Below are 72,089 nucleotides of genomic sequence, written 5' to 3'. Positions count from 1 at the left end.
CCAAATTGGTAGTGTAATTTGGATTGTTTTAAATTGTTTTAAGCTTTCTTCATATGCAGTATGCTTCTCATAAATAGAAAAGCCAGGAAAAAATATCAGGGAAGCTTTGCACATTCTAGTTATGCAAACGTAATCTAAATGAAGGCTCTAATACTCTTCTCTACAGCTTGATAAACCTCCAAACAGTTGAGATTTTTTTATTGGAAGGATTAATCATATTATTCCATTTAGATTAAAGGATATGGCTTATTCAGACTGCAGATAATAAAGTCGCATAGTCAACTTAATGCTAAAACTGACAAATGTGGTTCCAGATTTGAAAATATATAGGAAATTTTAATTAGAAGTTTATAAAACTCTCAAAAACTCCAAAGGGTTTATCCATAGGAATAAACTTAAAACAAAATTAGAGCTAATATATTAGCTAATATGCAGGCAATTATTAAGGAAAAACAGGTGGCTGGTGCTTCATTTCCAGAATGGTCCCCTTTTTAAGGTTGACTATGGAAGCCAATTCCAGTTGCCTGTAGGAGTTTGTTTGTGCTCAACAAAGAACAATCAGGAGGGTGCTTCACTTTTTCAAGGAACATGTCACCCTATCAAGCTTGATACTACTTTTGTCTGGGAGACATTTGACTCTACCTCTACAAGCTATTTTTAGGTCTGTTTATTTCCTTTACTGTTAATTTATAATCGTTCTACTTTCTTCACATATCTGTCACTGAACTTGAATGACTAGAAGACTACATGAAAAAAAACTTGTTCAAGGAAAAAAATAGAAAACGGAGGCTAGAAACATTGATTAATGATTGTGCATGCCATGCTGACCATTTTCCCCCTTGCACAGCATCTTAAAAGTTGATCAATTCCAAGGCACTATTACCATGGAGTAATGCCCCAGCTACAAAGGGGTAATAATGGAGGTAGTAAAGTATTTTAAATATTTTAATATGCTCTAAAAGAATGATAAATCCAGTGCAATTTACATAAAACCTAATGCATTATGTACAGCCTGTGCTTAACAAATGCATTACTCATAAAATATACATTCATAAGTCCTCCTTTCTTATCAATAGAGCAATCAAGTTGAGCATAAGATTATTGAGAAATTCACCTGTTTCCTATATAAAAATATAATCATAGTATCCTCTTTTAAACTCATATTCAGATGAAAAGAAACAAGAGATGGTTAGCTTAATATTTCATTGTAAGAAGTAGTTTATACTTAGCCTACTCAAAATACTGCATTTTTTCTTTCATGTTTCCCAGCATAGAAGAGAAAAACATACCAACTTTTTACTCCTAACCCTGGAACTAATCTTAAAGTATAATGCCCATCAGTAATTGGGACTGGTTAGAGTTACCCTGAAGCATTCAGGGTCTTTCTGTGCTACAAAACCTGTATTTTGATTATCAGTAAATGGACATAATTCTAGTTCCTGATCTCTAAAGGAATTTGACTCTGTGTTTGCTTCTTTTAATATTCTTCTCCATTTGTCAGATTGACCAACTCATACCCACTGTATGAGATGTTAGGCATCCAATGCACATTTCTCTAGCACAGTTTGCCCAGAGCATTTTTTAAGCTAAGATCAAAGCTTGTCTTCACAATGAGGATGAAATTGGGTACTGGCAATGTGGTTCCCTCTGATCTGTTATTTTTCATCTGGACAAATGACCCCTAACTTCTGGGTGTCCCATTACCTCCATATTTATCAAGCTCCATTCTGTTGATAAACAATTAATTATCAGGTTAAGTTGGCTCTGGTTCATTCCAATAAATAGTGGGCAGATCCTACAGAATGCCTGAAATGTTGGCCGCATTCTCACAGTCAAAATTACAGTTTCTTATGGCAATAAAGGAGTCTGTAAAAAGACAAAACAACAGCAGTTTTCACTTTCTCCTGACCCCACTTTATCCCACCCCAAGTTCAGATTTTTTATGATTACTTGCTTCAAACCAGCAGACCATAAAGCTCTCTGCAGTACCTGTTAAGGCATCTTTGTATACTTTGCTAGCAAAAAATGTCATTTAGAAAGGCAAGTACCAATTTACATGAGGCAAGACTTTGTATATCTTTCACATTCCTTTTCCTCCCTGACAGGCAATAAACAGCAGGTCTTATTTTCCAATCCTTATTAAAAAGTATGATCCTGATTGTTTGGAAGGCTCATTAGTGCCATTGCCCTGTGATGGACTGCACATCTTTATAAGAAAGACAGATTGCATGGATGCCTCTGTACATCAGCCCTAATGAAACCCAAGTGCATCCCCCACAGACCTCAGAATTTAGATCTTCATTTGCCTTTGTGAAAAATGAGAGTCAAGACCATGGGCATTTGAAAACACAGCTACTTCCTTGTTTTGTCAGTAATAGGAGTGCCTCACTATTGCATATGTTACTTTCAGGGAAAAAATAAGAAGCAGTTAACCATGGAATGCTTTGCAACTAGAGTGCTGAGACCAGACAACTGCTCTCAGCAGAGAGGTATTAGCAATTACACAGGAGTAAACTTAGAGACTTGCTGTCCATCAGTGGCAAAGCAGTGGTCTCTTGGGTGATGGTGTGCACACATTTAACTTTCTCCAGTATTCAATTTCCCCTTCCAAAAAAGTAGTCATATGGTGTCTTCTTGTAGGCCACAAATGGCCAAAAGTTATTTGAGTTTAATGGAAGTTTGCTTGCTTTTTTTCAGAATAAAAGAAGCCATAGAAATAACACTATCAACAATAAAACCATTAGAATAGTTCAAAACTTGGAGGAAATGAAGCAAAATTGCTGCTATAGAGCAGGTAATCCAAAGGTCATTTTGATTTTTCAAGTAAGTGTGTTTCTCCATCGCTAATGAGCTACATGTATGTTTCCTATTCCTAGAGTATTTCACAAAGGAGGACTCCATGGGATAGAAAACACACTGGCCTTGCAGTCCTAAGTCCTTATTTTGTCTCAGAATCAGCCACTTACTCACTGAGTTACCTAGATGCATCATTTAACCCCACTGGACCATAGGCTTTACCTATCCAGGAGATTTCTAAAATTAATTGGACCTTTGAGACCATCTATATCAATCTCTTAATTTTTATATGAGCAAATTTGAGCAAAAGGAAGTTAAGTAACTTTACCAATGTCACCCAATACTGAAGTACCAAAAATGAAATTAAAGCCAAATTATGATGTAATATTAGAATGTATATATTATTTTTAGTACTCGTTTAGTTAGATAAATTAAAAGTAAAAAATAACATTTATCCCAATTAAGGTGAAATCCGAACACTTAAATGATTCTACATAATAAATAGCATTTATAATCACACCATATCTCTTCTGAAGGTTACCTTACAAAATCCTGGCTGAATAAACAAGTATATTTTCTGGACTTGCTCTGCTTATTTTGTCTAATATTTTAGAAAGATAAAAGCCGATTCAGACATTACACACATAGTATACAGTTGTATTAATGGGATTTAGGAATCAAAACTTTCTAATTTCTTGTCATTTCAATTGCCTAATTTATGAAAATCATTGTGTTATACATAAATTGATATCAGAGTTTGTTTTTATTTTTCCTAAGATTTATATTTTCTGAAGACATTTTTATTTAAAAATGGAAATAACCAGATGTGATGTGATAGCCTAGAAAAGAAAAATGACACTAGAGGAACACTGGTGGAATCCAAATAGAGTCTCTCCTTTAACTGATAGCAATGTACCAACATTAGTCTCTCTCTCTCTTAGTTTTGAGAAAAGTGCCATGATTAAGAAAGACATTAACTTTAGGGGAAACTGGGTAAAGGGCATTGGGAAATTCTCTTCACAATCATTGCACCTTTTCTGAAAATCTAAAAGTATTCCAAAATGGGGTTGTTAAAATAGAGAAATAAAAATTGAGAAATATAAGTAATATTTGAAGAGGGGGCATCTTGGGTCAATTAAAACATAAAACAATCTTATTTTATCAAAAAATTGTGGAAGATGATAATGCTTAATAAGTAAAGAAGGAATAAAGAAAGGAAGGAAGCAAGGAAATGGTTCCAACTCCTGATACCCACAGCCATATGATGCCGTATTTTCCCTAAATTCACAATTGGTTTATTTCCTGTATTTACCCATTTAATCTTAACTAAACAATGAGGCGGGTGTTCTTACCACTATTTTAAAAAATAAAATTTATTGTGTATATTTGAGGTCTAGAACATGATTTTTTAAATTTATGTATGTATGTATGTATGTATGTATTTATTTATTTATTTATTTTTGAGACAGAGTTTCTCTCTTGTTGCCCAGGCTGGAATGCAATGGCACGGTCTCGGCTCACCGCAACCTCCGCCTCCCAGGTTCAAGTGATTCTCCTGCCTCAGCCTCCCGAGTAGCTAGAATTACAGGCATGCACCACCATGCCAAGCTAATTTTTTGTATTTTTAGTAGAGACGGGGTTTCTCCATGTTGGTCAGGCTGATCTTGAACTCCCGATCTCAGATGATCCGCCTTCCTCGGCCTCCCAAAGTTCTGGGATTACAGGTGTGAGCCACCATGCCTGGCCTACAACGTGGTCTTATGGGATACATAGAGATGGTAAAATAGTAATTATAGTGAAGCAAGTTAACATATTTGTCATCTCACATAGTTTTTCAGTGTGTGACAAGAGCAGCTAAAATTCACTTAGTTAACAAAAATCTCTAATACAATACAATTTAATTAACTGTGGTCCTCATTTAGATCTTTAGACTTGTTCATCCCATGTACCAGTTACTTTACAGCTTTGACCAGCATCTTCCCATTTCCTTCCCACCCAAACTCCCTGCTGCCCATGGTAACCACTATTTTATTCTCTATGTCTGTATATTTGACCTTATAAAAAAGGTCCACATATAAGTGAGATAATGCAATATTTGTCTTTCTGTGTCTGGCTTATTTAACTTAGCATAATGTCCTCCAGGTCCATTTATGTTGTGGCAAATGGCAGGATCTTCTTTTTTAAGGCTGATTAATTTTCGTGTGTGTGTGTGTGTGTGTGTGTGTGTGTGTGTATTACATTTTTCTTATCTATTCATCCATGAACAGGCACTTATATTAATTTCCTACCTTGGATAATTCTGAATAATGCTGCAGTGAACTTGGGAGTGCAGATATCCTTACTAGGTGGTGATCTTATTTCCTTTGAATATATATCCAGAAAAGGGATGGCTAGGTCATATGGCAGGTCTATTTTTAATTTTTTTTTATGAAACTTCATACTATTTTCTGTAATGGTTATACCAATCTTGTCTTTTTTATAATGGTCATCTTAACAGGTGTAGGGTGATATCTCATAGTGGTTTTAATTTGCATTTCTCATATAATTAGGATGTTGATCACCTTTTCACACATCTGTTGGCCATTTTTATGTTTTATTTAGAGAAATATTTGTTCAGGCTCTTGGCTCATTTTTAAATTGGGTCATTTGTCTTTTATTGAGTTGTTAGGAGTTCCTTACAAATTTTGAATATTAACACATTACTAGGTATGTGATTTGAAAATACCTTTTCCCCAGTCTGTGGGTTGCCTTTTCATTTTATTAATTGTTTGCTTTGCTTTTGAGTCTCATGTAGTCCCATTTATTTATTTTGTCTTTGTAATCTGAGGTTGGGTGTGATATTCGAAAAATTGTTGCCAAGGCCAATGTCAAGGAGCTTTTCTCCTGTGTTCTTTTCTAGGAGTTTTGTGATTACAGGTCATACATTTAGGTCTTCTATCCCTTTAGAGTTGATTCTTGTCTAGGGTGTAAGATAAGTAGCCAATTTCATTTTTTTCCATACAGAAATCCAGTTTTACCAACACAAATTATTGAAGAGACTATAGTTTCTGCATTGTGTTCTCTTGGTGACCCTGCTGAAAAGTAGTAGAGCATATATGTTTGAATTCATTTCTGGACTTTCTAACATATTCCATTACTCTATATTTCTGTTTGTACACAGGACCATATTGTTTTTATTACTATAGCTTTGCATTTTCTAATAAATTAAAAAACGTATTTCCTCCAACTTTTTCTTTGTCAGTGTTGCTTTCACTATTTGGGTTTTTTATGGTTCTATATAAATTTAGGATTGTTTTTATATTTTTGTAAAGTACACCATTGGAATCAAATGTCCATAATATCCAAAGTGATCAACAAATTCAGTGCATTAACTCTATATATTGCTTTCAGTAGAATGCACATTTTAGCAACATTAATTATTTCCATCCATGAACATATCTTTCCATTTATTTGTATCTGTTTCCATTTCTTTTATCAATGTTTCATAGTTTTCAGTATAGAAATATTTCACTTCCTTGGTTAAATTTATTCCCAAGCATTTAAGTTTTTTTATTGTGGTATAAATGAATAGTTTTCTTGATTTCTCTTTTAGCTAGCTCATTATTCATGTATAGAAATGCTACTAATTCTTTGGATATTGATTTTGTATCCTTTAACTTTACTTAATTCATTCACTAGTTCTAATAGGTTTTTAAAGAAATCTTTGGGGGTTGGGGATTCTACATATAGGATCATGTCATTTACAAAGAGAGATAATTTTACTTTCTTTCTGAATTGGATGCCTTTTATTCTTTTTCTTTTTCTGGTCTAATTGCTCTTTCCGGCACTTCCAGTATTATATTGAATAGAAGTGTTGAAAGTAGGCAGCCTTGCCTTGTACTAGATTTCAGTGAAAAAGCTTTCAGTTGTTCCCTGTTGATTATGCTAGCTGTAGGTTTTTCATAAATGGCTTGTATTATATGGAACTTTCCTTCTATACATAAACTACTAGGAATTTTTATCAAGAAAGAATGCTGAACTTTGTCAAATGCTTTTTTCTGCATTAATTAAGATGATTGCATGGTTTTTATCTTTCTGTCTGTTAATGTAATGTGTCACATGGATTGATTTGCATATAGGAAACCAAGGCTTGCATGTTAGGAATAAATCCTACTTGGTCATGATATATAATCTTTTCGACGTACTATTGAATTTGGTTTGCTAATATTTTTGAGAATTTTTCTGCCAATGTCATCAGAGATATTGGCTTGTAGTTTTCTTGTGGTGTTTTGTCTGGTTTAGGTATCAAGGCAATGCTGGCCTCCTAAAATGTGTTTTATAGTATTCCCTATATCCCAATTTCTAAAAGAGTTTAAGAGGTATTGGTAATAATTCTCTGAATGATGGGTAGAATTCAGCCATGAAGCTATCTGCTCCTGCATTGTCTTTGTTGGGAGGTTTATAATTACTCCTCCAATTTCTTTATTTATTATTGATTTGGTCATGCTTTCTATTTCTTAATGACTCAATCTTGCTATAATACATTATATTTTTCTAAGAATTTAACTATTTCCTCTGTTATCCAATTTGTTGGCATAGAATTTCTCATAATAGTTTCTTAAAATAATTTTTATTTCTGGGGCATCCTTTGTAATGTTTCCACTTTCATTTCTGATTTTATTTATTTGAGTATTTTCTCTTTCTTGATTATTTTAGCTAGGAGTTAGTAGATGTTTTTAAATTTTTCAAATCGCCAAATATAGGTTTTACTGATTTTTTAAATTTTTTTTCAGTTTTCTATTTGATTTACTTATGTTCTGCTCTTCATTATATTCTTCCTTCTGCTAACTTTGTGTTTAATTTGGTTCATTTTAGTCCCTTGAGATGTACTGTTATTCTATCTATTTGGGATATTTCTTCTTTAATGTATTATATATTTATTGTATGATAATATATATCAACAATATAGAATATTTTAAAAAATTAATATATAATTATATCAATACATAAATAATATACTAATACATAATAATCATGTATTACTATATAATATAACACATTATAATATAACATATTATAAATACATTAAAATGGAAATATTCCAAATTTTGTAGCACTTATTGCTATAAACGTCCCTCTTAAAACTGCTTTTGCTGCATTCCATAGTTTTCAATATATTGTGCTTTTATTGTTGCTTATCTCAATATATTTTTATTTTTAATTAACATGTATTTATGGCATACATAGTGATGTTTCAATACATGTAGTGATCAGATCATGATAATTAGCATATAGATCATCTTAAACATTTATCATTTCTTTACATTGAGAATATTCAATATCTTCCTCCTAGCTATTTGAAACTATGTAATATATTATTGTTGACTATAGTCATCCTACAGTGGTATAGAAGGCTAGAAATTATTCCTCCTATCTAACTGTAACTTTGTATTCAACCCATTGGTTGTTCGGTAGCATGTTGTTCAATTTCCAAATTTCCAATTTCTGAATGACTCAGTGGCCGAGACTGCAGGAGTTTATGGCAGTATTGGTGGTAGAGTAGGTTCTTAGGGTCCTTGGTAGCAAGGGCTTTAAGAATCCTCCTGTTCTCATTTTCCGCACAGTAGGAATACATAGCTGAAGGGATCCCAGTTGGTGTTGGGTCTGACACAGGCCCAGGCAGCCACAGCAGTACTGTGTTTCAGGACACAGGTGCTCAGAGTGGCTTTGGATCTGGGCTCAGTGTCTTGTGAACTACTGTGGCACCTTTGACATCAGCACAGGCTAACTCTCTGAGGCATGAGTGGAGACAGCCCCTCTAAAAGTCTGAAGACTGTGACTCTGAGGCACTTGTAAGTAGTTCAGACCCAGAGGGCAGGGCTGTAGCTATGATTTTAATCCTGGAAATCTGGGCACAACACTGGCGAGGTTCCAGGAAAGAAAGAGTGTTCCAGAGGCTCAGTCCCTTGGAGAGTGGGGCACTGCTACAACTTGACTGTTGGTGCATAGCGGCAATTCTGGTACCAGGAGAGCCATCCTGAGTTTCTGTGCTCCAAAGACTTTCTTCCATTCCCTTGGTGTACTCTAGCAGTCTCCTTTAGTTACTCTAGTCAAAATGTAGTTGTTTATTCATTATTTTGGTCACCTTTTGTGGAGGGGATGTGCATTGGACACCTCTAGTCAGTCATTTTGCTGAAGTTACCTTATTACAATTTAGAAATAACTATTAATTGAGTCACAGAAAGTGATCACATGGTTAATGACTAAGGTCATATGGTTAACATACTGTTGGGACAGGATTTGAACTAGGCTCTATTAAACAACAGTTTTGTTGTTGTTGTTGTTTTCTTTTGTTTTGAGACAGAGTCTCACTCTGTTGCCCAGGCCGGAGTGCAGTGGCGTGATATCGGCTCACTGCCACCTCCACCTCCTGGGTTCAAGTGATTCCCTGCCTCAGTCTCCTGAGTAGCTGGGATTACAGGCACCTGCCACCATGCCTGGATATTTTTTGGATTGTTAGTAAAGACGGGATCTCACCATGTTGGCCAGGCTAGTCTCGAACTCCTGACCTCAAATGATCCACTCAGTTTTTAAGAAAAGAAAATGACTTGCTTCCCTTTCTGTGAAACTATGATGAGCCTTTCTTCCTGTTTTTCCTCACAGCCTTTTCAGCCTCTATAACTATGCAAGAGGCTGAACCCAGGATGGACTTCGACGAAAACTATTAAGCTGCACTCACAATTGCATCTTCTGAGTGTTGTCTAAGAGAAAGCCAGGCTGCTACAGGCAGATACTGAGGGAACATCCCCTCCTCATTCCATATATTTTATCACTTGAGACCTGGAGCAGAATCTTATAAAGTCCCTCCTGACAAGAGCTCCTTCCATTTTTTAATGACAGCTCTCTTTCTCTAAGGCTCAGAACTACTCAAAAGGGCAGGACTGGGTAATAGACACAGCACCTTGTAATTAATCCCTTTCATCTTACTGCTTCATCCTATTCCATTTTCCTGTCTCTCCTACTTCTATCCCCCAGCTCTTATAAAGCTTCTTTGTAGAAGCTTCCTTCTGAGAAGTTTCATAAGTGCTGTGTAAGGTGTAAGTACCTTATTTATCCTACATCAATTCAGGCAAAATGGAGCTGCGGAGCCCTGGGCCAATATGTCAGCTGACCAGCAGCTCTGAATCTAGGTTTAAGCTCAGCTGGAGCACCCCATTGTATAAGCTAATATTGTGAGCAAACACAAAGTAGAGAAGAAAGAATGGTATTCTTGTGAACTTAAATAGCCTTTGGTGTTGATTCTTTGAGCAAAGCTAAATATCTATATCTATATCTTTCTGTATACCTGGCAAAGCCTCAGGAAATGTACAATGCCATCTAACAATTTCAAATTTAAAATTAAGAAAAAAAATATGTAAAAATGGAGGATTTTCTCCAAGGAAACTTCAGCAACATGTATACTTGTATTTTCTAACCCTGCTAAAGCAACAGTCCCAGGAGACACAGCATATTAAATGAAAATATAACCACACTTCCACATCAGCAAATGAGTCCAGCCCCAGAAAGCCATTGAGAGAATTAAATGAGATGATGTGAAAATACTTGAAAACAAGAGTCTTATTACTGTAAACCATTATTGTCGAAATATTATTTTTCTCATCTCCTAAAAGTGCTAAGATGGGTTGATATGGTAATATATTAACTGGCATGTTTTTCTCTTCTTTGCTTTTTGCCTTGTGATCATCTTTCCTTAGGGTAGCTCATTACCGTAGGGGCAAGTCATTTTAAGAAAAATGTAAAATTCTTGCTTTTAAAGGTCAAACCAATCCTTTGGTAAATCCCTGGGTAAGAATAGAATTATTTAAAATAATAATAAGGTAACATTGCCTCCATACCCTACTTAATAAAGATCATCAAAACTTGAAAGGAAGAAGAGCTGGATGAGAAGGGGCCTTAGTCACTGGCCCAAGTGTCTTGTGCCCTGCCTTCTATCTTGAGTCCCTGGGGAGGAATGATTTGAAGCCAAGATAAGTTGGGGACCTGTGAGCAGAGAGCTATATTTCTTGTTGCCCTTCTGGGGTCATGGGGGACAGCAGAGGGGAGTATCAAGAGCAACTGCATAGAAATGCCCATGAAGAGTGCATCCTCATAGAGTACCAGCCCAGCCCAACAGGAGTCTGAGGTTTGCAGAATGTTTTTCCTGCTTTGTATTTCTCTTGTATTGCATGAGTTTATAGAAATGAGCTGTGCCAAAATAAAGATTCTCAGAGTTAGGATGGAAGAATTTGTCTGCAGATCCTTGTTGTACACTTGAATTCCAAACCCAGATGACGTAAAGGGCCCAACAGACGGTTTAAACATCTCAACAGATTCCAGCACAGGGAAAGTCTTTCTGTCCATTGACACTACAACATCAGGTCATTGCCCCAGGACTGAGAATTATAATCAAAGGGAAGAAAGAAGAGAGTGAAAACAGCGATTTCATTTTAGTCTAAATTTGAAATGAAAAAAAAAATCTCCAAATTTGACTGAATTAACTGCAAGTGTAAAAGGAAAACCAAACACCTTACCTTCCATCAGATGGGAATATGGCTTGAGATGGAAATTGAGACTGGTTATAGGAAAATAAGTTATATTTTTGCACAAATGGCTTTTTATTCTATAAAAATCATTATCTGCTATGCTCCTCTTTTTGATAAGACATTACATAAAATGAGATAGAGTTTTTTCACACAGAGATTCTACTTCTGATTTTTTGCATGCATCTAGCCTGTCTGGACCCCAGCAGTAATGCCTATAATGCTTTACCTCATCAATAAATATTATCAAGACATTCAATGAGAAAGAAAGAAACAATTAAATCAATGTAAGAATGTTTTCCATGATATTCACTTAATTATCACTTTGAAACCTTGATTTTCATTTTTCCTTACCACTCCATTTTCACAATTCAAAATATTCCCTACAAAATTTATTCTATTGAAACCCTCCTTTTTGGATGTACCAATGTATAAAATGGAAATGTAAACATCTAGAAAAAAATCTGTTTTTATTCTTATTGTTCACAAATAATTACTCCTCTCCCCTTCCCCACCTCAGTGGAAGTGATACACTTCTCTCCTGACCTTAACTTCAGAATAAACCACACACCTTGTTTTGATAAACAAGTTATTACCAGATGTGACACACAATAAGACACTTGCCAGATGCTTGGGAGCAAGAATTGGTCTTGCATTCCTGTGCCTCTGATATCACCATAACAAGAGCATCCCCAGAGCATCTGTATCCGTTCAACCTGGGCCCAGAATAAACACAAGTGAAGCAGATGTGAGCTCAACTCTCAAAAGGAGCCAGTTCCAGAGGTAAGAGGCAAGTGGTCAAACAGATGCAGCTAGGAGGAACATCTGCCACCAAGATACTGTGACACTGGGAAGACTGGTATGCTCCTAGCAAATTTTCAGAGGGAAGGCATGGAAAGTGGACAGAGTGAGGACACAGATGCCAAGCTAAAGCGGGAGGAAAGTGGGAACCCTGTGTGGGGCTGTAATACACCAGGATTGGTTCCTAGCCTCCAAGAACTCCTGGGCAAAGGGTGAGTTGAGAAGGCAAGGAGAGTAACCTGCTCTGGCCACAGGCCTCTGGAATCCTGCCAGCAGGAGACACTGTGGTCCCCTGGGCTGGCAAGGAGAGCTGCTTAGAGAAGTGACGGGGGCAGAACTCCAGCCAGGGTGGAGCCCAGTGAGGTTGGTGCAGGAGTGTCTGTAGTGGAGCACTGCTGGGGATGTCCATAGCCCAAGGCTCCCCTTTCTTCCCTAGACTTTAGCCCCAAGGAAGCTGTTGGACTTGAACACTGCAGGGTGGTATTGCGTATGAGAGGAGGTCAGTTCGACTTAAGCACCCCTGGGTCCACTGGCCTCTTCAGTCATGCGGGGGTCTGTGAGAGCAGCCTGACAGTGCCTGTTTGCAGTGCAGCCTCGGATGCCCACGTAGGGGTCCTCCTAGGAGTCCATATCATAGCTCCTGCTCTGGTGACCTTACTTGACCAGCAGAGAGCTCCATTAGCATGCACGTGATGACAGACACAAGCCCACCACACCTTCCTGCCACCACAGCCTCCCCAGAACCTCTTTGCCTGCCTCACCCATGGCCAACCCGACACTGCTTTGCTGCAGGCAGTTCCCACAGGCGGACTTTGTCTCCCTTTCCCACCAGCACACATGTGCCCATGCACCCCATCATGCCATGGCTGCTGGCCTGGGTGCATCCAACCTCTCCAACCCTCCCAAATTCCCCTTCCAATGCCTCTCCCAACTCCAACCCTTCCACCCAACCATTGTTGTTGGAGGGGTTCACAGCCATGGAAACCACAAGCCCATTACCCACCAGCATCCCTGCTTTGACTGACACTGCCTTGTATGGGAAACTAGGAAGGAAGACCAGCAAATCTGCCCCCACCCCCAGAGACAGCTGTTACCCTTGTGAAGCCAGGCACAGAGGGCACACACAGTTCCATGCCACCAGCACCCTGCCAGCCCTCTTGCTAACACTGCTGCCCTCTTGAATGCATGTACTGATATCAGTGGGACTCCCTGCCACCCCTGGCTCCCTGTCCTACTGCACTGTGCTGCCATCACCTCTGGGAATACCCTCCAGCACCCCTCTGCAGCATGCATGCCAATGAGCATGCATTCTGTGGCACTGAAGCTGCTGTTGGCATATGCAATAGAGGATGGATCCTACTACCACCATGCTATGAAGCAGTATGACTGGTGCCACCCATCAGAGTGTTATGATCAGCAGTCAGATCAACCTCCACTACCCAGGTTTCTAACCTCCAGGGGCCATGGAACAAAGCCAGGGGCCCTATACCAGTCACCTAGAGTTAGAGCATATAGTTCAGCAGTTCTGAGCTGAGTCTTGGCCCCCTAAAATCCTCCAGAAATAAAGCCAGGCTGTTGAACCCAGTTTATATAGTGATCAAGTCCTCAAGGATGTTTAATAGGATAAAAGAAAATAAAATTCAAGGGTCGCCAACTTCAAATATTGAAGAAACATCAGCTCACAAAGATGAGAAAGAACCAGCACAAGAATTCTGGCAACTCAAAAAGCCAAAGTGTCTTGTTACCCCTAAACAATCACACAAGTTCCTCATCAAAGGTTCCTAAGCAGGATGAGATGGCCGAAATGACAGAAATAGATTTCAGAATATGGATATGAAGGAAGATGATCAACATACAAGAGAAAGTTGAAATCCAATCCAAGGAATCTAAGAATTACAATAAAACAATACAAGAGCTGATAAATGAAATGGCTGTTGTAAGAAAGAGCCAAACTGATCTGATAGAGCTGAAAAATTCTAAAAGAATTTCAAAATGCAACTGTAAATATTAACAGCAGAGTTGACCAAGCTGAGCAAGGAATCTCAAAGCTTGAAGACTGGCTTTCTGAAATAACTAAGTCAGAGAAAAATAAAGAAAAACAACAAAGAAGAATGAACAAAACCTTTTAGAAATAAGTGATTATGTAAAAACACACAATCTATGACTCATTGGCATGCCTCTGAGACAGAAAAAGAAATGAAGAAACTTGGAAAATATATTTCAGGATTTAATCATGAAAATTTCTCCAACCTTGCTAGAAAGACCAACATTCAAATTCAGGAAATGTAGAGAGCCCCTGCAAAATACTATATAAGAAGACCATCTGACATAGAAGAATCTGACATAGTCATCAGATTCTCCATCATCTTAATAAAAGACAAAATGTTAAAGGCAGCTAAAGACAAGGGGGCAGGTCACCTACAAAGACAACCACATCAGGCTGACTGCAGACCTGTTGGCATAAATCCTACAAACCAGAAGAGATTTGGGGCCTATATTCAGCATTTTTAAAGAAAGAATTTTCAACTAAGAATTTCATATCAGGTGAAACTAAGCTTTACAAGCAAAGAAGACATAAGATCCTTTTCAGATAAGCAAATGCTAAAGGAATTCATTACCATCAGAGTTGCCTTACAAGAGGTCCTGAAAAGAGTGCTAAATATGGAAAGGAAAGACTTTTACCAGCCACTACAAACATACACAAGTATATAGATCAGTGACACTATAAAGCAACCACCCAAATACGTCTCATAATAACCAGCTAATATCATGATGTCAGTATCACATACACACATATCAAGACTAACCTTTGGTGCAAAAGGGCTAAATGCCCCAATTTAAGGCACAGAATGGAAAGTTGGATAAAGAAGCAAAACCCAATAGTATGTTGTCTTCAAGAGACCTATCTCACATACAGTGACACTCACAGGCTCAAAATAAAGGGGTGGAGAAAAATCTACCATGCAAATGGAAAAAAAGGAAAAGCAGGTGTTGCTATTCTAATTTCAGACAACATTGACTTTAAATTAACAAAGACCAAAAAAGACAAAGAAAGGAAGTACATAATGGTAAAGGTCTCAATTCAGCAATAAAACCTAACTATCTTAACTATATACACACCCAACACGGGAACACCTAGATACATAAAGCAAGTTTTTAGAGATCTATGAAGATATTTAGATAACCACATAATAATAGTGGGAGACCTTAACTCCCCACTGACAGTATTAGACAGATCATTGAGGCAGAAAACTACAAAGATATTTGGGACCTTAACACAACACTTGAGAAAATGGACCTAATAGACATCTACAGAACTCTCCACCCCAAAACAACAGAGTATACATTCTTCTCATCTGCACATAGCACGTACTCTAAAGTAGACCACACAATTGGGCATAAAACAACCCTCAACAAATATTTTTAAAAATTGGACCAACTACACCCTCAGACCAAAGTGCAATAAAAATAGAAATCAATGCTAAGAAAATCACTCAAAACCAAACAATTAAATGGAAATTAAACAACATACTCCTGAGTGACTTCTAGATAAATAATGAAATTAAGGCAGAAATCAAGAAATCCTTTAAAACTAATAAGAAAAAAAAAGATACAACCTGCTAGACTCTCTGTAATATAGCCAAAGCAGTGTTAAGAGGGAAGTTTATAGCACTACATGGTCACAACAAAAAGTCAGAAAGATCTGAAATTAATAATCTAACATCATATCTAGAGGAACTAGAGAAACAAGAATAAAATAACCCCAAAGCTAACAGAAGACAAGAAATAACCAAAATCAGAGCTGAACTAAAGGAATTTGAAACATGAAAAAACATATGAAAAATCAATTAATCCAGGAGCTGGCTCTTTGAAAGAATTAGTAAGATAGCTAGACCACTAGTAGACTAATTTAAAAGAAAGAGAGAGAGAGAGAGAAGATACAAATAAACACAATCAGAAATGACAAAGGGGATGTTACCACTGACCCCACAGAAATAAAAAATCTCTCAGAGACTATTAAAAACACCTCTGTGCACTCAAGTTAGAGATCCTAGAAGAAATGACTAAGTTCCTGGAAACATACAACCTCCCAAGATTTAATCGGGAAGAGACTGAATTCTTGAACAGACCAATAATGGGTTTCAAAATTGAATCAGTAAAAATAGCCTACTAGTAAAATTTCAGGACCAGATGGATTCATAGCAAAATTCTACCAGATGTATAAGGAAGAGTTGGAACTATTCCTAGTGTAACTAATCCAAAACATTGAGAAGGAAGAACTGCTCCCTAACTCATTCTATGAGGCGAGCATCAACCTGATATCAAAATCTGGCAGAGATACAATAAAAAAAGGAAACTTCAGGCCAGTGTCCTTGGTGAACATAGCTGCATAAATCCTCAACAAAATACTAGTATACCAAATCCAGCAACACATCAAAAAGCTAATCCGCCGTGATCAAGTAGGCTTTATCCCTGGGATACAAGGTTGGTTCAACACATGTAAATCAGTAAATCAGAACAAGCTCCTTGATCTGATACACAACTTCAACAACATTTCAGGATACATATCAATGTACAATCAACAACATTTCAGGATACATATCAATGTACAAAAGTCAGTAGCATTTCTATACACCAACAATATCCGAACTGAGAGTCAAATAAAGAATGCAATCCCATTCACAATAGACACAAAAAGAATAAAATACCCGGGAATACAGCTAACCAAAGAGATGAAAGACCTCTACAGTGACAATTACAAGACACTGCTCAAAGAAATCAGAGATGACACAGACAAATGAAAGAACATTTCATGCTCATGGATTGGAAGAATCAATATTATCAAAATGACCACATTGCCCAAAGCAATTTAGATTAAATGTTATTCCAATAAAACTGCCAATTCTTCATAAACTAGAAAAAAACTATTTTAAAATTTATACGGAACCAAAAAAGAGCTTGCCTAGCAAGGAAATGCTAGACAAGAACAAAGCTGGGGACATTATGTTACCTGACTTCATACTACACTACAAGGCTACAGTAACAAAAACAACATGTTACTGGTACAAAAAAAAAGACACATAGACCAATGGGGACAGAATGGTGTGCCACACCAAAAATAAGTGCCACACACCTACAACCATCTGAAATTTGACAAAATCCACAAAAATAAGCAAAGAGGAAAGGATTCACTATTCAATAAATGGTACTTGGATAATTGACTAGCCATATGCAGAAGATTGAAAGTAGACCTCTTCTTTACACCACCTACAAAAATTAACTCGAGATACATTAAAAACTTAAACCAAAAACTATACAAATTCCAGAAGATAACCTAGTACCATTCTGGACATAGGACCCGGTAAAAACTTCATGACAAAGATGCCAAAAGCAAAACAAAAACAAAAATTGGCAAATGAGATCCAGTTAAACTAAAGACTTTCTGCACAGCAAGAGAAACTATCAACAGAGTAAACAGAGAATCTACAGAATGGGAGAAAATATTTGCAAGCTATACATTATAAAGATCTAACATCCAGAATCTATAAGAAACTTAAACAAGTTAAGCAAAAACCAAACAAACCCATTAAAAAGTGGGCAAAGGACATGAACAGACACTTCTCAAAAGAAGACATACATGCAGCCACGAGCATAAGAAAAAATGTTCAATATCGCTAATCAGAAAAATGCAAATCAAAAACCACAGTGAGATAACATCTCACACCCTTCAGAATGACTATTACTAAAAAGTTAAAAAATACCAGATACTGGTGAGGTTGTGGAGAAAATGCAATGCTTGTGCATTGCTGGTGGGAATGTAAACTGGTTCAGCCATTCTGGAAAGAAGTTAGGCAATTTATCAAATAACTTAAAACAGAATTACCATTTGACCTAGCAATTCCATTATTGGGCATATACCCAAAGGAATATAAATTATTCGCAGTAAGCTGAGATGGTTCAGTTGGGAGGACATTAGACTGAAGGAATATAAATTATTCTACCATAAAGGCATATGCACACATATGTTAATTGCAGCACTATTAGTAAGAGCAAAGATATGGACTCAACCTAAATGCCCATCAATGGTAGACTGAATAAAGAAAATATGGTACACATGTACCAAAACAAAAGAATGAGATCATGTCCATTGCAGCAATGGGGATGTAACTGGAAGCCATTATCCTAAGAAAACTAATGCTGGCACAGAAAACCAAATATCACACGTTCTCACTTGTAATTGGAAGCTAAACATTCAAAACATATGGACACAAAGAAGGGAACAACAGACACCAGGGCCTACCTGAGGGTGTAGTGTGGAAGGAGGTGGAAGATTGAAAAACTACCTATTGGCTACTATGCTTATTAACTGGGTGACAAAATAATTTATACCTCAAACTCCTGCAACACGTGGTTTACCTATATAGCAAACCTGCACATGTACCCCTGAACTTCCAATGACAATTTGAAAGATAAAAGTAGCCAATTCCAACTGGAGCTGCAGGTTGAAGCAGAGTCACACAGTTGCAGTCACCCTAGATCTGCCTATAACCCCCAGGCTATCCATGGACAAGTGGGCAAGCATAAGCTATTGTTTGGCACTTAAATTTGGAGTTGGCTTGATAGCAGACATAGTGGTTCTCAGCCCTCAGCTTGTAATAGTTAGTGACTTTTCCCAGAGTGTTGGGTTACTACATTTACCAGGAAAGATTGTAATGGAACTAGAACTCCCTATTCACATAAAGATTGATACTCCTGAAACCACAGTGAATTCTAACAGCTTGGGCATACTTTGCTTTAAAAAAAAACTCATAAAGAGCAGGGGATCATATTTCATTTTTTCACAAGACTGCATGGGCCTGGAATCAACTCCTCTCCTAAAGGTGGAATCCACAGTCAAGCACAATCCCCAGGACCTTCTTCCATGATGCTCAGTAGGTGATAGAGACAGGTGCTCCCTCCCATTGAAGGACAATGAAGATTGTCCAAGCCATCGCTTTTACTTAGCAAGGTGGCAGGGCTCCAATTCTCTCAAGCGTCAGGCTCTTACCGGGAAAAAAAGATAGAAAAGAGAGATATAAGGAATACTGACAAGAGATCTAAGCTCTACTACTTTGATGGCAAGTGAAAATGGGCCAAAAACATGATGGTTACATGCTGGTTATTATGGAATTTGTAGCACTATGCTTGTCTCATAATAAATGTAGTTGTTCCTGTGTAATAGAAGGGGTGTAAGTGCCCGAGTCTATATCTGGCAGGGGAGCAAGAAGGTGGAGTTGGGATAGGTGTGTGACTGGAATGGTCAGTGGATAGTTGGGATAAAAGGGAATTTGTCTCTCTTCTAGCATGTTTCAACATCTTCAAGAAATTAATAGACTTCAGACATTATCAAACATGGAAACATACATACGCCAAAAAAACAAAACAGAGCAAAACGTGGCATGAAATGTGAGAAAAGATTATTCTCTTGAACTTGCTTATCTTCAAACAGATGTTACCTATGCTGTATTTCTTTTGGGAATATGGTTCTACACAAACTTATTTCAAAAAGTAATAAACATTTCAAGAAAAATTGCAGGAATTTTATGTATACTTTCTAACAGAAAAAAAATGTGGAAGAACAGGGTGAAAATTTATGTGGCATGGCCCCCAATCATACTGTGCGTGCTTGTAAAGAATAAAAGTTCAGGCCGGGCACTGTGGCTCCTGCCTGTAATCCCAGCACTTTGGGAGGATGAGGCAGGCAGATCAACTGAGGTCAGGAGTTCAAGACCAGTCTGGCCAATATGGAGAAACCCCATCTCTACTAAAAATACAAAAATTAGCTGAGCGTGGTGGAAGATACCTATAATCTCAGCTACTCAGGAGGCTGAGGTGGGAGGATCACTTGAACCCAGGAGGTGAAGGTTGCAGTGAGCCGAGACCACGCCACTGCACTCCAGTCTGGGTGACAGAGTGAGACTCTGACTCAAGAAAAAAAAAGAAAAAAGAAAGAAAGAATAAATGTTTAAATGTTTTAGAAACATTCAAGTAAGTAACAAAGGCCATATTTTCCCTTTACTATGCATAGGAATTTCTATCGAAGTCAATGGGGTTTTACATAAAAATCAATGGCAAATTATGGTCCTTAATGAAAGAGGAAATTATAATTATAGCGCTGCTGGTAGCATCACTATAGTTAAGGCTGAGCAGTCTTTTCCATTATCACTTGTCAGGATTTAATAGCTCAGCTGCTTCGAGTCCTACTTGGCTGAAATGTGATATAAAACTCATCGGGCTGGATGTAATTAGTTATTATTATTGTTATTACATAAACAAATATTTTAATCAGTAAAGTATTTTTTAATTATAAAGCTTAAAGAGAATGTTTTTTTCTTAGTAGCAGGTGCAGGAGTGGGAAGAAAGAGAAATAAGGAGACATGCTTAAAAGAAGGTAAATTGAATTTGGCAAGTTCCTCAATTGGAATAACTCATTTTTCTTTGATTGTAGGCACCAATGTGGCCTGCTACGTAATAGAATCTCCTGGAAAAGCAACGCTGTGGAAGACTCAGGCAAGGACATGCACTGGCTCCTCTCAATCTGTTTTTCTACTGCATGTACAATGCTATTAAGTTATTCTATGTTCATGTGCAATGCAATTAAATGGCAACATACCACAAGGTTCCTAGAACTTCTCAGGACCCACTTGACAATGCCAGTCTCGCTTTACCGAATGCAAGTGCATCATCCTTGGCTTCTACATGTTCTATTGTTACTCAGTCTGTACAAATGTATGCCTTAGTTGTGAAAAACCTTACATCAGATCTTTTTGATAGAGCCCAAAGAGTTTTTATGACTATGTTGTGACTGTCCTCTTACTCACCCATGTGTGTGGTACCCAGGGATCAATAATGACGATGCTTATTGCACATGATGCACAGATAAAGCAAAGTCTTCTTTGCTTGTTTGTTTGTTTGTTTGGCTGTTTTTATTTGTTTGTTTTGTTTTGTTTGCTGTTTTTGTACTCAATGCTAGAGTTTTCTGGCAAATGCCAAGGCCACCTGTGGCACTTTGGAAATATTCATTACCTGGAGAGTAGGTGGATCAAATAAATCGAATGTGAGAGGAAAACAAAAATGACACTTGTAAAGTGCCTATTATGTGCATTGTTTACTTAACCTACTGCTATGGTTTGAATGATGGTATCCCCTCCAAAATTCATGTTGAAAATGTTAAAACTTCATCCCCAGTGCAACAGTGTAAAGAGGTGTGACCTTTAGGGAGTGATTGAGTCATAAAGACTCTGCCTTCATGAATGGGATTAGGTGCCCTTAGGAAAGGACTTGATGGAGGAAATTTGCCCCTTTTTGCACATTCCATTCCTTTCAATACAGTGTTTCTCCCCCCTGGAGGATGCAGCAACAAGGCACCATCTTGGAATCAAAGAGTAGCCCCCACTAGATGCAAAATCTGCCAACTCCCTGGTCTTGGACTTCCCAGTCCTCAGAACTGTGGGAAATAAATTTGATTTTGTGGATTGCCCAGTCTACAGTATTTTCTTATAGCATCACAAATGAACTAAGATACTTACGTTATCTCATTCAATCCTCACAACACCATTTGTGTGTGGTATTTTATTCACAATTTACAGAGAAGCAAGATGAAATTCAAAGAGATTAAGTGCTTTTTTTTCCAGATCATTCAGTTATTAAGTGGTAGAGATCAACTTCACTCTCAGGCTTATCAGACAAATTCAAAATTCATCCTGTTTTCTTCCTCACCTCCAAATCCATACACTCATTCTCTTCTCATTAGGACTTTGATCCCTGTCTTTCAGAGAAACTACTCTAGTCAGGTCCACCAACAACCTCCACTGCCAAATCCTGTGATCACCATTCTGTCCTCATCCTTCATAACCTCTCAGCAGCATCTCAGCAGCATCCAAAGGCATTGGCCTCTTTTTCCATCTTGAAATCCTCTCTGCTCTTCACTTTCATATTGTATGCTATTCTGTTGTAAGGGTTCTTCCAGACTCACTGACAGCTTCTTCTTGGTACCCTTTGATGGCTTCTCCTTCATCGCTCAGCTTCTACAAGTCCCTCCTTTTCTTTTCCCTGCTCATTCCTTTCTTGGGGCCTCCCACATAGTACTATAGTTTTTCATCCATCTCTCTGCTTCTGACCACACTACAACCCACATTCTCTACTGACATGTGGACTTGTACATATAACTGCCTAATCATTAATTCCACAACATGTCCAGAATAAACTCTCACTGCCTTCTCATCAGAAAAAAAAACAAAAAACAAAAAACAAAAAACACTACTCCTTCCCTATTTATCCCATTTGAAATACACCACCCTTATTATAGTTGTTGAAACCAAAACACGTTTCATTCCTCTCTTTCCCTTGCCTTCCACTTATAATCCATCAACAAGACTTGATGATTCTGCATCTAAATAATATCCGAAATCTACCTGCTCCTTCTAGCATCAGTGTTCCAGGTTTGCAACTGCCTCCTACCAGAGCTCCCAGTTTCTACTCCATTTAGTAGACAAAATTATTAAAAAATAGATAATAAGTCAGATCAAGTTACTTTCAGGCTTTAAAATGCCCCAAATAAATGTGAAGTTACTACACACACACACACACACACACACACACACATGCTCCAAAATCTTCTTATAATCCTTATGATAAAATCCACATTCCTTTCTGTGTCTTCATCATGACCTCACCGTGCTCATTCTCCTTCCGTATCTCATCTGTCTCACTCACACTCTACACCAGACACTCTGGCCCTATCATTGTCCTGAGCACCTCACTGCCCCCACAAGCTGGATGCCACGCCCACACCTCAAAGCCTTTCCACTCACTGTGTACTCTGCCAAGAACACCTTGAATTTTGGGTAACCGGTTCCTGCTCGTGATTGATTTCTCAACCAACTGTCAACTCCTTAGAGAGGTTTTCCAGAATAAGTCTTGCAATGCTGTCATGTACATAAGTCTAAAATATTTATTACCTGGACCTTTATGCAGATATTGTGTGGGGTGACAACATGGTCATGCTGTGGTGGACACTCCCTCCCTGGCTTGTAGAGAGCCTCCTTCTTGCTGTGTGGTCACATGGCAGAGAGAGAGAGAGAGAGAGCACTGATGTCTCTTCATCTTCTTTTAAGGACATGAGATCTATTGAATCAGGGCCCCTATGACTTTGTTTAACCATAACTGTCTCCTTAAAAGCCCTATGTCCAATATAGTCACATGGGACGTTAGAGCTTCCACATAAATTTTGAGGGGACACAATGCAGCTGATAGCAGCCCTGACAGAAACACTTCGCCATGCCTGGTCTATAATAAAGAATATGGTCTTTCCACCCCACCATTATTGCCTGTCTATCTGACACAGATATTTTACTGATGTTTAATGCTACACGGTATATATTCATTTTCCATAAAAAGTATTACACAGGTGGAGAAGATTCATGTTAGGAATAGTCATTATGTGGGCTACAAAACACCAGTTTTTAAATTTTATAACATTCTCACTTTTGTTCTTTCTTCAAATACATTGTTAGAACAAGAGGGACAAAAATATAAGGGTGAAATAAACATATTTCCTTGTGTTTCATACTTATGCTAGATAAAAATGTAAAAATTAGTAGCAATAAGAATCAGAAAACTCTTTTAGAAGGCTTGAAGGAAGAGAGCAGATTTGTAGTGGGGGAGTAAGAAGGCTTTTTCACACACACACACATGCACACAAACACACACCCTTGTTTTCTCTGCCTTATTTACTGCTAATCAATTTTTTAAAAGCCATTTTACAAAATGCATTTTTAAAGTCTTAAAATATTCTAAGAAATGGAAAGAAAAAATAAAAGATTACTGTCTAATAACCAAGGCCTATGTTATTCATCTCTAAAGGAATAGCCAATTAAAATGCAGTAGGTACACCTATAGAATAATAGTAGGCAGTAGTTGGAAGTAACAGCAACTTCAATGTTTCTTAGAAACCTGGTATTGAGTGGAAAAAAAAAAGAAACAAAGAAATCAATAACATAACACCATGTATGAAAACTAAAAATACACACTTTCACAAAACACTACATATTTGATAAGTGTACATACATATACTGTCAAGGGTAAACATCAAACGCATGAGTGTGAATACCTGTGAAGGAGATGAGTGCTGCAGACTCAGAAAAGGGGAGAAATAAAAACCAGCGATGGATTAGCAACCAATGACATCAGCAAACCAGGAGTATATGTGGCCCAGATATTTGCATTTGAGGTAGAATGAAAAGAAAGAAGAAAAGGAGGGAGAAAGAAAAAAAAAGGCATGAGGATGGAAGTAGGAAAATAATGAATAATGATAGTAAGTATAACTCTCTTCTGACCTCATCATTTCTTTAAGTTTTGGGCTTTGTGCTCAGGGAATCCTTCTTAAGTGTGAACTAAAGTCATAGTAGTAGCTCAGTGTGCTAGGATCACAGAGGCAAATAGTGCAAGTTTAAACAGACAGGGAGACACAAAAGTAAGGAGATGCCAAATTGTCCTTGTTTCTTTCACCGAACCAACAAGTCTATCCTGACTTATTTATGCCATCTACTGGTCCTTTCAATTACTTGTTTTTCCAAAACTCACTCCTGCTATTTGACTTGAGCAATTTTACAGTTTTAGGGGAGCAAGTACAGAAAGTCTTTTCACTCAAGTACTGAATTTCTTGCTAAAGATATCTGCACTGGGCCGGGCGCGGTGGCTCAAGCCTGTAATCCCAGCACTTTGGGAGGCCGAGATGGGTGGATCACGAGGTCAGGAGATCGAGACCATCCTGGCTAACACGGTGAAACCCCGTCTCTACTAAAAAATACAAAAAACTAGCCGGGCGATGTGGCGGACGCCTGTAGTCCCAGCTACTCGGGAGGCTGAGGCAGGAGAATGGCGTGAACCCGGCACGCGGAGCTTGCAGTGAGCTGAGATCCGGCCACTGCACTCCAGCCTGGGCGACAGAGCGAGACTCCGTCTCAAAAAAAAAAAAAAAAAAAAAAAGATATCTGCACTGAAGCAACGTTTTGCCCTCATACTGATATGTTCTAAGTTTTTTCTTTGTTAGTGAAACTCTGCTGAATTAATTCCTTTGTTAGAAGTACTCTTTCAGTGAAAAAGAGGATACGGTTTCTGAAAGAGAAAACCATCTCCCAATCTGCTATAAATGTCAGTGCTGATTTTCCTTCTCCAAAGCTGGAAACTTGCCTTGGGATGGTAGCTTTATGTCCACCTCAAATGCATTTGTAACACATTCTCACTTGAGTTTAAAACATTTGCATAAATTGGTGATTATTTGGGGGAGGAATTTGTAAGGATCTGTTTAACTCTAGTGTACATTTCTGTACTATAACAATCTGACTCACAGTTGGATGTGTATTATCATATGTTTTTATTATTTTATTGCCATTTCTCCTGCCTTTCTTGTTTAATTTCCTCATTTATCAGACTATTCTTTGATTTGACTCATCAAGAGATGACAAATGTCAGTATTTTCATGCTGTTTCAACCAGACAGCCAGTCACTTACTTTCTTACTGATGATCCAACTGAATGTGTGCAGGAATCCAGTCAAGTTTTACACCTATTCATAAAGAGAAGTCATTCATTAACAAATGTAAAACTTCAACAAGAACAAAAGAATCCTGTCTCGTTCCACATTGCCTTCTTGACAGAATCGTGAGTCATATGGAATAATTTCTCATTCATGTTTAGAATCTATTACTCTGAAGGAGAAAAATCAAGCAAGCTATTTCTGGAACAAACACTGAGAATAACCACTAAACTGACAAGCCATCCTTTCTTGACGAGGTAGTTATTAAGCAGCTGAAGTTAATTCCAAAAACAGATTGTCCTCAGAATATTTCTGTCAAACCCTATATAACCACAATGCCTTTTTTAAAGGAAAATAGTACTGACTCTTCTGAGGACCCTGAATATCAGGAAAGACTTGAAGTTCCAAGGCAGGGGTCAGAAATCCAGAGCCCTAGCCAAATCTACCCTACCACCTGTTCTCACAGAGCCTAAGAGCAAAGAGTGGATTTTACATTTTAAATGGTGAAAACTCAAAAGAAGAATATTATTTCATGATGCATGAAAATATTAAATTTAAATTTCAGTGTTCATAAAGTTTTATTGGAACACAGCCATGCCCATTTATTTACTTTTTATCTCTGGCTGCTTTTATAATACAACTGTAGCACTAAGTAGTTGCAACAGAGATTACCTGGCTCACAAAGCTGCAGGCATTTACTAACTAGACCTCATAGAAAAAAAATCGCTAACCTCTGCCCTAGGTAAAAACTAATGAAAGAGAGGTGAGATGCTATGAAGTCCTTGGTAGAATTATAGCAAGAGACCCCAGTGAATGAGTTTACAGGAAAAACACGAGAACAAATGCAGCCTATCACCCTGGAAAACCCATTGCTCTTTTCTCATACATTTAATCCTTTCCTCAACAGATGCTGGTCTCAAGAATCTTGAGGTTCCCTTATTGCTTTTCCAAGACTCACCTTGAACCACACAAAAAGATTAACAGGCTTATACTAGACATTTCACATGCAAGTCTTGACTGGTTTCTGGCAGTCTGTGAAAGCTAATTCTATTAGGTTGGTGCAAAACTAATTGCAATTTTTGCCCTTACTTTCAATGACAAAAATCGCAATTACTTTTGCACCAGCCTAATAACAATGAGTTAGAAAGCTCCAAGCATATCCACAGAAAACAAGCTGAGAATCTTCAAAGGGGATCCTTATTCATTTTATACTATAATGAGGGCAAGAGGCCAGCAGAACAATGGATTCTGTTCTCTATGGCTGCCTTTTCTTCAAAACCTTGCTCATGAAGTTGTGAGTTCCTTAGTGTCTCTGAATTCTTATTTTTATATCACTAGCCAAATGAGACTAGAGCAAGCTTTAAGTCTCTGCTTTTGTTTAGCTGTTGACTTTGAGAACTGTTAATCAGCAAATGCCTCAAGGAGTAAAAGTTGCAGAGAAAGAGGAACTCAACTTGGTGTATTTTTTCTTTTTGTTTTTTGTTGTTTTGTTTTTGTTTTTGTTTTTGTTTTGAGACGAAGTCTCACTCTGTCACCAGGCTGGAGTGCAGTGGCGTGATCTCAGCACACTGCAATCTCCAACTCCTGGGTTCAAGCGATTCTCCTGCTTCAGCCTCCAGAGTAGCTGGGATTACAGGCACGTGCCACCACACCCAGCTAATCAGCTAATTTTTGTATTTTTAGTAGAGACAGGGTTTCACGGTGTTAGCTAGGATGGTCACCATCTCCTGACCTCCTGATCTGCCCACCTGGACCTCCCAAAGTGCTGAGATTACAGGGGTGAGCCACGGTGCCAGGCCAACTTGGTGTATTTTTTCTTATTTCTAGTTGCCTTGGTTCTTCTCCAGTGCTTTTAAATAGCTATTTTATTTATTTAAAAAAAAAATTGTATACAGTTTTTGTTGTTTATCCCAAGACAGGAAATTCATTCTGATGTAAACTACTCTTTTAAAATCAGAAGTGGAAAATGTTTTCTCTCTTTTAAAAAGTAAATAGCCTCAAGTATTTTTTCTACTAGAATTGCCAAATAATAACTCTATCTACTTCATTCCAACAAAAAGTGACCTTAGCCTGGAAATCCTGGGAGATGTCTTTATAGTATAAAGAATATTTTCACTGAATGTCAAAAGGATGCATTTTACAATTCTGGAGATAATACAACTGTGTGCCAAGGAAGAGTCCAAAGTATGACCTACATAGGAACAGAATTGTGTTCCAAGGAGATCTTTAGAAGATGAAATGTCTTTGAGAGACTGTGTGAATGTGCCATGACTACTTAGGTCTGAACTGCCATTGGATACCCCCCATTTTCCTTTCTATCATGCTTCCATTGCAGATAGAGTTTTGCTTCAGACAAAGTATTCAGAACCAAATTGCCTCCATCTTTCACTTTTTATTGTTTTCTTCTACTAACCATAGAATGCTCGTTTTCCCAAATTGGAAAAGTGGCACACCCCAGTGTGAGATTCACTGATTTCTTAAAAACAGGCCTTGCTGTGAGCAAGCCATAGGCAGTGCGGTGTTCTGACTCATGAATAAGGCAAAAACTTTAGAAATTCTTTAATTAAACATATAGAGAGATTATTAACTTGAAATAGATTCTGCAATAAATAATAGTTTCATAGATTGAATAGAGCTCATAATATTCTAATAGAGCAATAGGCTTGCACATGATGAACATTTTTTGAAGAAATCACAAGGCTGAACATTGATTAGAGTGTGAAAAGAAGAAAATCAACCAACAAAGAATGGCTAATGAAACACAAAGGGCAATTTGGCAAGATTTTGCTGGTTCATGGAGAAAAAGGAATCCTCAAACAAAATCTTGCAGAATATAATTAACGAGATGGGAACATTGACAAGATTCAAAGCATAAACAGAGAAAATTCTCCTGATGCTGAGAATCTAATTGCTATGGTTCTTCACTTTACTTTTCAGGATTTTGCTTTCAGTGTGACCTTACCACTTTCTTATTTTATTTTCCTCTCTCTAGATGTTCTTTAATTTCAATCATTTAAATGAATTCAATAATCACTGTTAAGTGTGATACTATGTCCCATAGAATCAAGTAAACGTACAGGGAGACAGTGCATCATGGATAAGATATTGTAAAAATGAATGAAGTCTCTATTTTGAAGAGCCTCGGTAGAAGTAAAGCGGCAGTGGACAGAGTAATTAAGCTAAATTTAAATGAATATTAATTGTTCAATGTTGTATGGGTTTATAATAACATAAATTAAAATACTGTTGAGTGAAAAAAAGCCAGACACAGAAGCATGCAAACGTGACTCTACTCATATAAAGTGTAAAAATTTTAATTAATCTAGGGTATAGAAATCATAATACTGAGGGGGACGGGGTGAGAGGAGATGAAACAGAGAGGAGACGAAACAGAGACATTTCAGGGGTAATAATTATATGAGTTTGTTTGACTTTGAAAAAAATCACTGCTCTGTATTATGATTTGTGAACAACTCGGTAAGTACACTATATTTAATCATTGTTTTACACCTGGGATAGTGAATTTTTAAGTTTTCTTTTTTAGTATCAATAGCAAATAATAGGAAAATGTCATACAGATGATTATCATTGTTCTGCAGGAAAAATACAAACTCATCTGTTCTGAAAATGTACATATCTATAGACCATGCTTTTTTGACAACTTTAATTTATGCCTTAAGTGAATGCCATCAAGGACCAGATCTTATTTACCTTGATGTCTCCATTTCCTAGCACAGTATCAGCATTTTTCAGACATGGATGAGTCTCATGCTTTCCTTTTTTTCTAGAGATGTCAAATTTTTTCAGCCTTGATTTTCCATTTATTTAGATTCATTTCTTTCCAGGGGAAGGGTAGAATGCATTGATCAGTTCCCAAACCTCTCATTCCTGCGGTCTGGTAGAATTCTGACACACACCATACATGGGTCTCTAAAACACCTTCTTCCAAAAGCAGCGGACAAAGTAATTAGGCTAAATGAGGTCAGCAGGAATAAAGGGCCAAGGCTCTGGCCATGTGTAGCACTGCTCATGTCCTGGGCCCAGCTCAGCAGAACTCAGAGTGATATGCAGCATGTGAATTACAGGAGGCAAAGCCACTGTGCTCAAGTGTCCAGAAGGTAAAGGTAGCTTATGGCCTTGCTCTGTCATATAGATATACTGACTGGAGAGAACTGGTCTTGTTATCTAGCAGTCATGCTTTTTCTAGTTTCTTGGCTTATCTCTGTCTCACACTTGAAGACGGGCTAGCTTGAAAAGCAGTGGAATTGGGGATATGATTTGAGGAGTTCTTAGAAAATTTCAGCCAAAACTATTTCTTCCAATCTCAACTATTTGGGGGTATATTTATCTGGTTCTTAAGGGCATTTCCTTAGTAAAAATACTCTATTCAAAACAAGTACTTGGTGGGGGAAAAAAAGAAAAAAAAAAAAAAAAAAAAAAAACACCTCATATTCTTGATCCAGAGGGAAAGACACACAAATAAGGCTGGAAAGCAGCGTGAGAATAATGCTCCAACAACAATATCATACAAATTTGTGTTCAAGTTCTGGCTTTCCTGGGTACCAGCTAGCTGACCTTGGACAAAACTCTTCCTGATTTTAGGTCTTCATTTGAAAAGTAGGAACAATAATAGTTCCTATCTCAAGAGCTCTTGGGAGGGATAATAAAGATAATATTTGTTATAGCATTTATCATGTAAAAGTGCTACTATTGGTATTATTATTTTCAGAGATCTAAAAGGAAATGATATGGCATAAGTGCTAGGTGCTAAAAGATGGAGTGACCATAACAAGGCAGGAGGAAGAGAGAGATGAGGAAATATGAAATGAAAACATTTCAAATAAAAACCTGACTTTATGGTTTTGCTTTGATTGGGCTCTTTCTGATGTACCTTCAGAGCTCCAGCCAGGAAGTAGCACCCCTTTAACACTTGACAAAACTCCTCCTAATGAGTCATTGTTAGGAAAGAGTCCAGTGATGGAGGCTGTTTTCACTGGAGACTTGTACACCTAAGATTCTGCCTAATTCTCTACATGTTAGAATATCCAGGTATTTTTGGCAGGCACTTGGGAAGAATGAAGTAAACAATGTATTTCTTTAGATATTTTAAATTTCATTTCAGTATGGGTTGATGGCTTTCCTTGTCTTTGATTTTGGTGAGGGGATTTGATTACCCTGAAGCATCGTATAAATTAATAAGTAACAATTAAAAAGACAACATAGGATACAATTAGCCCTTATGAGTCTTTGTCTCATAATCCTGTATATTATTCTAAATTTCTGCAATGTATTCATAATAACTGGCATTGAGGGAAAACAACAATAATAAATGTTGTACAGGGAAAACAACATAGTTAATGTATTGTTGTTTTATAACTTATACTGGCTCTTAATGCAACTGATTCATTTTGTGACTAATAGCAAAAAAGATAAAAGATAAAATTAGCAGCTGAACAGAGCCAACTAGCCATCATCCAGATCAACAATTGCTAATGTGACTTCCCAGGCCTGCACTAAGATGTTGCACTAAGATGATTCTTTCTCAGTACAGTTATGTTCCCAGCCCATCCAGCCCTTCTCTCACCTACAGCTCGTCCATTTTTTTACTATCTGCTTGGTCTATCATTCTCCTTTCCTTCCCACTGTCAGGTGTCACTGCCAATTACAAGCTTGCGTCTTCTTGGTCACACAGACCTAACCAAGTTGAAGTAATGAAATGGTATTCTCACGTCTCTGGACATACAGTCTTGTCGTTTGAGCCCAAAAATGATAAACTGGGACCAATTACAGACACTTAGTACATTTGGTAATTTTAAATGATGTATGAAAACAGAATAAACATGATTGATTTTATATCCTACTTTGATTCTACTTAGCTACAAATTGTGATAAAACTTGTTTTAAATACAAAACCAGAGAAAGGTGAGATAAAAGTCAGAGAAAGATGATTTGCAACTTATAGGTTGCCAGTCTTTTTTCAGTACTTCTTTTTATCTCCAGCTCATCAAAGATACTTTCCAAATCAAGTTATATCACTTAGAACTTCATGTGTTAGAAGTTTATACATTACGGAGTTTTAACTGTTTATCCTGTATTTGCAAATATTTACATGAGGATTTTTATAGTTGTAATATCATAGAATTTCAGACCTGGAAAGGAGCCTAGAATTAATCTTGTAAAGTTCAACCCCTTTATTTTACAAATAAGAAGCCCAAGTCTTATAGAAGTTAAGAAACTAACCTCGAATCACAGGGCTACTTAACAATAGAGAAAAATGTTGAATCTAGGCTTCCAAAGTCACATTTTAATGCTACCCTCTTCAGACTCTGGAATTTGGAACAATGCCCTGCACAGTGGAGAATCTCATAAATAATAATTATGAAGAATGGAAGGAATAAATTTTCTTGAATATGAATAGTTGTTCATCCTTGTAACTTACCACTTACATGATTTTCAGGATAAGCATATTTTCGTTGCATATGGAGTACATAGAAAATGTATCTTAAATGAGAGCTAAATGTTTTAAAAACAAAATATACCTGGAAAAGAAGCAAAATAAGAACAGTAAATCAGTGAGCCTCCAAAACCCAGAGACTGAGACTCTGAAAGAATATCTTAAGTTTGGGGAGACTACAGAGTAATTGCAAGTTTCTAGATATTGTGATATTGGAATGACTGACAGAGACATGAATGCTGAAGTACATGTCCTTGGCATCGCTATGATGAAATCAGACTGTATCGTTTTAATCCAAGCTGGTCACTCAAAGCTCCAATACACATCTCTAAAGGTATAGCCTCACCATCCCAGTGATCATTAGGATCAAGCTTTCTACAGAACTGACCTTCCTAAGGTATTTACACAGGCCACGGAACATGGATTTTCAATAAAGAATGTTGTGGAACAGGTGAATTATCTCTTCCAAGAGTACTAAGAACATTTTTATTTGACATACTGAGAAATATGTACTTTGAAGCTACATCTGCAGATACCAACCAACCCTAACATTTGTGCTAATGAATCAGCCTCCATTCTTTTTTTTTTTTTTTTTTAGTTACACTTAAGTTCTAGGGTACATGTACACAACGTGCAGATTTGTTATATATGTATACATGTGCCATGCTGGTTTGCTGCACCCATTAGCTTGTCATTTACATTAGGCTTTTCTCCTAATGCCATCCCTCCCCCCTGCCCCCACCCCATGACATGCCCCGGTGTGTGATGTTCCCCTTCCTGTGTCCAAGTGTTCTCATTGTTCAATTCCCACCTGTGAGTGAGAACATGCGGTGTTTGGTTTTCTGTCCTTGAGATAGTTTGCTCAGAATGACGGTTTCCAGCTTCATCCATGTCCCTACAAAGGACATGAACTCATCCTTTTTTATGACTGCATAGTATTCCAAAGGATTATAAATCATGCTACTGTAAAGACACATGCACACATATGTTTGTTGTGGCACTATTTACAATAGCAAAGACTTGGAACCAACCCAAATGTCCATCAATGATAGACTGAATTCAGAAAATGTGGCACATATACAGCCTCCATTCTTATTAAAGAAAACTGCACTGGCTACACCTTTCTGATCCTCTGTAGTCTGGTCTTGAAGATGAGACAAAATCATCTCTGTATTTAGAAGAAAACAATTTTCCAAAAAAAAATCAATGCACTTATTTTTGTAAACAACTTTGACTTGCACCAGTGATGATGGATTCTCCAAAAACAGTGAAGGCAAAATCTTGACATCTATTGCAGCTTCAACTTCTCCATGCCTAAGGGAGAAAGTCTTTTTCCTACCATCTCTGATCTGAAAGAAGTCCTCCATGGTGCCCAAGAAGATAAAATATATGCCATAGTCCCTGGACTGTGAGTGGGGGCAGAGCACATCAGGTAATGTCTTATGGAAGTGGCTCATAGCCTTACGCAGAGGGGCACACCTGCTCTCTGTGATGACTCTTCAGGATGCAGTGCTGTCAGGGGAACAGAGTATCATCAGGGATGATAACTAAAGAGGGGCTTTCCTGAGAATAGGACTGTTTGAGGTATGACACTTTGGGACTGAATCTGGCAACTGCCACCCTCAGTATTATCAGGATTGGTGAGAGAGGAGGAGTCACTTGTTGGGTACTGGAGTTAGGGAGCAGCTTTCTCGGAGTTAGGGAGCAGCTTTCTCTACATATGCAAGCAGGAACCCAATGGTCAACAGTTTCAACAATTCAAATTCTGAGGCACCCAGAGAATTTATCTGGAACTCATAGTTTTAAAGGAAAAGTTGACTGTGTTGTACGTAAGTTCTGACAAAGACGAGAATGCATATGTGTGTGCATGTGTGTGTGTGTTTGTATTTGTGTGTGTGTGTTAGCGTTATTATTTCAACATATATTCTTTGCTTCTTTATCTACTCAAGCTAGTAAGGCCTGGGGGAATATCTATAATACCTAGATTAATTGAAAATATCCAGCATCCTAATTATCCAGCCTATTAATTATAGATGCTTGAATACTTAATTTCCACATGGGTAGTGTGTCTTTTCTATGAGTAAAATTTCTCAGGTGGGAAAACATGGCTTTTATTTTTCCTTATACAGTTAGACATACTTCCCCCCACAATTTTTTAGCTCCCATTGTTTTTAACGGAATCTTAATAGATAGCTCATATTTTATTTTCAAATTGAAAATAAAAAGGCAAGATTTCTAAAAACTCAGGCTGAGTGATTTAAAACTCTTGGAAAGAAACTTAAGAGACTTAAGTTTATTATAAGTAATAAACTACTGAAATAAAGAAAATTATACTGTATACCTCAAATATTTTAAAATATCATAATTTGATGGGATGACTTTATATTAAAAACCAAAAAAAAATATTATTTTATTTTAATTCGAGAATCATTGAGGAAAATCATTTTCCAACTCCTGTGGTTTTGGTGATCTTTATTTATTTATTTTTTTCAGAATCCCACTTTTTGTTATAACAATACAAGAACTTCAGACATTTTGATACTAATGAAAGTGTTGAATCTTTGGGGATTTTCAGTCAAAACAGTAGCTAAATATGTCCTCTAATATTAGCAAAGAAAGACATATACATAAATCACCATATTGTAAAGCAGAAATTATTGCTAGAAGAGCAATAATTATCATCAAAGTACTAAGTACAGGGAATGCCAATGGAATATGTTAGTAGTATGAGAAAAGTTATATCATGAGGTGGCATTCCAATTGGGTTCTGAACGGTTTGTTGAATTCTAATAGGAAAGAATATAGATTGCATTCCAGAATACAGGAGTAGTACAGGGAAAGGTTCAGAGGAATGGACATATTTTTTAAATAAATGTATTTATTTATTTATTATTTGGACACTAGTGTCTCTCTATGTTGCCCAGACTGGTCTCAAACTCCTAAGCTCAAGTGATTCATCCACCTTGACCTCCCAAAGTGTTGGGATTACAGGCATGAGCCACTGCACCTAGCAGCATGAACATTAATCCTGTGTTTAGGAATGGAACAAAGACCAGAGAGGTTGGAATGTAAGGAGTGGGGAAAACAAGGGGTTATGGAATGGGGAGTAATAGTTTTGCCTCCAGATCTGTTCCTCAGGCTTGCATCCAATTCTGATCTATTTCACAGGAATGCCCATCCCTGCAGACTGTGTTTTCCAGACTCCCCACTTCACTGGTTTATGCCTTGGTCTGGACAATGGGAAATACTGGCTAGATATTGCAGGGCTAGAGTGCAGACATCCTAGGGTATGTCTGCTCCTCTCTCACTCCCTTGGCCTTGACTTCTAGAAACAACTATGCCTCCGTGGCTACAGTTTCCATCTGGCAGCCCTCCCCCATCGCCCCCAGCAGTTTCGTTTTCCGCCAGGAAGCTCTCACTATGGTTTCCTCCAAAGAGCTTCAGCTTCTTGGTTCTGGTAACAGCACCTCCTTACACTGTGCCTCCTGCCCTCAGGGTGATCGGCTTCCAGTTTTAGCTAACCTTGCCTTGATTCTCTACGTTGATTTACCTTCTCATCGTCCTCAACACTTTTGTAGCCAACTTTCTTCCTTAAATGACTTTTGTTACAAGACCCGGAGTTGCTTTGATTTTCTGCCTCAAGTCTGATGAACACAAATGTTCATTAAGATTGGCTAACAAAAAGGGTAATGGCCTCAGCTCCATCTCTCTTTGCCTTTTCCTACTTTAGTCCTTTACATTTAAAAATAGTTGCTTTGTTGTTGTTCTCAATTGACTTTTAACAAATCAGGTTCACATCCTATAAGCCTTTATGCTTTCTAATCACTTCATTTACTCTTCCAAAATGGTATTGAACATGTATTATGTGCAGAAATTATGCTAATTGAACCCATGACCACAAAAAGCAGTGTAGCCAAGTACAGAGACATGTTGTGAAATAACTAACATGTAGAGTCATAATGCGTAATTCCAAAAAGCTAAGTAATTAACACAAAACATGATAATGCTTGAACCTAAAACCAGTATCGACAAAGAATCAGCAGAGTACAGATGACAGAGAAATCAATTCCAGTTTAAGAAGCCATCTGTGATGGTTAATTTTAGATTTCACTTTGACTGGATTACGAGATACCTGCATAGCAGGTATAGCATTATTTATAGGTGTATCTATGAGAGTGTTTCAGCAGGATATGGGCGTGTGAATTGGTTGACTGAGTGAGGAAGATCCACCCTTAATGTGAGTGGGCACCCTTTCATTGGCTGGGAGCCCAGATAGAACAAAAGGCAGAGAAAAAGGCAAATTATCTTTCTCTCTTGGAGCTGACTCACCTTCCATCTCCTGTCCTTGAACATCAGAACTCCAGGCTCTTGACCCTTTGGACTCTGGGATTTGCACAAACGCCAAGTACTCCCACTACCCTGACACAGGTTTTCAGGTCTTTGGCCTTGGACTGAAAGTAACACCATCAGCTTCCCTGGTTCTGAGGTCTTGAGACTTGAACTGAGCCACGCTACCATCATCCTATAGTCTCCAGGTTGCAGATGGCCTGTCATGTGGCCTCTCAGCCTCCATAATCATGTGAGCCAGTTCCCCTAAAACATTCCCTCTCAAGGACATAGATATCCTATTCGTTCTTTGTCTCTGGAGAACCCTGACTGATATACGATCCTAAGAAGTCTGGAGTTACTACCATATAACTTAAAGGAATCCATTGTACATCTCTGTGGATAAAGCACTGGCATATTGTCATGTTTCCATAGCAATCTGCTGTAGTGACCAACTTGCAAACTCTTGGTTCTTATAGAAAAATCCTAAATCCAGTGTAAATTAAAACTGAGGGAAAGTGGCACTTGAAGTATATTTGTTCTGAACAAAAATGTCTGTACAAATCACATGCATGTATAAGTCACTTCAAACCTTTATTATCCAAAAGTTATGTAATAAGGAATCATAGTTAGAAAAAGTAAATGGCAAAAGTACTTATTTTACATATTTGTTGATCACTATAACCTCTGAGTATTGTATACTTAAATGTCTATTATACAGGTTCACAAATATGCTAAAATAAGATGCATTAACGTCAGCCTAAAGTGCAAATGTGCGTGAATAATCAGTTTGATTTAATGCCAGAAATATCAAAATGTAATACAGAACACAGTATCTCTGAATACTATTGCATATTCAACACCAGGATGAAAATATTTTGCATTTAAATATTGCATATTTTAATCACATTACAAATTTAAACAGTTTTACTTGTGATAGTTATTTGTTAAGAATTAGCCTTAGTCGTTTTTATTCAAACCAGAATTCCATCTTCAGCATCTCTCTAGTTTGTAGAGCATTGACCACTAGGGGGCAGACGTAACCAAGTCATTTAATAAGTTTCTTCTTTAAATTTTGAATTTATTTTAGATATATCCTCTTGAAGACAGAGGAAAACTAAATACTCAAATAAGAAAAGGAAAACCCTGATACCAATTTGTAATTCAACTCTCAGTCTTTCATTTTCTTATGAGCTACCAAGTCTTATCTTTATTTTCAATTACAATAAAATTAAATTTACTCAAGACAGACATAGTAAGTTATCAGTTTGTTGTTGTACAGGACTGGCAATGTCCATTGGCACCTGAGTTTGTTTCTGTAAGTGAGGGCACCAGTAATCTAGTTTATATGTATTATCTAATTTCATTCTTACAATATGCCTTTGAATTCAGTACTGTTGTCATCCTCATCTACAGATGGGGAAACTAGAGACTTTCAGAAGGTCACAAATTATCAGGCAGGGTAGGAATTCAGACCTAGTTTCACCTAATTTCAAATTTTGTGTAGATATAACTTCTCATTTTTTTCTGTTTTAATTATAAAATATACAATACATGCAGAAAAGTACATATATATAATATACACATACAAACACACACATACACACACACATACACTCTTTTTAAAAATAACTGTAAAACAAATGCCCAATTTCACCACTACTCTGTTCAAAACAAACATTTTTTAACCCCTAAAGAAGTACCTGGTGAGTGCCTCACTGTTCACAACTCCTTCCCTTTGAAAGGTAATCACCATCTTCATTTTTATAATCATTCTTCTCTTTCTTTTATTTAAAACTTTTGTGAGATTTCTATAAATCTCACAGGTCTTTGTCCTTGGACTGAAAGTAACACCATCAGCTTCCCTGGTTCTGAGGTCTTGAGACTTGAACTGAGCCACGCTACCATCATCCTATAGTCTTGTATTTCATACATGTATTCATAATGTATTTAATCATTCATGTCTTTCTCCTTTGAGTCAATGTTTTGTTTGTAAGATTCATGTACATTGCAGTATATAGTTTTTTAGTTTTTGCTGCTACATGAAATGAAATGCTCTATGTAATATACCATGATTATATATATATAGTTTTTTATTATTATTCTTTAAGTTCTAGGGTACATGTGCACAATGTGCAGGTTTGTTACATATGTATCCACATGCCTTGTTGGTATACTGCACCCATTAACTCGTCATTTACATTAGGTATCTCTCCTAATGCTATCCCTCACCCCTCTCCCCACCCCACAACAGGCCCCGGTGTGTGATGTTCCTCTTCCTGTGTCCAAGTGTTCTCATTGTTCAATTCCCACTTATAAGTGAGAACATGCAGTGTTTGGTTTTGTGTCCTTGTGATAGTTTGTGGACAATGATGGTTTCCAGCTTCATACATGTCCCTACAAAGGGCATGAACTCATCCTTTTTTATGGCTGCATAGTATTCCATGGTGTATATGTGCCACATTTTCTTAATCCAGTCTACCATTGATGGACATTTGGGTTGGTTCCAAGTCTTTGCTATTGTGAATAGTGCCACAGTGAAGATACATCTGCATGTGTCTTTATAGCAGCATGATTTATAATCCTTTGGGTATATACCCAGCAATAGGATGGCTGGGTCAAATGGTATTTCTAGCTTTAGATTCTTGAGGAATCGCCACACTGTCTTCCACAATGGTTGAACTAGTTTACAGTTCCACCAACAGTGTAAAAGTGTTCCTATTTCTCCACATCTTCTCCAGCGCCTATTGTTTCCTGACTTTTTAATGATTGCCATTCTAACTGGTGTGAGATGGCATCTCATTGTGGTTTTGATTTGTATTTCTCTGATGGCCAGTGATAATGAGCATTTTTTCATGTGTCTGTTGGCTGCATAAATATCTTCTTTTGAGAAGTGTCTGTTCATATCTTTTGCCCACTTTTTGATGGGGTTGTTTGTTTTTTTCTCGTAAACTTGTTTGAGTTCTTTGTAGATTCTGGATAATAGCCCTTTGTCACATGAGAAGATTGCAAAAATTGTCTCCCATTCTGTAGGTTGCCTGTTCACTCTGATGGTAGTTTCTTTTGCTGTGCAGTTGCTCTTATGTTTAATTAGATTCCATTTGTCAAATTTGGCTTTTGTTGTCATTGCTTTTGGTATTTTAGACATGAAGTCCTTGCCCATGCCTGTGCCCTAAATGGTATTGCCTAGGTTTTCTTCTAGGGTTTTTATGGTTTTAGGTCTAGCATTTCAGTCTTTAATCCATCTTGAATTAATTTTTGTATGAGATGTAAGGAAAGGATCCAGTTTCAACTTTCTACATATGGCTAGCAAGTTTTCCCAGCACCATTTATTAAATGGGGAATCCTTTCCCCATTTCTTTTTTTTTTTTTTTGTCAGGTTTGTCAAAGATCAGATGGTTGTAGATGCGTGGTATAATTTCTGAGATAGAGACACAAAAATCTCTTCAAAAAATCAATGAATCCAGGAACTGGTTTTTTGAAAAGATCAACAAAATTGATAGATTGTTAGCAAAACTAATAAAGAAGAAAAGAGAGAAGAATCAAATAGATGCAATAAAAAATGATAAAGGGGATATCACCACCAATCCCATAGAAATACAAACTACCATCACAGAATACTGTAAACACCTCTATGCAAATAAACTAGAAAATCTAGAATAAATGGATAAATTCCTGGACACATACACCCTCCCAAGACTAAACCAGGAAGAAGTTGAATCCCTGAATAGACCAATAACAGGCTCTGAAATTGAGGTAGTAATTCATAGCCTACCAACCAAAAAAAGTCCAGGACCCAATGGATTCACAGCCGAATTCTACCAAAGGTACAAGAAGGAGCTGGTACCATCCCTTCTGAAACTATTCCAATCAATAGAAAAAGAGGAAATCCTCCCTAACTCATTTTATGAAACCAGCATCATCCTGATACCAAAGCCTGGCAGAGACACAACAAAAAAAGAGAATTTTAGACCAATATCCCTGATGAACATCGATGCAAAAATCCTCAATAAAATACTGGCAAACCGAATCCAGCAACATGTCAAAAAGCTTATCCACCACGATGAAGTGGGCTTCATCCCTGGGATGCAAGGCTGGTTCAACATACACAAATCAATAAATATAATCCAGCATATAAACAGAACCAAAGACAAAAACTACATAATTATCTCAATAGATGCAGAAAAGGCCTTTGACAAAGTTCAACAGCCCTTCATGCTAAAAACTCTCAATAAATTAGGTATTGATGGGACATATCTCAAAATAATAAGAGCTATTTATGACAAACCCACAGTAAATATCATACTGAATGGGCAAAAAACAGAAGCATTCCCTTTGAAAACTGGCAAAGACAGGGATGCCCTCTCTCACCACTCCTATTCAACATAGTGTTGGAAGTTCTGGCCAGGGCAATCAGGCAGGAGAAATAAATAAAAGGTATTCAATTAGGAAAAGAGGAAGTCAAATTGTCTCTGTTTGCAGATGACATGATTGTATGTTTAGAAAACCCCATCATCTCAGCCCAAAATCTCCTTAACCTGATAAGCAACTTCAGCAAAGTCTCAGAATACAAAATCAATATGCAAAAATCACAAGCATTCCTATACACCAATAACAGACAAACAGAGAGCCAAATCATGAGTGAACTCCCATTCACAATTGCTTCAAAGAGAATAAAATACCTAGGAATCCAACTTACAAGGGATGTGAAGGACATCTTCAAGGAGAACTACAAACCACTGCTCAATGAAATAAAAGAGGACACAAACAAATGAAAGAATGTACCATGCTCATGGATAGGAACAATCAATATTGTGAAAATGGCCATACTCCCCAATTGATAGATTTATAGATTCAATGCCATCCCTATCAAGCTACCAATGACTTTCTTCAAAGAATTGGAAAAAACGACTTTAAAGTTCATATGGAACCAAAAAAGAGCCCGCATTGCCAAGACAATCCTAAGCCAAAAGAACAAAGCTGGAAACATCATGCTACCTGACTTCAAACTATACTACAAGGCTACAGTAACCAAAGCAGCATGGTACTGGTACCAAAACGGATATAGACCAATGGAACAGAACATGATTATATATTCTACTGTTGATAGCATGTGAGTTGTTTCCAGTTTGGGACTATTATGAACAAGGTTACTGCAAAGATTTATATATATACACACACACAAAGATAGATAGATAGATAGATAGATAGATAGATAGATAGATAGATAGAATAGATAAATGGAAAGATGATAGATAGATAGATAGATAGATAGATAGATAGATAGATAGATAGATAGATAGATAAGCATGCAAAAAGTTTCCCTAAGGTGTATGACTAAGAGTCAAAGAGCTAGCTCATCAGGTCTGCATATCATCAACTTTATTGGAAACAATGCAAATGTCAGTTAAGAGGCAAATTGATAAAGAAATTATAGTAAATACATACCATGGAATAATACTCAGCAATAAAAAGAAATGAACTATTGATCGATGCAACAACATAGATGAATTTCAAATATTCAGGCTACATAAAATAAGTCAGATTAAAAAAAAATTTGGTTTTGTTTTTTGTCCTTTTTCTTTCCAACATGGCAGATTTGAGGCATTGTTAACATGCCTCTTCCACTTGGAAAAACAAAATTGTGTGTAGAAATTCATACCGTGAACTTTCTTCCAAAAAGCAACACAGATACTTAACAGGAAAACTGAAACAAATCAAAGACCCTTTGAAAGAAGTGGCAGGCTGCAGCCTACACCTGAGCCAGGTGGAGTTTCCAGAGTGTGAGAAGTCACAGAGTGTGCTAAGGGGAGAGACTGCCTCTGGGAAGTAAAGTCCGACTGCGAAACCTGGCAATCAAGGTGACGGGGGAAGGCCTTAACCCTACCCAGGTCTGGAGCTGATTTAGTGAGCAGTGGGAAGTATATGAGAAGGAGTAGCATCAAGACGTGCTTTGCGTGCACACCCAGTCTCCAGAGGGGACAGAGAGAGGCTATTTCTGATTGTACCTCACAGGGGACCTTGTGGAAGTCGGCCAGCTAACTCAGGTGGCAGTCAGGTTGAAAGAAGCTCCCAACTGAGATTTGCAATATAATCTCAAGTGGAGATCAATCCCCTTGGCTAGAACCAAGGGGTGAGCGGGAGGTGTGCTGTAGCTACAGGCACAGGAGCTGGTTGTCCCTGCTTCACAGGCTGACTGAAAAGGCACGGCCTGAAAGCTATGGTTTCTATCTCTCTGTGTTACAGTAGGTGGGTAGTCAGACACGAGCAGGAAAAGAGAGGACTCCCTCAACTTACCATGAATGTCAGGAGACCATCAAGTGATGGTCCAGCAGTTGTCACACTGCCTCTCTTAAATGATAATTGATTGCAGCAAGTGCCATGGAGAGGCAGTTTTTTAGTAGATAAAAACACCTAAAATTGATCATCAGCAGCTTCCTATAAGATCTCAGGAACTGGGCAAGTGGGCTGGGGCATGCTCATTAAGAGGCAAAATGGCGGAAAATGACTTTCCAGGAGCATCCCACCAAAAAAGGGAAGAAAGCCTCAGGTGAACATGCATATAACTCCAGTAAACACACTACATATGCTCACCTCCCAAGCACATTCACCCTAAGGGAAGAATGAAGAGGAAGGGGCACAAGACACTGAAAGTAGGGCAGCATATAAAATCCTAGGTTCAAGTTTAAACAGGGCACTTGACCTCCAAGATGCCCACTTGGGTCTCTTCCAAGTGTACTTTCCTTGCTTTCCTGCTCTAAAGCTTTTTAATAAACTCCACTCCTGCTCTGAAACTTGCCTCGGTCTCATTCTGCCTTATGCCACTTAGTTGAACTCTTTCTTCTAAGGGGGCAAGAATTGAGGTTGCTGCAGATCTATACAGATTCGCCACTGGTAACTCAAATAATTTCTGCCTCTAACATATTTTGGTGCTGTGACTTGGGTACCTTCTGCCGCTAACACCTGGGGAAAGCTTGTGGCCTGAGGCAGCTTTGAGTTCTGAGTGCAGACTTCCTGGAACCTAGCTAGCTACTGCTAGTGAAACACTGCAGGTGGAAGACTTGCCTTGCTACATGGGGCTTACTGTTGCCTGCTACTTCCAACTCCCCATGTGTATTCTTCTGTGCAGCAGGGGCAGCTGCACTCCTCCCTAGAACATTACCCCACTAACCAGAAAACTGCCTAATGATCCCTACTGGGGCCACTGCTTGCACGTGAAAAGCCAGAGCATAGGACTTTCCTGACTCAGCCCCAACCCGGCTTGCCCCTCCAACCTGCTCTGGTAGCTTTGCACAAAAGACAGAAACTTTTGGGAGCTCTAAGACCCCACCCATTGCCTGAGACACCAGAGTACATCCCTTGGGTAACATAAGGCAAGCATGGATACCACTGCTACCAACGCAGCTCTTTTGCAAGTGCCACCTCCTGGCTGGAAGCCAACTGACCCAGTCCCGTATGACATTTGCAGGTAGAATAGCACAGTGCCCAGGAAAGAGAAAACTTGTGAGTGAACCCAGCTATCAGGAGTGCCTGTATCGCCTTGGCTAATCAGGAGGTCCTGAGTCTGTCTATATCACCAGTTCATTACTATTACAGCTGTCACTTGAGAAAGCCGACCCACTAAGGCTATTAACAAGGAATCTCACCAAGTCTATGGCAATCCCTTGCCACCCCCATCAGAGCTGGAGCTAGTAGCTGCCACTGGGAGACTTGAGGACAGTTCACATAACTACATCCCTTGCAGACATTCCGCAACATCAGCCTGGAGTGCAGCAGCCTCACAGGGTAACTAGACCCAGAGGAGCAGCAGCATTCACAGTAGTCTGACCAGCAGGGACTCCTGCTCCTAGGGAAAGGGAGAATGTACCACGTTAAGATAACATCCTGTGAGACCAAAGAATCCAGACAGCAGGATTTGAGTCCCAGAACTTTGCACTTGTGGGAAGTTTCTTTCAGCAGAGGCACAGGTGCAGTGATGGGCTCAGCTTTACCCCAACAGTCAGGCAGCCCTGTGCTCATGAAGGGCCTTGGAGAAGGAGACTCTTCCCCCTCACCTACCCCTGAAGACACAGCTGGAGCTTCTCCCACAGGAGCTTGGCATGGGCACACCTGTAGACAGCCTTTCTGGAACACTTCAGGATGACTGCACCCCCACAGGTGGAGTGCCCTCCAGGTTCAGGCTTGCACAAGCAGTAGAATAAATCTCTCTCTATGTGGAACATCAGCATTCCTGCAGATGAAAAGAGATGCCTGTCTGATCTGAATAACTGGAACACTGGGTCAGGAGTATGAATAGGAGGCAGATCATTTTCCTACTGCCTTGGCAGGGTGGCTGAGGTAGTTCCCTCGCTTCCCCCATGGAAAGACCTCAGTGTGTTTCACTGAGAGCTACCCCAGACACCTCTCTCAAGAATGGGACCCCTGTCCACCATTGGGTATTGCATTTATCCGCTTGGTTTATCCAAGGCTGGTTTTCACTCGCGGATACCTCCCCTACTGACCTGAAGCCTGAACTGGTCAATCCAGTAAATAAAATACTGAGGAAAATAAATAAATAAGAGCACACCACCAGGAAACAGGAAAAACATCAAGAGACCTCTGCCATTTCAACCCCACAGGAGACAGTGAATCTGCTCACATACAAGCACATTGCTACTACAACCATCATTTAGGTACGCCATCATAGAAAGACTGTCTAAAACTAGGGAACCCTTATAGAGTTATCACTGTTGAAAGCACTCAGAGCCAAATTAGGTTACAAAAAAATCATTATAGTCACAACCTCAAGAGGTGGGGGAAAGTATCTGGTTAACAATAAATATGATGACTGGAACAGTACCTCATATCTCAGTAGTAATGTTGAATGTGAATGTTCTATATGCTCCACTTAAAGGATATAGATTGAAAAAATTGATTTTAAAAATTACAAGCCAAATATCTGCTGTCTTCAAGAGACTCAACTAACATGTAAGGATTCTTATAGACTCAAGGTAAAGGGGTGGAGGTAGATATTTTACACAAATGAAAACCGAAAGTGAGCAAGAATAGCTGTTCTTAGGTCAGCTAAAACAACTTCAAAGCAACAAAAGTTAAAAAAAAGACAAAGAATATCATTACATAATGATAAAAGGATCAGTCTGAAAAGAAGATATTATAACCTTAAATATATATCCCCCTAACACTGGAGCTCCTAGATTTATAAAACAGTTACTGATAGACCTAAGAAAAAAGATAGCAGCACAATAATAGAGGAAGACTTCAATACTCCATTGTCAGTACTAGAAAGATCATCAAGGAAGAAAGTCAATGAAGAAACACGGGATTTAAACTGCACTCTAGAACAAATGAACCTAAGAGATATTTGCTGAATATTCTACTCAAGCAATGCAGAATATGCATTCTTCTTGTCAGCACAAGAAACATTACCCAAAATGGGTCATACAATAAGCCACAAAACAAGTCTTAATAAATTTTTAAAAATCAAAATTATATCAAGTGGCCGGGCGTGGTGGCTTAAGCCTGTAATCCCAGCACTTTGGGAGGCCGAGACGGGCAGATCACGAGGTCAGGAGATAGAGATCATCCTGGCTAACACGATGAAACCCCGTCTCTACTAAAAAATCCAAAAAAAAAAAAAAAAAAGCTAGCCGGGCGGTGTGGCGGGCACCTGTAGTCCCAAATACTCGGGAGGCTGAGGCAGGAGAATGGCTTAAACCCGGGAGGCGGAGCTTGCAGTGAGCTGAGATCCGGCTCCAGCCACTGCACTCCAGCCTGGGCGACAGAGCGAGACTCCGTTTCAAAAAAAAAAAAAAAAAAAATTATATCAAGTATCTTCTCAGACCACCGTGGAATAAAAGTAGAAATCAATTCCAAAAGGAAACTCAAAACTATGCAAATACATGGTAATTAGACAATCTGCTCTTGTGTGATGTTAGGATTAAAAACGAAATCGAGATGCAAATTTAAAAATTATTTAAAATACGTAAACATTGTGACAGAAGTTATCAAAACCTCTGGGATACTGCAAAAGCAGCTAAGAGGAAAGTTTAGAGTGCGAAAAGCCTGCATCAAAAAGTCTGAAAGATCACAAACTGACAACTTAATGTCACACCCCAAGGAACTACAGAAACAAGAACAAATCAAACCCAAAACTAGCAGTATAAAAGAAATAACAAAAATCAGAGCAGAGCTAAATGAAATTGAAACCAAAAAATTACAAAACACCAATGAAACTGAAACTTGGTTTTTTGAAAAGATAAAATTGATAAAATATTAACTAGATTAACCAAAAAAGAAGAGAGAAAATTCAAAAGAACTTAACTAGAAAAGAAAATGGAGACATTACAAACAATGCCACAGAAATACGAAAGATCATTTGAGACTACTATGAGCACCTCTATGAACTCAAATGAGAAAATCTAGAGGAAATAGATAAATTCTTGGAAACATACAACTCTTCTAGCTTGAACAAGGAAAAAATAGAAATCCTGAAGAAACCAATAACAAGCAGTCAGATTGAATCAGTCATTTAAAAAAATGCCAACAAAACCGAGCCCAAAGCCACACGGATTAACAGCCATACTCTACCAGATCTTCAAAAAAGAGTTACTGCAAATCCTACTGAAACTGTTTCGTAAGATTGAGAAAGATCAAATCCTCTCTAACTCATTCTATGAAGCCAGTATCACCCTAATACTAATATCAGAAAAGGACATTTTAAAAAAACTACAGAGCAAAAAACAAAAAAAGAGTACATTCTGTGTGATTCTACTCACATAAAGTCTAAAGTCAACAATTAAGTAGACCCATAGAGTATTAGACTTACTCACTAGCATTATTGTGAGTAGGTCAACTACTCATAATAATAAGTAGACCTACTCATTATTGTGAGCACGTCTCACAATAATATTAATAATCAGTAATGTTGACCCAATAGCATTAGATTATACCTTATTAGCAATGTCAACAATCAGTAGCTGTTGACCCATACGGCATTAGACCTACTCACCGACATTAGAATAATGGGTCAATGTTACTGAGTAGGTCTAACACTTTAAACCTACTCTAGTGTCAACAATTAAGTTGACCCATACAGAAAGTATTAAACCTACTCACTAACGTTACAATAATAAAATAACACCAGACTATAAGATTTTTGGCAATACTCCAGTTATTTCTGGTGTTTTATAACAGTGATTAATTGAGCTCATAAGAGGATTCTGAGTTGGTTGTACTTAGGCTTGGAAGAGGATTATATTATGGGACCAAATCTAGTCAAAGAGAATTAGTTTATTGACTGCTGGCTTTTTTGGGGGGGGGTGTCTTTTTTTGTTTGTTTGTTTGTTTGTTTGTTTGTTTGTTTTTTGTTTTGTTTTGTTTTTTTTTTTTGGTCATTTCACATGAGAGAGGAGGCTACATATCTGAGGATAACCTCAGCTTAAGGAAGCCATTATCCCTGAAAGGTCTTTGTCTTTTACACACAGCTACTCATGCAGGCCCTCCCTCCCCTTCCTACTCTCTGAGGAAGCTACACTTCATCAATACTGTTTCCTCATTATTCAATAACATGTACTTGGTCTGCTCCAGAATTTTTGAACAGATTCTCTTTTAACTTGAATTCTGTATTCGTTACAAAGAAAATTGACCAACAGTCAATTCCCCCAGGTAATCCTAAAACTAGCTGTTAAACCTTCCTTTCTGAAAACTTGTCAATGTATCATTGCTGCCTATTCCTAAGACATTTTCTTATAATTCTTATTAAAGCAACTTCAACAATGCTTAATAGACAAAAACAGAAGTACTAAAACATTAAAACAGAAGGTCACCAATATCTGCATCATCAAATATAGAGTTGGAATTCCTTCAGCAAAATATGTTTACCAAGAACAAACAACGTACAATGTTTTTATTTCTCTTAATAGATGGACTATTTTATGTTTTTATTCACAATTGCATATTTTATAGTTGTTGATAGAGGCATTCAACTGCATGTATACTTTTCCAAAATTAAATTTGCTTCTTCCTCTGGACAGTTAGCTTCCACAGGTAATTAATCAAATGGGAGATCATTGCATTGTGAAAGTTCACTATCTATGAAAGTTTTATTTTCATTTACATCTGTAAATGAGTCTATATATCCTTTATTGCACCAGACAGTTATGGTAGGAAATTTAAATAATGCTGAACATGCTACACATCCATAATACTACTGTGTCATTTTACTGCCCATCCCAGTAAATATTCCATTTTCTGCATGCTATTTACTTTCCTGTAACTGGGATAGTTACCAGAGGCCACTGCTCAGTAAATTCTAGGTACCATCTGGTCTGAGAGAAAAACATATGCCAGCCTTTACAGAATAAGGTTTTACTGATAAAGACTTTTAAGTAGCATCTGTTTCCCATAAAGAGTAAATGGTGTTGATCCTTAAGCTGTCCAATCTCAACCAATTTCACCATAAAGAATATGGCTTTCATTTAAAGTTGGGTACTCTGGTTATAAGAAATTAGCAGTAAAGACTGCATTCCCAGTAATAGCTTGCCATAGTAGGTCGGCACTTGTGTTTCCACAGCCTAAGTCTCTAGTTTACCCAGCCCCGCTGTTTCTCTCTCTCCCTCCCTCCCTCCTTTCCTTCCTACCTTCTTTAATTCCTTCTTTCCTCTTTTCCTTCCTTTCTTCTTTTCTTCCCCTATTTCTTCCTTCCTTCTTTTCTTTCTTTTTAAATTTCAAATAGTTTTATTGTCTAACTGACCTACCTAGCACAGGCAACCTTCCTAAGAAAGAATTCCTTCTAGTGACCATGAGTTAAAATTCCTTCTCATAAAAATGAACCTCCAGAAAAGCCATCTACACTTGATTACCACATCAAATTTAGTTCCCAAGGATCCCAAATCCCTCTTAGTATGTTGGAGCTGGTTTAAGTTAATACCTTAAGTATAGTTGCTATTAACTCTTTATGCTGTGAGTGCTGTTCAGGTATATATTTGGCACCCAAAATACTGATCCTCCAGGAGATTATCAGTTGAACATGACTCCTAGACGCAGTTCAGTTTAATATGCATAAGACTGCCCATACTTATTCTTGTCAAAGTTTCAAAGGCAAATCCATCAGTGATATTTGATCATCATATCAAGCAATAATTTACTCTCTTGGACCCCACTCCAATGTCCTAAATGTTCTATTTGTTTAATATTTCTTCCACATTCACATGTGATTTATTCAAAAGAGCAAAGGGGATTCCAGCCTATTAGAAATGCAGTGGTGGCACATTTTTCTTCATAGCCATACCCAGTTGAGAGTCACAATACATCCAGCTCAGCTCAAGGGTAAGATTTTTCTCCAGGCTACAACAGAACCAATACGATAAATGTAACCAACAAAATCAGATTCAAAGGAAAATTTCAACCAGTTAATATAAAGGTAGGTCATTGAGGATAATTGATGTCTTTTCAGTAAATAACCTAAACAGAGTTCTTGGCCCAATCTTGTAGCTTGACCTCAGTGCCATTCTCCTTTCCAGTGGGAGAAAATGTTAGGATCTTCTTTCTGAGCTGGCAATTACTTGGGACTACAGAATAGAGAAACAGCTGAGAGTGATTTTTCTCTTGTTCTGAGATACTCTCTTAGGAAAAAAATGATGTGTTTATTCCCAGCATCATTACACATTTTATGCACACCCTTCTCATCTGCCACAATCCCCCATTTGCTTTCCATTTGTTACCTATTTATTACCAGATTTTACTCCTTGGGTGTGTCTCTACTGCTTACCTACGTAAGGCAAACAGCTGGAATAGCCCTGCCAGGCCTTCCCCAGGAAGAAGAACTATAAATATAAAAGTGATGGGACCACCCCATTTGTAGGCAATGGAGAGGCACTTACAGCCAGTCCTACTTTATACATGAGATGGATTCACTATCAAGTCCATTGTTCCTTACCAGGATGCAAGTCAAATTCACCGGGATTGAAATAGTACCCTGAGTGGTGATGCCTCCCTATGCCGGATATGCTATTATAGCCCAAACCTGATACACCTTGATCTGGCAAGATAAAATAAATTTTTTGTTAGAAAGATAAAGTTGTGCAAGTGCATCATCAATCTTCTCTTTATCCCTATAACCATTTATCAGAATCCTTCCCAATGGTTTTTCAGCTTTAAATTCACCCAATCCAGCCAGCTAGTCCTTCATGTCCTCATCATCACCAGTTTTTATCAACAGATAGTTTAATTGCCCATTCCAGTTAGTTTTACGGGGAGTGGGAAAATCAAATATTTTTCATTAGCTACTTGGCTTTTACTTTTTTAACACAAATACACAGGAGAATCATGCAATGCTGTCAGCATCTAATACAATCCTGGGCCAGCACACTCTTTTCCAACCGATCTTATGATGGCAGGACCTTTCCATCTTGCCTTCATTATTTTCTATGACCCCTGTATAATCTGCAAAATAAAGAAACATACCATTCTTTCTTTGGTATGACTTTTTTTGTTGGACTACCACTGCTGGGTATGCCTCCTTTCTGAGCTCTGGTTATTTGCCTTTATTGACTGTGATCACCATGTCACCCACCCCAGCAGTGGAAAGTCTGTTCAGTTGCCCTTTGATTCCCTTCACAGACATGATACAGAGATTTTTGGTTCCTGTGTTGTCAACACAATTGATCATGGCTCTTATTGGAAAACCCAGGGAATTCCAGCATTTCACACTGGAGGACCCACCACATCCTTGCTTAGACATCTTGAATGTTGAAAAAGGGCAGAATGACTCACTTCAGTTCTTGATCAAACTGTTGCTATATTGGTGATGCAGAATTTGATAAGTCCATATGATGCTGAGTCTCTTAGCTCGGTTTTGATCATAGGCAACATGATGTGTATACTCTGATTTGAGGAAATATAACCTAGGAAACTGAGCTTATTCACATTCTGTTGTTCCACATCTTAAATAGTGTCCTAGGTCAGGGATCCCCATCCCCCAAGCCACAGACCAGTATGAGTTTGTGGCCTGTTAGGGACCAGACCACACAGCAGTAGGTGAGCAGTGTGTGAGCAAGGGAAGCTTTGTCTGTATTTACAGCTGCTGCCCATTGCTCACATACTGCCTAAGCTCTGCCTCCAGTCAGATCAGTGGTGGAATTAGATTTTCACAGGAATGTGAACCCTATTGTGAACTGCGTGTATAAGGGATCTAGATTGTGCCCTTATGAGAATCCAATGTCTAATAATCCATCACTGTCACACATCACCCCAAGATAGGACTGTCTAATTACAGCAAAACAAGCTCAGGATTCCCACTGATTATACACTATGGTGAGTTGTATAAGGATTTCATTATATATTATAATGTAATAATAACAGCAATAAAGTGCACAATAAATGTAATGTGCTTGAATCATCCCAAAACCACCTGACCCAGCACTGGTCTGTGGAAAAATTGTCTTCCATGAAACCAATCCCTGGTGCCAAAAATGTTGGGGACCACTGTCCTAAGACATTGCTGCACCCAAAGTATAAGCAAAGTCAAAGCCCAACATTCATTTATTCTAGTCGGAACCCAGTTGAAGACACCTGGGGCTACTAGTAAGGTTTCTACGTAGTCTACCTGTGGTTCTTTGCTTTCAAAGAATCTTACCAAAAGCCATCTTTTAGAAATTCTCTATTAGCATTCTGAACACTGTGTTACTACATTAGCAGTTTCCATAAAGGAGTATGTCATGATTCCAACCAATGTTTATAGCTTGAAAGACAATATCTCTGTTTATTTCATGTCCCCAAATAGAGACATCCAAGGAATGGACCAGTATATCAGTCTTTGTATTCTAATCCCTTATGAGCCAGTGACTAGGCTTTATCTGGTGGCCATTAACATGATCCATTTGAGTTCTTCCACAGAATTACTACAGATTTTCATAATTTAATTCTCCTCACAATGTATTTTTAATTGACTGATCATGTGGATCTCATATGCACTAAGTGCAAGGGCATTAACCACATCATGAATCAAAATAGCAAGCATTACCTCAGATGCGTCAAAATTGTCCTATTCTGTCAGATATACTGCCTTCAATTTTGTCCATTTTATGGACCTAACTTTGCCTTTAACTAAGGTTTACCATCAGCAGGGTAACACTCAGAACAGTAGATACCCTGGCTAATAACTAGGCTGGGGCATAAAGAGGACTTCTGAGATGCCTGCTGGTGAAGTTCTGTTTCTTATCTGAGTGCTAGTTTCTCAGGTTTGTTAAGTTTATAAAAATGCATCAAGCCATATACATGAATCATACACCTTTTATGTTTATACTGCATTTTAATAAAAAGCTTTTTAAAAGTAATTGCTAATAATTTTAGATGTATTAATAAGACTTGAATTAAGATGGCTTAAGATTATCAAGGATGCTAACCTGAAAGAATGATAGCAACACATAAAGGAAGTAATGAAGGGGTGAATGTGTGTATGTGAGAGAGAGAGAGACAGAGACAGAAATAGAGAGACAACTAGAGAGAGAGAGAGAAATAGTCAACAGCTTTTAAATTCCAAGATTCAATCATTTCTGAAGCCAGTTTTATGCCCTTTCTTTGGTTTGATTAGTTGATCCAATACTATAATCCTCTTTCTTATTCATATAGTTCAGGGCGAATGTTGTCACTTGTAACTAAAATAGTCATAACTATAAAGTAATCAAGCTATAACCTCTTTCTGTTTTAGTCTTATGGAATTCTTATGAATATTAAGTACCACATTTAGTAAGTATAAAATATTAAGCAAAAATGGCTTTAGGTTAAAGAATACAACATTAAGAAGGGATTCATACAGACCAAAATCACATATTTTAGAAATAAAATCAGAAGGCAAAATTAAGGTGAAAGCAGTGAATTTTAGAAGATACTGACAAATCATAATTTTTCCAAAATCACACACACTCTCAAGTTAGACCCAAGTTTTATAAGAAATTTATTTTTTCACAGATACAGAACATAAATCCAAGAAAAATTATTATTATTTTTCACAATTATGACTTTAAATCATGCTATCTCTAGTTATTCACAAGTACTACAATGTTCTATGCATTTCTTCACCCTAGACATTAATAAAACACATCCCTTCGGTCTTAGTTACTTCTCTTTGGTCTGTTTTCTCCTTTCGGAATTTTAATCTTCTGTGATATGAAGAAATTTATGTGAACCTTTCACATATCAATTTTCTTCCCTGTGCACACTTGATAATTACCTTTCTTTGATTCCCTGAGAAAAGAAACACAAAATATTCTTAGTGGATTGTCTGAGTAAAGGAAACCAGAGGGAAGAGGAATATTGGGACACTGGAGATCTCAACGAATGCAATATTAGCAGCACATGTACCTTGAGGAAGAGAAGGGATGGTGAAACCAAGATGGTAGAGTTAGAGCAACGAAGTTAGTGACATGAGAGTTTCCCAGCAATTTGAGAAAGAGAGAATTGGAGAGGATATGATATTCTGAATTCATTTCCCAAGCACTAAAACAAGATTTGAGTATACTAAACTGAAACCTCTGTCAAATCTCTAAATGGAACAATGCAGCATGTACTATGCACAAATTGTTAAAAGAAAGTTGATGTAATACTAAATTCTGTGGCCATTCCATAAAAGGACATACCTCTACCTAGCAAAGGCCACACTGCATGAAGAGGGACTAAGATGAAGGAGAGAAACAAAAAGGCAAATCAAAGAAAGACAGGAGCGTAAGGTCCTAAGGAAGGAGCAAATAATCAAAGGTCGCATCTGATGAGGAGCAATGCTGATCCATTCCAGTTCTAGGTTCTGAGTAAAGAAACATAGTCTGAGAAAAGAGGCCAGGGATACAGCTTGGGATGTTCAGAGAGTGGAAATGACAGAAGTGGATTATTTTAAAGCTTTCATCTCAAGACAAGAGGGGAAAAAATGTAGTACAGATTCTCTTAGGATGTACTCCAGGAAAAGTGGGAAATGTGAGGAGGGAAAAATGCATCCAGACAGTGGGTTAAAGAGCAGGACTAATCACAGGGCAACAAACCATAAAAAGACTGAGAGCTGCCAGGTAGCTGATAGATCCAGGCAGAAAGTAGCCAACTACCTGACTCCTTTAAAGCTTCCACACCACCAAACACATCTACCTGTTTCTCAAGAGGCAAATCCTCTAAGAAGTCATCTGCAGCCCATAGCATTCGTCTCAGAGCAGAAAGAATGAGAACATCCTTTACAGGGTCCAGCTCCCACTCAGAGGAATAATTGCTAACCACCGAGATGTCAGAAAGAGCAAATCCAAGTTTTCTTTGGACTTCCTCTAGCTGCAATACAGAAATTAAAAAGACATTGGAAAACAGTGAAAAATATTATTTTATGTCAGTATAAATTACGAAAGCAACATCAAAATGTAAGAACTTGGCAATAATTTCCCATTGGAAAAAAAAATGGAGATCTGGTCTCACAAAGTACTCTTGAAGAACTTCACATATCAAGTTCTAATGTCACTGGTAATAGTAATTTGGAATACATGCAGTGGATTCTAAATGATTTAGAAGCAAAAATTTTAAGACACCTATGCTACAGTCCATAAATTTCCTGTTTCTTTTAAAAGACATTCTCTGGATTAGTAGATTTTATTAGACCAGTTTAATGTTTGATTCTTGTTTAGACTATTTTACCTCTAGAACCAAACCGCCTAGGTTCGAAATCTTTATCTGTCGCTGCTCAGCACTGTCAATAAACATTGGCAAATATTTACTCTGTTTTCTTTGTTTCCTCACCTGTAAAATGCAGTAATGATAGAACCCATTTCATAGGCTTATTATAAGGACTGATTAAGAAAATCTATCACATACTTAATGCTCAGCAGATATTCACTATCATTGCATTCCCCCAACTGGTGTTCCCACTTCCAGATTCCTTTTGATTCCAATCTGTGCACAGTGCCACATTAATTTTTCTGAAGATCATAACTTTGATTGACTTTGATCATATCATTACTCTTTCAAAAAATTGCTGTGATTCCTCATAATCCTCCTAATTAAATAAAATTACTTCATGCAAATGTTCCTTGCCCATTTTGTCTCCCCCCACAAAGATCCAGCCCTTCACTAACCTGAACTCCACGTTTCCCAAACATGTTGACTTTTCCTCCATTAATATATTGTCTTATGCTGAATTTGTTGGCCCTTTTTGTCTCTTCATTTTCTGAAATATTTATTCTCCTTGAAAGCCATTTCCCAGTGCTGTCCCATTGATGAAATCTTCCCGAACCCCTTTAACACTATATTTTTCTTTTCTAAACTTTTAAAGCACTTTATTTTTCATTGTTTCATGATATTTATCATTGTCAATCATAGATAATTTATTGTCAACTTTTTCTTAGCCCACACTCCCATCCCCTCACCCCCAGCTATAAAATTGTAAAATGTTTAATGTGGGGGAATTTTTTCATGATCTGCGTAGCTGATAGGAGACTGGCTCAATCTTAAAGATAATCAATAAACATTTATTGAATTGAATCTAGTTGAATTAAATTGTAATAAATGAACTTACCCATGTCAGTGTAAAGATAGACAGTTAGCCTTCTGTATCCATGGGTTCTGCATCTGTGAGTTCAACTAAGGCTCAAAAACAACTGAAAAAAAATGGCCGGGTGCAGGCACTCATGCCTGTAATCCCAGAACTTTGGGGGTCTGAGGCAGGCAGATCACCTGAGGTCAGGAGTTTGAGAGCAGCCTGGCCAACATGGTGAAACCTCATCCCTACAAAAATACAAAAAAATTAACCAGGTGTGGTGGCACATGCCTGTAATCCCAGTTGCTAGAGAGACGGAGGCAGGAGAATCACTTGAACCCAGGAGGTGGAGGTTGCAGTGAGCCAAAATCATGCCACTGCACTACAGTCTGGGCAACAGAAACTCCATCTCAAAAAAAAAAATAAATAAAATTTGAAAAAATATTTCATCTGTACTGAACACGTACAGGTTATTTTCTTGTCATTAATAATTAAAAATAGAGTAGAAAAACTATTTACATAGCATTTAATTTGGGTTAGGTATCATAAGTAATCTAGATATTATTTAAAGTATATCAAAGGATATACATAGGTTATATGCAAGTACAAATGCTATGCCATTAAGCATCCACAGATTTTGGTAGCAATGCAAGTTCCTGGAACCAATCCGCTGCAAATACCAAAGAATGACTGTATTCAACTTTTAAATCTTGGGAAATGGGCCCTATTTAAGTAATTTGTATAATTCTTCTTAAACCCAGTAGCTGCGTGTTTTTATTTTTATACACACTAGTATGTGATTGTAGTAACATACCCCAGAAAATGTGTTTACAAAGGGCATCATTCATTACCTTGGACCTCAGAGGCACACATCTGTCTATTTCTATAAGGTCACCTTTTGTAATCAGATCCATGCTATCCACATGAGTGAGCAAAGCCACGTGTACCACACCTATGCCAAACAGAATTGTTTTTATCATTTTAGAGAGCATCAGTATTTTCAAGTTACTTAACTATCAGTTATGCAATAGGCAACCTGTGGAACAATTTCAGATTTGGAAAGATCCCCTGTACCCTGGTCACCCTCATCTCCCCAGAAAACTCCCCTGGACTACTTATTAGTATCTGGAGTTTCTCTGACATGGGGAGTCACCTTCACTGCCTTCCATGGTAACAAACGAGGACTCAAATGAAACCACCTCTTGGAAGAGATAACTAAAATTTATGCCGCAATATTGCTGATTGATTTCATATTCTGTCCAGAAGTTGTGTTTTGACAGAGACTAAAGACCAAAGGCCTCTAATAAACAAGATGGGGGAGAAGAGCCCTCTAGAAAGAGACAGAATGTGTCAAAGTATCACAAGTAAACTTCCCTTATTTCACAATACTAGCAATCATCTCTCTGCACATCTCCTCTTTGCAAAGCTTTAAATTTCAGCAAGCAGGTAAGTTGATCACTCTCTGCTTCAAAACCAAGAACAGTGATAAACTGGCTCTTTCTCATTCCAAATGGACATGACCAAGAAAAGCCAGAATGGGTCACCCTAAATCCCTGATCCTGGTTACCTTCTCCAAACTCTTTACCTCTCTCTACCAAACATCTTACCTTCCAGTTGCTTTTCCTTACGACATGTTTCTTTTTCATTTTCTAATTCTTTTTTTTTTAAATTATTATTATACTTTAAGTTCTAGGGTACGTGTGCATAACGTACAGGTTTGTTACATATGTATACTTGTGCCATGTTGCTGTGCTGCACCCATCAACTCGTCAGCACCCATCAACTCGTCATTTACATCAGGTATAACTCCCAATGCAATCCCTCCCCATGATAGGCCCCTGTGTGTGATGTTCCCCTTCCCGAGTCCAAGTGATCTCATTGTTCAGTTCCCACCTATGAGTGAGAACATGCGGTGTTTGGTTTTCTGTTCTTGTGATAGTTTGCTAAGAATGATGGTTTCCAGCTGCATCCATGTCCCTACAAAGGACACAAACTCATCCTTTTTTATGGCTGCATAGTATTCCATGGAGCTCCAGTAGCGCAATCGGTTAGCGCGCGGTACTTATCATTTTCTAATTCTTAAAGCTCAAGGCCCAATCTTTGTCAATAAATGCATGCCAGGACATAGGGGTAGCAGGTAGTTTGGATTGTACTACCCTTCATATATACATTAATTTGTTTTAATTCTTAAAAAAAGAAAAAGTCTCTAAGGTAGGTACTATTATTATACCAATTTTATTGATTAGAAAATTGAGGCACAGAGAGTTTAAGTTACTTGCACACAGTCATATAGCTAATGAATGCTCAAGTTCATTGAAGCATGCTGGTAGACTAGGGAAGATTGAAATATGCAATGACTGAAGTTCTTTATCCTGTCCAAAATACATTCTAAAACACAGTCTAGTCAATTACCCTTAGTAGCAAAGTGGAATGAGACTCACCAGCGTTTATTAACTCCCTTCGAAGTCTTCTGATCTTTACTATCATTTGAGAAGAGAAGTGTTCCATAGAGCTGACATCAAATACAAATGCCACACAATGAATTCTGTCCTTCAGCGATGGGGAATCAATGTAGTCACGATGACTTAATTTGATTGATTCCATGGGATTAAACTGTAAGGTAGACATAAAGCAACATATTAATTCAACAAATGTTTATGAGCACAAACTATGTACCAGGCACTGTGCAAGTGAACTGAATGGTAAACAAAACAGAAAAGTCTCCTATAGTGTGAGGCTAACAATCTTAATAGAGAATACAGGCATTATGCAAGTAAGCTAGCAGTCCTTTCACCTTGTCAGGTAAGGCATCTGTGAGGAAAGGACATGTAATCTGAGAGCTAAAATAGCAGGAGTTTAAGAGGATAAGGATACGGCTGAAGGTGTTCTAGATAAGAAAGGCACTCTGCCCACAAATGGAAGTAAGAGAATTGAGAAAAAAAGCTGGTACCATCAAGCAGAGCGCAAGGAGGAAAGGGGTTCAAGGTGAGATGACTTTACTCTTCAGCTAGCAGTTTCTCTGTTGGGAATCTGTCCCACTGATACACTGACAAAAACACATAATGATATATGCAAAGGTTATTGACTGCAGGAACATTTGTAGCAGAAAAATGCCATATCAATTAAACTTTGTCTGATATGTCAATAAAGCAGTTTTCTACCACTTCTCCAAGAATGGAGTAGCTGCAAATTTATATGTACTTTGTTATATATTTAAAAAGGCAAGAAAAATATAAATTTTGTATGGTTACTAATAGGAAGAGGGGAGAAATTTATTTGAAGGGGCAGAGAAGGAAGATAGATTCTTTGAATATACATTATTTTGTAGATTTGATCTTTGAACCATATAAATGCTAAACATAAACATAAAACCAAATTAACTTTGAAAATCAGTTCCTAAATTTAATTGAATTAGTGAACTGTTGCGGTTATAATACAGGGATAAACTATTTTGATTGACTTCAAAATACAATAATTTGTATACCCCTCCAAGGATACATGATACAACCTAAATACACTATAAAAATCTGCTAAGATGGTTTAATTATTTCCAGTTTTGATTGTGATTATATGAAATGATACTAAGTGTGACTATGATGAGGTTGTTCATGGTACTGATAGAGCTTTTATACTGAGGTTCCTGTAGATGATATGTAAGATAAAGGAATGAGTTGTGACATGATATTCTGTTACCGCCACTGTTTTTGAGAATGAGAATTCTCAGTTTGGGAGAAAGCAGATATACAAGTGATAGAAAAGAGAGTAAGTAAAAACTTTCTAGTACTGAATTTGAATAAGAAGTTTTTGTATAAGTTTATAAATTTTTTTTCATGAAAATGTATATTATTTAACTCTGCTCACTAAAAAGGGCAAGAAACAATGACCAGCCAAGTAGCTATGAACATTTCTAATGCCCCACACCAGGACTACTTGAAGAAACAGCTGTCTCAAAAGCTGTGGCAAGAATAAAAGAATACAAAAAAGACTTTTAGGTTCATGTCAAATGGACTCAGGATCCAAATTGTAGAGGCTCTCACTGGTACAAGATGGTACATTTTACATCAGTATGGAGAAAACCTACAATGGATTGAAACACACAACATATATTCAATTCATACTGAGTTGTTCTTAATAACAATAAAATAATATCTTGACCCTATTGGCAAAGGTGAAGGAAATGTCATTATTTCAAAGTCTTGTAAAAAGGCAAAAAATTTAAGCATATATCCTGTTGTTCTTTTTAAACTGTGCCACTGGATAATCAAAGAATGGATGAGGGTAAGTTTCTCTTTTGTATGTGAAATGGTGAAAGAATAATAGAGAATGTCACTATTTTCACACCTTAACAAATAAACGGATCTAGGCATTAAACATTGATTAATACCAATATTAGAAAAGTGATAAATCCCCAAACTGTGCACAGTTTCATAGAATACAACACAATCTATGAAGTAGAATCTGAATTGGAACACTCTTTAGATTCAACTCTCAATAATCAGGACATATGGAAAACAGAGGACCATGTAAAACCACCCTGAGGGATGAAAATAATGGAGTTCAGATTACATAGAAGTCTACAAAACAACTAGATTTCTTAAGAAACAAATGATAAGGAAAAAGCGAGGGATATAAAGTCAGAACATACAATCAAAGAGACTGAATAGACCTATTTGAATGTTATTCAAACAAACTTATAGATGTATATTTATAAAGCAATTATAAATTTGAACATTGAGTTGTATTTGATAATTTATGGAACGATTGTAAGTTTTAGGTGGGGTAAGAGTATTATGACTATGTTTAAGGAGATATATATATGCTCCTATCTGTATAGTTATATGTATAGTCAGTATTGAATAAAATGTTATGATTTCTTGGGTTTGATTCAAAATAATACAAGAGAAGAGAAAGTGGGTAGATACAGATGAAACAAGACTGGCTGTGAGTCAAAAATTTTTGAATCTGAGTACATGGGAATTCATTAAACTATTTTGTCTATTTTAAAATTCTCTGTGATAAAAAGTTTGTATTTAAAAAAGAATATTTAAAAATAAACAGCACTTACAAGACAACTCTATACTAAAGAATGAAAGAATCTTGCATGAATAGAAAAACAAAACTTGCTGTGTTTTTTTAACAGGCACACAAGATATGTAAAGACGTCAATCAATTTTCAGTATAAAGTGTTAATATAATTTCAATCTAAACAACAAGAAATCAAACACAAATGAACAAACAAAGCACAAAAAACCTCATTTGAAAAGGTATATGTATGAAAATTGCCAAGAAAAACAAATAGGAGTAATAAAAAAATGAATGTGACTTGTCTGGTAAGTTATCAAGCCATAATTGATTACTATGGTAATTAAACAATTAGATAATATAGTAATTAAAATGCTATCATGAAATAATAGATCACTACATCAATAGAAAAAACTAGAGAATACAAAAACTGACCCCAATATTTCATAATGTAAAGATACAAAAGGCATTCAGTGAAAGATGTTGGCATCATTGACTATCGTTTGGAACAAAGTAAACTTAATGATTATTCAAGATCTGAATGTTCATTAGAAGGCTAGAAGTTTAAAAAATATATACTGAGATGGTTCTTTGATCTCCCCTTCCTCTTGCCTAGAACACTGACAGTGCTCAGTGTTCTTTTCACATAATAACGACAGTCACACGTCTCAGTCAGATGGGGCTGCTATGACACGTTATACAGATTGGGTGGCTTAAACAACAAACATTTATTTCTCACAGTTCTGGAGGCTGAGAAGTTCAAGATCAAGGTGCCAGAAGATTCGGTTTCTGGTCAGGGTCCTCTTCCTGGTTTACAGAGAGTCACCTTCAGGCTATATCTTCACATGACAGAAAGAGATCATCTCTCTCATGTATATAAGAGCACTAATCCCATTCATGAGGTCTCTATCTTTATGACCTAATTACCTCCCAAAGTCGTTACCTCCAAATACCATCACATTGAGGACTAGGGTTTCAACATATAAATTTGGGGGAGGCATATCTTAACAGCCCATGCTGAGGACCTCAAAAAATCGGAAGGATCTCTGAAATTAATAACTTCAGATAGCTGCCACACTGGTCCCAAGCTGCCTGCCTTCAGACTTCCTCTTACATAAGAAAAATTATCTATGTAGGTAAGTTGATGCAGTTGGATTTCTGTTTCACATAGCTGAAAGCAGTGGAAAGTGGGGTAGCTGTTATGATAGCCATGATGGAAGAGCCCTCAAGATGTTTTTATTCTTTTTGAAAAAAAAAAAAATCGAATAGGGACAAAGGACCTTGAGCAAGTATAGTTTAAGAAGATAAATGCTGATACATTTGTACAAAAATAAGCATTTTAAAAATCAATTATAATTTCTCATTAGTCAAATCTTACCTGGTATCTATCACGAATGTTACCATTTAAGATGTAGAATATGTCATCCCTGCACAGGCCACCTTCTTTCTCACCCAGCCCCAGTGAGTCACACAGAATAAATGGCAGATACTGGCCATCTTTCCCATCTCTAATAAAGTATGTCCTATACTGTAGAGGGGATAAAAGCAATTTTAAAGGTTCATTTTTTATTATAAATTGAGATGAAGTCTATATGTAATAAAGTTGATCTGCAAAAGGCTTTTGAAATATAATTGATTTGAACAGAGAAGCAAAGGCTAGGTGGCCTCAAATGTGCTTACCTTCTCAGATATCCCAGTTCTATCAGTGCCCACCAAAGCCTGATGCGTTACATGCCCTTGGAAAACAGACTTCACTGAGTTGAAAAAGCTGGACTTCCCAGCTCCAACTGGACCCAGCAGCAGAATTCGTATTTGTGGAACCAGGGATCCATATGGTTCATAAGTTCTCAAGGCAGACAATAAGCTCTTCCTGAGCCTGTTTAGACATGATCATTTTTAACAATTGACTGCAGTTAGGTCATAAAACCTTACTATAAATTTTCTGCGGATTCATTTTTTTCATAGATATTATTTTTTATTAGCAACTTGCCTTCTTACTTAAAAGACATGAGACGAACCTACGTGAAATCCTATTGCAAAAAGAACAAAAAGCAAAAATAATACACAACTAAATTAGTAGACCACATACATCTAAGAATAAATAATCGCTGTATTAAACATAAAGATCAATTATTTAAGACTAAACTTCAGAAGTCAAAATACATGTGACTTCCGAAGTTCATGAAAGTAGACCATTTCTAACATATTCTTGAAGTTTATGGGGGGTATTCCCCACCTGCCAACCACTTCTTCTAGCAACTCTCTAGAGTAGTTGAAACATTAACTGCAAGAATTCTAAGTAAAACACAGACATACAAACAAATAACTATTTTTCTTCAAGTATGTCACATTAAAAATTCCTTTCCTCTACTCAGTGTCCTTTTTGTTTTAACATTAATATTATCAAATATTTTATGATTATAAATACAGTTTGTTCTTGATGATCCACAAGTTATGTGTGATAATATGTGTTGCCAATTATATTGATGAGACCTATCATAGAATAAGTCAAAGAAAATGAAGAGAATAATAGAATCTTAAAAACATTGACTTACTCAGTCACCCCTTTTATCTTTCTTTCATCCAGTAAATCTGAGGAAATAATCAAAGAATAATGTAGATTAGAAGTTGTCGAATGATTGGCTGACTGAATGAATGTCAATGAATTCACTAGAGACAAATACAAAAATAGCTTTTCCATGGGAACGGTCCTGTATGGTGAAAAGGGAACAATTTTATAGAGAAAATTCTGATAAAGCTCATTAACAACATTTGAAGAGGCTAGCACTAGAGGCAAGGTAGACCCTCTGTACTATCAGCAGATCTCTTCTCATTCAGTTACTCAACAGTGGTATGTGACTCACTCCCACATGGGAATTGAGGGTGTGGGTGTTTTCTAAAGAAAAGAAGCAAGGCCTAGAGATGTGGGAATGTCTAATGTGGAAATGTGGAAATGTCTAATAAGACATTTTCCCCTCCATAATCCAATAGGTCTGAGAGGGATAATGTGCAAAGACACACAAACAGAAAACACGGCACTAGATTTTCTCTACAACCTGCTATTAACAATTGGAACTCCGGGAACTTCCAGCTCACTTAATTTTATTCCTGCCCCCGGAAGAGAAGATGAGACTCATGCCTACCCAATCAGAGTGCAGTAAATTGTTCAAGTGTAAGCGGAGGATTTCATTCAGATCAATAAGGCACAAGCTCAGAATTATTTTTTCTTAGAAAGAGACATTTTTATGTTGAATTTAAAACAGAAAGGATAAGGATAAGCAATGCTACCAATTCTCTCAGTCACAAAAGAAGAATATCATGTGGAACATTTATAAACATGGCCATATGTATGGCAACAAAGTGAACAATATTACCAATAGTAGAAATTGTGAAAACTTCCCTCAATGTCTGTAATATAATAAGACTAGCAAAGCGCAATTACAAACAAATGGAAAAGCAACCTCCTGGGAGTTTAAAAAGCACTGTCTTAAATAACTTTAATATCCAAAAAGAAATAAAAACCACAATTACAAATATATAGAAAATAGCAATATGATCATTTATGTCAATTTTATGATAATATCCTATTTCGTTAATGACAAGAAAGAAGGAAAACACTGAAAATTGAAAATAGAATAAAAAAGAATAAAGAAACGGACCTTAGGAATATAAAAAGAAACACAAAATACAAAACCAAATTTTACAACTTGAAGAAAGGATAAATTAATATAGTAATTATTTTAAAATGTAAAATAAATAAATTATCTTGTTTTATCAAAGAAAGAAAAATTTGTTAAATGTCATACCACCACTCATATACCAAAAGGGTTGCATAATCAAAAAAAAAAAAAAACGCTGAAAAGGATTTGGGGTGACAGAGACCCTTGTACACTACTTATAGTTGTAGAAATTGATATAAAACTATGTGGGGAAATGTCGTCAGTGTGAAGATGAACATATACATACCCTGTGATCCAGCAATTTCATTGGTATTTTCTTCAAAAAACAATTATATGTGTGAACCAAAAGATATACACAATAATATTTATAGCAGTATTATTTGTAATAGCCCCAAACTGGAAAACACAAATGTCCACCAGTGATGATTGGATAAAATACTGTGAAGGATGCACCACAATGGAATACTGCATGAATGAAAAGGAACAACCTATTGCTACATACAAGAATAAGGATGAATCACTATGAAGGTAGGAGTTAAAGTAGCTAGACAGACACATTCGCTCACTTTACCAGGGAACGCTCTCAGGGAAAAAAGGAAGACAACTGACCAAGTCTAATTTTCTAATAAGTATGCTAGTAATTTTATGTCCTGGTGAATAGACTAATGATATTTCCCACACGGAATAGTACACATCTCTTGAATATCCTTAACAGGATATCAGTGACTAAGAATTACTTAGTAAATAAATCTAGATTCTGGCCGGGCACGGTGGCTCACGCCTGTAATCCCAGCACTTAGGGATGCCAAGGCATGCGGTTACTAGGTCAGGAGTTCGAGACCAGTCTGGTGAGCACAGTGAAACCCTGGCTCTACTAAAAATACAAAAAATTAGCTGGGGACGGTGGTGCATGCCTGTAATCCCAGCGACTCAGGAGGCCAAGGCAGGAGAACTGCTTGATCCTGAGAGGCGGAGGTTGCAGTGAGCTAAGATCTTGCCACTGCACTCTGCACTCCAGCCTGGGTGACAGAGACTCTGTCTCAAACAAACAAACAAAAAAAAATTACAGATTCCATGGATTAAGGGGGCATTCTTGCCTCCCTGGAAGCTGTTATATAATTTTTCAATATGTAAAGTGGCCCATAAACTTCACTTAAAACCCCTGCCTATTTTTCTGGCCCTTAAAGCATATGTCCCATATGGAAAGGAAAGATTTAGGGAGCCACACAGAATATCTAAGTACTCTTTCTGCCTTTTCTTAGATTTCTGATTGCCCCTATCTTTGAAATTACTAATACAGCAATATTAGATATTATGCTCAGTGAAATAAGCCAGACACAAAAGGACAAATACTACATAATCCCACTTGCATGAGGAATCTAAAATAGTCAAATTCATAAAAGCAGAATTAGAATGGTGGTTTGCTAGGGACTGTGGGAAGGAAGAAAGGAGAATATATTTGTCAAAGGGCATAAAGTTTTACTTATGCAAGATAATTAAGTCCCAGAGATCTACTGTACAGCATAGTACCTACAGCAACAATACTATATGGCAGGGGTCGCCAATTCCCGGGGCCACGGAGCCTAGGCTGTCTGTGGCCAGTTCAGATCCAGGCCACAGAGCAGGACTTGAGCGGCAAGAGTGTGAAGCTTCATCTGTATTTACAGCTTCTCCTCATTGCTCATATTACAGCCTGAGCTCTGCTTCCTGTCAGATCAGCAGCGGAATTAGATTCTTATAGGAGCGCAAACCCTATTATGAACTGTGCATGAGGGATCTAGGCTGCATGCTCCTTATGAGAATCTAATGCTTGATGATTCACTGTCTCCCATCATCCCCCACATGGAACTGTTTAGTTGTAGGAAAACAAGCTCAGGGTTCCGGCTGATTCTACATTACAATGAGTTGTATAATTATTTCATTATATATTATGACATAATAGCAATAGAAGTAAAGTGCACAAAAAATGTAATGCGCTTGAAACCAATCCCCACCACCAGTCTGTGGAAAAATTATCTTCCACGAAACTGGTCCCCGGTGCCAAAGAGGTTGGAGACCACTGCTGGTATACGGTAAGTCATCACTTAACATCATCATGGATTCTTGGAAACTGTAATTTTACGCAAAACAACATATAGCATGTCCTTGACTAATGTCTTTCTTCCATAATGATAAGGGAAATAAATTGGTTTCCTTCTAAGTTGTTTCACTTAAGTCACAGTTTCCAAGAACCTATAGTTCACGTTAACTGAGAATTTATTGTACTTAAAAATGTGCTAAGAGGATAAATCTTATGTTAAGTGTTATCATAAATATACATTTTATTGACCCTGGTTGTCTCTTAGCAAACAATTTGTGTCTAGGTTTCAATCTGAACCATCCAAATTATGGTTGAGTGAAAAGGTCATTTTTCCTTAAAGAGATGAATTGGTTTAAACCAACCAAACATGCAAGGGAGAACTCTATACAGGATAATCTGATTAAACCTACCTTCACATCGAAAAACTTCACAATCCTGAATAGAAATAGTACAATTTTGAACAAGTCCAAGATCTTCCGTTGTCTTTGAGCCCATAATCACTTTTCTATTTCTTAACTCTATCTGGAAATTAGTTGTGGAGTTATATTTTACATTGTCATGGCAAAACAGTCTTTCTGGTGTACATAGTCCTAGTTTCCATTCTGAAATTTTAGTCTCTTGTAGTGCAAAAAGGATGATGGAGGCAGCCTTTCTTTCCTGGTAACTCTCTTCTGCATATGCTCCAATAATACGATGTTCACCATAAATCACTGTTAGAGTAGGCCCTTGATTACAACATCTGTCAAGTAAATCTCCACTATAGAATCCATGGACACTACCCTTATAGAGAAGGCTAAGCCGCTTTCCTCCAAAATGATTTTGCAGGATCTTTTCATGCAACCATGCCAAACGAGTTGTCACTGCCATACTTCTTGATCTAGTGGCAAATCAGATATATTTTCCATTAAATATTAAGAAACAGATAACATATACTGTTATAAACCTTGCATTTATGCCTCTTACATATTCTACATAACATAAAAAATGACAAAACAAAGGATGAACAGAAAAATCATTAGCTAATTTTTTCCTATAAATCATTGCTTTTTAAATTAAAACAGAAACAGAGACTGGCAAGTGACACTGTCACCTAAGAGAGAGAGAAAGAGAGAGACGAATGTCAGCTAGGAAAAAGGAAAAGCAGAAAGACATTTACCTGTTGTAGTGTCTGTAGTATCAGCTAGAGCTGAGGGTAGCTGCTCTGTCTGGATAGCTGGGCAGGCACAAAATGGGCAAAGGAAATTATTCTGCAGCCTTGAAGTTTCAAAGACTCAGAGAAAGGAAACTGAAACTCAGTATGCCCAGCCCACTTGACAGCATGCCAACTTCTCTCAACAAAGGAGCATAAGCTGGTCCAGCTTTTAGACAGTACATTTATATAAAAAATAGTATTGAAAGAATCAAGGAATTGAAGTCAGAGGGAAGAAAACATAACAGCTCACTGACTTTTAAAAAAATCTTTTTATTTAAGGAAAATGCAACCAATTTCTGTATATGGACATACAAAAAGTATTATGTATTCTACCTCTAGAATATGTATCTCAAATTAATTTACATCTCTTAATCCCTGCTATCAATTAATTCTGCACTAGTATACTTCCTTATATAGAATGTTATTTTAGCCTCCAAATTTGTTCCTCTGTTTTTCTACTTGCCCCCTCTCTTCTCACCACAGGAAAATGAGGAGACTTCATTTATAAGACATAAAACAACCCATGTCAATTTCACAATAAAGCCCCTTCTCTAACTTCACATTGCTAAGGATCATAAATTTGTGTCCTATAGGCAGAATTCAATCTGCAAATTTGTTTTGTAGGGCCAATGCAATACCTTTATATTTTTTAATTTTTGAATGTGAATGCTTTTATATCATTGGGCATCCACTCTCCAGTCCTCCTTTGTCCCCTCTTGCTTTATACCTGACTGGTTCTAACAAATTTAAATTGCCTGCCTGCTCTAAAAAGGTTTTTTTAATTTGCTGGCCCTATTAAAAACAATAGCACCATCAAATGAAAATATTTTAAGCAGCTTATGGGGTACTGTTTACTTTGCTTTAAAAATTATAATAGTATAGACTTATTATTCGTAAGGTAATTTACATGTATCCCATGTGTTTATTTTAATAACTTTTTGATGAAGACACCAATATTATTGCCGCTTTTCAAATAAATAAACAGAGTTTTGGAGTGTAAGTGAGAAAAAGAGGAGGAATAGGAGTGATGAGGGAAGAAATCTCCTGCTTTAGACAGTATAATCAGGAAAGGTCTATTTAATGAGATGTCATTGGAGAAGTGTCCTGAATGGAGTGAGAGGGAGTACCATGAAAATATCTAGGAAAAGAGCTTTATAAGCAGAGAGAATGGCAAGGATAATCACCCCTGTGGCAGCTTGTTTCAGTAAGAAGCTCAGTATGGTTGGAGCAGAGTTAGGTTTGGAGAATGGCAGTGAACAGGAGAATGGAGGGACCAGATAGAGATAATTGAATTATGGGGGCAATTCTGATCATAGTGAGTTAGTTCTTACAATATCTGATGGTTTTATAAAGGGCTTCCCCTTTCTCTGGGCACTCATTTCTCTCTTCTGCTGCCATGTGAAGAAGGACATGTTTGCTTCCATTTCCTACATAATTATAAGCTTCCTGAGGCCTCCTCAGCTCTTTCCTTTATAAATTACCCAGTCTCAGGCCATTCTTTATAGCAGTGTGAGAACAGACTAATACAGTAAATTGGTACAGAGGGAGTGGGGCACTGCTATAAGGATACCCAAATGTGGAAGCGACTTTGGAACTGAGTAACTGGCAGAGGCTGGAACAGTTTAGAGGACTCAGAATAAGAGAGAAAAATGTGAGAAAGTTTGGAATTTCCTGGAGACTTGGAGGGCTCAGAAGACAGGAAGATGTGGGAAACTTTGGAACTTCCTAGAGACTTGTTGAGTGGCTTTGAACAAAATGCTGATGGTGATATGGACAATAAAGTTTAGGCTGAGGTGGTCTCAGATGGAGATGAGAAACTTGTTGGGAATTGGAGCAACAGTGACTCTTGCTGTGTTTTAGCAAAGAGACTTGGCAGCATTTTGCCCCTGCCCTAGAGATCTATGGAACTTTAAGCCTGAGAGAGATGATTTTATGTATCTGGCAGAAGAAACTTCTAAGTGGCAAAGCATTCAAGAGAAACCAGAGCATGAAAGTTCAAAAATATGTAGGCTGACCGTGGAATAGAAAAGAAAACCCCATTTTCTGAGGAGAAATTCAAACTAGTGGCAGAAGTTTGCATATGTAACAAGAAATGGAATGTTAATCACCAAGACAATGGGAAACATGTCTCAAGGGCATGTCTGAGATCTCATGGCAGTCCCTTCTATCTATCTAGAGGCTGGTTTCCTGGGCTGGGTCCAAGGACCTGCTGCTCTGTGTAGCCTCAGGACTATGTCCTGGCCGCTCCAGCCATGGCTAAAAGGAGCCAATGTACAGCCAGGACTTTGCTTGGGAGGGTGCAAATCCCCAGCCTTGGCATCTTCCATATGGTCTTGGTCCTGTGGGTACACAGAGAACAAGAACTGAGGTTTGGGAACTTCTGCCTAGATTTCAGAAGAGGTATGGAAACACCTGGATGTCCAGGTAGAAGTCTGCTGCAAGGGCAGAGTCCTCATAGAGAACCTCTGTTAGGGCAATGTGGAAGGGAAATGTGGGATCAAAGCCCCCACACAGAGTCCCCACTAGTGCACTGCCTAGCAGAGCTGTGAGAAGAGGGTCACTGTCCTTCAGATCCCAAAGTGGTAGATACACTGACAGCTTGCACTGTGTGCCTGGAAAAGCTGTAGAAACTCAACGCTAGCTGTGAAAGCAGCTCAGGTGAGGGTGCTGTATCCTGCAAAGCCACAGGAACAGAGCTTCCCAAGGCCCTGGGAGCCCACCTATTGCATCAGCGTGACCTGGATGTAATACATAGATTCAAAGGAGATCATTTCAGAGCTTTAAGCTCTGACTGTCCGGCTGGATTTCAGACTTGCATGGGGCCTGTAGTTCCTTCGTGTTGGCCAATTTCTCCCATTTGGAATGAATGCATTTACCCAATGTCTGTACCCTCACTGTATCTAGGAAATAACTAACTTGCTTTTGGTTTTACAGGCTTATAGGCAGAAGGGACTTGCCTTGTCACCAATGAGACTTTGGGCTGTGGACTTTTGGGTTAATGCTGAAAATAGTTAATATTTGGGGGGACTGTTGGGAAGGTGTGATTGTGTTTTGAAATGTGAGTACATGAGATTAGGGAAATGGTCAGGGGTGGAATGATATGGTTTGACTGTGTCCCCACCTAAATCTCATCTTGAATTTTAGTTCCCATAATCCCCATTTGTTGTAGGAGCGACTAGGTGGAAATGATTGAATCATGGGGACAGTTTCCCCCATCCTGTTCTTATCATAGTGAGTTAATTCTCATGAGATCTGATGGTTTTTTAAGGGGCTTCCCTCTTTGCTAGGCACTCATTTTTCTCTCCTGACACCACATGAAGAAGAAGATGTTTGCTTCCCTTTCCACCATGATTGTGAGTTTCCTGAGGCCTCCCAGCTCTGTGGAACTTTGAGTCAAATTAAAACTCTTTCCTTTATAAATTACCCAGTCTTGGGCAGTTCTTCATAGCAGCATGAGCATGGACTAATATAGTGTCCATTTGAAATGTCTACAGTTATATCATGCACATGAATCACTTTTTTTCTCTCTCTCTCTCTGACCTTCTTGGCCATGGGAATTTGATAATCCCTTCTCTATAAATCTAACACTGATCATCTCTCTGGTAGAAGGGGGTCTCATACACTCAAAGCACCATAAATTAATTTATCTTTGTATGCTTATTTAAATTGCAGCAATCCATTCACATGTTAATTCCTTCTTTACCACTTCATCAAAACAGAAGACAAATGAGCTCAGTGACTTGAACATATGTTTCTTTGCATTTATTTTAAAAATCTGTCAGGTATTGTCATGGAATGTGCAAAAGAAATCAATTTTTAAAAACGAAAAAATATATTTACACATAATTGTTTAGCACAGCTTGTTACTTGACCTCCCCACCTCTACCCCATACCCTCAATTTTTGCAATTTTGCTTACACTGCACTTCCTGTCTTGGAACCTGAAACAGTTTGAGTCTATTTGCTTGAATTGTGTTGAGGAAGGAAGTGGGATTGCAGGAGGGTGCAACTGAATATTGACTGTATTTCCACATCTATGATCTCACTGGTCCAAGTGGCCTGCATTTTCTCCAACATCAGAGAAAGATTTTACGAGGGTTTA

General features: G+C 37.7%; 1 protein-coding gene across 2 annotated transcripts; it reads right to left on the bottom strand.

Moving 5' to 3' along the window:
* Positions 1–53,443: 53,443 nt before the first annotated feature.
* IFI44 (interferon induced protein 44) lies at positions 53,444–69,331 on the bottom strand. Of its 2 annotated transcripts, none has more exons than XM_025387320.1 (9): positions 67,953–69,331; positions 67,207–67,673; positions 63,592–63,628; positions 62,717–62,912; positions 62,415–62,564; positions 58,456–58,627; positions 56,866–56,966; positions 54,606–54,819; positions 53,444–53,757 (listed from the first exon to the last, which is right to left on the bottom strand). In XM_025387320.1, exons 2-9 carry the CDS (start codon positions 67,661–67,663, stop codon positions 53,690–53,692), a joined length of 1,395 nt encoding a protein of 464 aa, XP_025243105.1. In that variant the 5' UTR covers positions 67,664–67,673; positions 67,953–69,331; the 3' UTR covers positions 53,444–53,689. The 2 variants fall into 2 exon arrangements, with proteins under 2 accessions (XP_025243105.1, XP_025243116.1); XM_025387331.1 differs by having other exon boundaries at positions 54,646–54,819.
* Positions 69,332–72,089: the final 2,758 nt, after the last annotated feature.

This window comes from Theropithecus gelada, chromosome 1, assembly GCF_003255815.1.
Source record: "Theropithecus gelada isolate Dixy chromosome 1, Tgel_1.0, whole genome shotgun sequence".
NCBI lineage: Eukaryota > Metazoa > Chordata > Mammalia > Primates > Cercopithecidae > Theropithecus > Theropithecus gelada.
The sequence above is the reverse complement of the archived record's forward strand: the minus strand, read 5'-3'. Positions and strand labels throughout refer to the sequence as shown.

Bases quoted from the DNA above. Each gene is read 5' to 3' on its own strand.
- IFI44 (XM_025387320.1), bottom strand. From the start codon at position 67,663: ATGGCAGTGACAACTCGTTTGGCATGGTTGCATGAAAAGATCCTGCAA. The intron at 63,629-67,206 runs GTAGGTTTAATC...TTATTTCCTCAG, and splicing joins TGAAGTTTTTCGATGTGAAG to ATTTACTGGATGAAAGAAAG. The intron at 54,820-56,865 runs GTAATGAATGAT...TCTGTATTGCAG, and splicing joins GTGTGCCTCTGAGGTCCAAG to CTAGAGGAAGTCCAAAGAAA.